At 39.3% G+C, this 72,089-nt stretch overlaps 3 protein-coding genes across 4 annotated transcripts in view; all 3 read right to left on the bottom strand.

Moving 5' to 3' along the window:
* Nucleotides 1-12,385, bottom strand: part of LOC123973541 (aryl hydrocarbon receptor-like) — a 60,434-nt gene extending 48,049 nt beyond the window's left edge. Inside the window, exon 1 of the mRNA XM_046053673.1 lies at nt 12,192-12,385. Within this exon, the coding sequence (XP_045909629.1) occupies nt 12,192-12,385 (194 nt within the window). The remainder of the gene's footprint in view (nt 1-12,191) is intronic.
* A 23,819-nt stretch (nt 12,386-36,204) lies between these two features.
* Nucleotides 36,205-41,929, bottom strand: LOC123970795 (small cell adhesion glycoprotein homolog). The gene is made up of 4 exons (XM_046049117.1): nt 41,853-41,929; nt 39,706-39,781; nt 37,052-37,093; nt 36,205-36,642 (listed from the first exon to the last, which is right to left on the bottom strand). Exons 2-4 carry the CDS (start codon nt 39,776-39,778, stop codon nt 36,437-36,439), a joined length of 321 nt encoding a protein of 106 aa, XP_045905073.1. The 5' UTR covers nt 39,779-39,781; nt 41,853-41,929; the 3' UTR covers nt 36,205-36,436.
* A 1,640-nt stretch (nt 41,930-43,569) lies between these two features.
* On the bottom strand, nt 43,570-64,985 carry s100b (S100 calcium binding protein, beta (neural)). 2 transcript variants are annotated; one of them, XM_046040767.1, is made up of 6 exons: nt 64,846-64,985; nt 63,730-63,816; nt 54,437-54,559; nt 47,451-47,645; nt 46,656-46,811; nt 43,570-46,030 (listed from the first exon to the last, which is right to left on the bottom strand). In XM_046040767.1, exons 4-6 carry the CDS (start codon nt 47,613-47,615, stop codon nt 45,884-45,886), a joined length of 468 nt encoding a protein of 155 aa, XP_045896723.1. In that variant the 5' UTR covers nt 47,616-47,645; nt 54,437-54,559; nt 63,730-63,816; nt 64,846-64,985; the 3' UTR covers nt 43,570-45,883. The 2 variants fall into 2 exon arrangements, with proteins under 2 accessions (XP_045896723.1, XP_045896792.1); XM_046040836.1 differs by lacking the exons at nt 63,730-63,816; nt 64,846-64,985 and having other exon boundaries at nt 47,451-47,659; nt 54,437-54,473.
* Between the last annotated feature and the right edge of the window lie 7,104 nt (nt 64,986-72,089).

Below are 72,089 nucleotides of genomic sequence, written 5' to 3'. Positions count from 1 at the left end.
CAGCTCGGTAAGAAGAAAAATCCCCCTGAACGTCCGTCCTCGGCTGCTTTCACGTTCCCCGTCTCGCTCGCAACTGAGCTGGAGAGAAAAACGGCTATTTAACGTCTTTAGCTACTCCAAACGGCCGCCAGACGTTAACAAACTACCACATCTGTTCATAATCCCGACGTTCAAGTAGTTCCACACCGGATTATCATGACTCTTCGACGTTAAAAAGAGTCCTCGGAGGAGTTTTATGTAAGTCCTCTGCCTGTGCGTCACCCCCGTTGTGATTTGACAGGGCTTCTGCTGCCGCCGCCGCGCGCGCTCCCGCGGTGGTTTGAGTGTGTACTTGTGAAGAAGCGTGTAACGCGAGAGCAGAAATATTTAAGGTGGTCCGAATGTGGGCCAACTGTAACCGACACCGCAGACGAGGAATGACTGGAAAACTGCATTCCATCCGGGAACACCTTAAGGAGGACTTTTTCAATGTCATCCGGTTAGACTACAATATTGAAATAATTTTGTTTACAAAAGAAATGTACTAATAACAATAACAGTAGATTCAATGTAGCGATTAAGAATGTATTTTATATTTACAATACATTCAAATAAACAAATAAATACATTAACTACAGTGTTTATGATTACATTTTCAAATATTAAAATACATACAAATAAATAAATAAATACACTTACTATAGTATGCATGATTACTTTTACAAATATAACAATGCATATAAATAAATAAATATATACATACATTATAATGTTTATGATTTCATTTACATTTACAAATATTACAATACATACAAATAAATAAATACACTTACTATAGTATGCATGATTACATTTACAAATATTCCAATACGTAAAAATAAATAAATATAATTACTATAGTATGCATGATTACATTTACAAACATAACAATGCATATAAATAAATAAATATATACATTATAGTGTTTATGATTTCATTTACATTTACAAATATTACAATACATACAAATAAATAAATACACTTACTATAGTATGCATGATTACATTTACAAATATAACAATGCATATAAATAAATAAAAAAATACATTACCAAAGTGTTCGTGATCACATTTACATGTACAAATATTAAAAGTCATTCACATAAATACATGAACTCTAGTGTACATTGACTATAACATTGATTAATCTATTTACATTTTCACATTTACAATAAATTTAAATACATAAATACATGTACCATGGCATTACTAAAGCTATTTACATTCACACGTTTACAATCAAAGCAAATAAATGAATACATACATACATTTACTATAATATGAATAATACCATTTACGTTTAAAAATAAATAATACATTTAAATAAATAAATACATGTGCAATAGACTTACTAAATATATCTACATTTACACCCTTTCAATTAATTAAAATAAATAAATACATATATTACAGTGTTGTTGACTCCATGTATCTTTACAAATATTATAATAAATAAATAAATAAATAAATAAATAATAACTTTACAATCAACTCAGATAAATGGGAAGGAAATGGTTAAGTTCCCTTGCAACATCCAAATTCAGGCAGCATTTCAAGACTGAATATTTCACAACATGTCACATATTATGAGAGAAGTGCATCAAGAAGTGCATCATCCTTTTGCCAGAAGGATACCACTGGTTTGTTCCTCAAGGACCCAGTCTCCCCCTATCCTTTGGGAACCAGTAAACTTTTTCATGTGTCTATTAAGGTCAGGTGCGAAAGCTAGAGTTGTGACTTGTTGTTAATCACAGTTAATTACAGATGAAAGAGTTTTAATGGATATATTTATCTTGTGTGGTATATTTGTAGCCACTTGTCCAGCATGACAACTGGTTGCACCTTGTTTCGGTGGCTTGATTATCTGCAGATTTGCAGCCCTGAAGTACAACGTCAACCAAGGTGGGTACTTTTATATTAACTGAACAAAATTAACAAAAATAAATGCAACACCTCACAGGTGTGGCATATCAAGATGCTGATCAGACAGCATGGGTATTGCACAGGTGTGCATTAGGCTGGCCACAATAAAAGGCCACTGGAAAATGTGCAGTTCCATCACACAGCACAACGCCACAGATGTTGCAAGTTTTGAGGGAGTGAACAATTGGCATGCTGACTGCAGGAATGTCCACCAGAGCTGTTGCCCGTGAATTGAATGTTCATTTCTCTACCATAAGCAGTCACAACCGCAGACCACGTGTAACCATACCAGCCCAGGACCTCCACATCCAGCATCTTGACCTCCAAGATCGTCTGAGACCAGCCTCCCGGACAGCTGCTGCAACAATCGGTTTGCATAACCAAAGAATTTCTGCACAAACTGTCAGGAACGTCTCAGGGAAGCTCATCTGCATGCTCGTCATCCTTATCGGGGTCTTGACCTGACTACAATTTCTCACAGTCGTTAAAGAGGAGTGGACCAACGTTCCACAGGCCACAATCAACAACCTGATGAACTCTATGCGAAGGAGATGCGTTGCACTGTGTGAGGCAAATGGTTGTTAAACCAGATACTGGCTGGTTTCCGGACCTCCCCGGTCCCCCCAATACAGTGAAACTGCACATTTTCCAGGGGCTTTTTATTGTGGCCAGCCTAAGACACACCTGTTCAATATCTGATCAGCATCTTGATATGTCATACCTGTGAGGTGGATGGATTATCTCGGCAAAGGAGAAGTGCTCACTAACACAGATTTAGAAAGATTTGTGAACAATATTTGAGAGAAATAGGCCTTTTGTGTACATAGAGAAAGTCTTAGATCTTTGAGTTCAGCTCATGATGAATGGGGGCAAAAACAAAAGTGTTGCGTTTATAATTTTGTTCAGTGTAGATCTAGTTATTAAGTTCTGTGTTATTTCAGTTTATTTTATTTATGGTCTCTTGGTTTCTGGCCTCGTAATAAAGCTGCCACTTATCTGCTGTTTGCCCTGAACTTGTACATGAACTTGGGGACAACAGGGTTCAGAGAGAGCATGCGGGGTAAGTAAGAGCAAACTTTTTGCCACAGGCCTCCGAACTTCTTAATTCATATACAGCCATGTATGTTGATAGTGATGAGTGATGAGCCAACAGAAAGTTGTCTTCTTCTTATATTTACAGCACCTGACTGTGACTGAGCAGGCTCATGTACCATTTTTTGTGTCCCCTGTTGCGCACTAAAATGCTATGCTGCCATTTTCAGATTTGTGCACTCCTGTGATTAGTTTCTATCATCCAATGAGCATCTTAGCAGAAAGGTATTTTAACAACGTTACCTGTCAAGGCCCAGTCTATGGGGACCTTGAAAAGGTTGCTATGTATTGGGCTCCATCTTTATAAATCAATCAAAATGATGGGTTCCACACCAAAGTCTTCTCTCTTTTTTAATTAAATTATTTTTCCCTTCATGTCCTCCGAAGGACGCGCTCTAATGGGCTTTTTCCTTCGGGGGATCCAGACCCTGAACTGGGACGCGTCTTATGAAACTTCAACTGTTTATATAGCCTTGAAATAGTTGGTGGTCAAAACAAAAGCTGACATTTGTGAGATTTTCCCAGGACTACAGTGTCGCATCTGGTGAAAACAATGTCTGACATCAGTCATTTTCTGGTTGACATTGTAAAAACACATGATTTGGCTGCACAAACTGTAAATGTGTCACTCTAGCTGGGTGGTTATCTTTAGCTGAAGGTTCACGTTCTTTTCCCCTGTTGCCTAACTAGTTTAAAGTGTGTGTGTACATTACGCCATGACACAGCCAAGGTGCATGTACATATTTATCCAGCGTTTCAGTCACCTTGTCCTCCTACGCTCTGTCAAACATAGATGAGCCTTCGTGCTGCATTGGTAAAATGAATGGAAAATTAGTTTCGTTTGTATTATTTCGCACATGAAAAGTGAAACGAAGGAGCAGAAATTGAAAACTTTTGCAGGTGGAAACAAGTAAACATGCACCAAGTCTCAACAGAAGCTGTAGCGCCGTTTTTGGCTCCAAAGATTAATTAAAATTAAACCAGCGGTGGAACAAGAGTATATGTATGACAGACAGACAGATGCAGACTGATCCTTCAACCTCCTCCAGTGTCATAGAGGACAAACAAAGGCACTGCAACGCATTTCATCCAAAAAGGCAATACTTCATTAAAATAACAAGTAATTTAAGACATACAGTATTTTGAAACGAATGGTAGACCTTCGAACATGCAAGCAAATGCAGCGAAGTACAGTTTTCTGTGTGTGGCCAATTAATTAAATACAAATTAATTTAAGAATATGCAACATTAGAGCACAAAACTGAAATGAAACTAGACAGGGTGTTAAGATGAGGCAATGCAGGAGGCACCTAAAGGTTTTAAGGATGCATATTCCCAAACTAATTTTGAATTAAATAAGCTTGAACAACATTAAGCCTGGAGCTTTTGGTGACGCTGTTTGCTGGTTGCTAAAGCAGCTTTGCATTTTGGGATTTTAATTCAAATTCAATGTTTTTTTTGATTTAGGAAGCAAATATTATCCAAAACCTGCAACATTTAAAAGAAACAGCTGCAGCTTTTTTTTAAAGTATCATGCCACTCCCTGAAAATGGACAAGATCAGCAACAAAATCTGCAAGAAAAATAGTTTTGGTGCATGTTTTTTTGTGAGTAAACTGAACTAGGAAGACAAGCACTACACAAACATAAACAAAAGGCTGCAGTCTTGACAGATGGAGAAATATTCAGAGTTGCACAAGGTTCACACAGGTCCACTAACCTGTTCGTTAATCAGCCTTAGTTTAGCCTACATGTTCTGGTTAGCCTAGCTCCTTTATTCCTTTACCGTGTGATGATGATGCTGATGGGGAGACCTGCACAGGCTGTTCTGACACAGTTATTTTAACCTTGTTATGTAAAGCCATATTATTGTTTTATTCTTCCCCTTAATTACAATTTACTTCTTGTTTGCGACAGCTTTGCATATAAAACAGTTCCAGGTTGGCTGGCAGCGCTGAGGGGGGAGCTCTTGGCAGCCATGTTGCCATGGAAGGACGTTGTGTTTAACGCTAAACACTGCAGTTAAAAATCAACAGCTATCTGCGATATGCCACCCTCTGGCCTTATTAAAATGCAACCTTTGTTTAAAATACACCCTGTTTTAATACAGCTTGGCTCGGACCCGCAGCGTCTGGCAGCCGCGCTCACTCACTTTTCTTTACGAGGGGCTTTTAAAGAGCCACAGCCTTTTTCTGTTTCTGCAGCTCGGCTCTGCTTTTTCTGTCTTTGAGCTGAGTGCTGTAGCTATTTGAGGAGGATGACAGGTTGATTTGTGCCTGCGAAGCGTTGAGATCTGGAGTTGCTAATAGAGCCGCGCGGTTGTTGCTCTTAATTGAGACATCCACAAAATGATTTATAGCAGGTAATTAAAACAAATGATAGTGCTTTCTAAAGGGATAATAGCTGACTGAAGTCTTTGGCTGACAGTTTGATTATGAATCAGTCATTTTTTGGTGTTTTTTCTCTGATCCGATCTTTTTTAGCTGCAGCTGCTGAATTAAAGAACTGTTTTTTATTGTCTGAGATGTACAGAAAACAGAGGAGGTTAGGAAGCCAGCAGCCGTTGTTCCTCATCATTAGCGTGCTCCCTGACCAAAACTTCACCAGTTTATTTATTTGGAAGCACCAAAACAGGCCGAGGAGCTGCAGTAACTTTCCACTGTGCCACCACAGGCTGCTACAGTGTTTTATTGCGACATGCGGAGGTGGCATTTACACAGCAGTAAACACGCTCCAAAACTCTGACTACAACTTGTGAACTTTCTGGGCCGTCATGTTTTTTGAGCTTGATTTAAAGCAGGGGGAAGCGCACATGCCTTCCGTCACATCTCTGCTGCACAGCCTGCAGCATGAGGGAAGTGCCTTGCTCAACAGCACCTCACCTCATCGATCATCAAGACGAGGAGGGCTTCATTCACTTTTCTGCCGCAGTAAAAAGAGCTTCACTCGCTTTTATTATTGATCGTATCCTTCCTAAATATGAGTGTTTGAACATGTTGTTTAGTTTCCACGCTTTTGCCAAGGATACATCTAGAGGTGGTAAGGTGCATTTTTAGGTTTCACAGTAAAATACATTCTCACTTCAGCTCATCACATACTTTTTTCCCCCCAACCACCTCCTTACTGTGACTTTTCTATTAAATATTCTACACCTAGCTTTAAAAGTGATGCTACAAGGCTTTCCCCAGTGAGTTGACGCTATGACGCTAAGGAGCTCTCCGGCGGGTTATAAACTGATGCCACCATCATCCATATGTTGATTCGTTCGACAGATGATGCATCAAAAACAAGCAATCTTGCACACGGACGATCACTTCATCATATAATTTACTCACTAATGACAACATTTGGTTCTCAGATCAGGTAAACCTCAAGCAAATTCATGGGAGGATGATTGTGATTTTTATCTGTCAAAAAGACTCGCAATAATTAATACAGAGTAATGTGAAAGTAATTAACCTTACAGACGACTGTATCTTCAAAATTGCAGTTTTTAATTCTGAGGAGAGCAAAGAGAAACATCTTTGAATTCATCTCAAATAACTTCCTAATCATTTTAAAGATGTTTCCTGGAAAGAATATTAGAAATTTGAAATGTCTCAGACAAAAAGAAAAGCGCAAAGTAAATATTAATTCATTTTTCATTTATCATTGGAAACTTAATTCCTCACATGAGCACCAATTTACAAAGTGGAATTGTTCAGATCCATAAAATAAAGCGTTACCATAAAGTCTTCCAGTTAAAGAAAGTCAATCTACTTTTGGTCTTGCTACACACTCTTGCTACAGCAAACAATAGACAATAGTGTGGCAACAGTTTGTCTTTATCTTTTTCCTGTCTCAACATGACAATGCCTTTGTGCACAAAGCAGCTTGGTGTGGAAGACCATGACTGGTGTGCAGACTTGAACCCAATCCAACACCTTTGGGATAAACTGGAACGCCAACGTTGGACCTCACTGATGCTCTTGTGGCTGAATGGGAGTAAACCACTGCAACAGGTTTAACATCTGGTGAAAAGACAAAACCAGAAGAGTGGAGGCTGTAACAGCAGCAGGTGAAAGCCCAACATGTCTGAATGAGATGTTCAACTTTCACACAATAGTGCTAATAGTGTGTGTCAGCTGCTACCTCAAACATCTGATGCAGAATTTATCTCAGATCAAGATTAAACCACATATTTCCAGGCTGGTGATACATAAAAATGACAATATTTAACTCTGGTTTCACAGACGGTTGACAGAACTGCGTAAGTTTCCGTCCGGCTGTCCCCTGCGCTTTGACACGTCTCCAAAATATGAAACGGCACCAAACACGGGACAGCGATCAGGTTGAAAACTTTCAAACACACAAGGTCTCAAATTAGCATCGGGCCACCGACAGACCCGGGGATAAAGGATGTAGATCAAGATTTGATTAAAGGTCACAGCCACTTGAAATTACAGGCCCGCTGCAGTCATGTTATTTTCCATGTCAGGCCAGTCTGGAAGGGCTCGGACCTGCGGCTCATCCTTCAGCCCTGGTTAGTGGTGAAAGCTGTGCAGCCGGAGGAGACATGGCAGGGTGCAGCTCCGGTTAATAGTCGTATCCGGGACAGGCGTGTTCTGGTAAATTGGTGGCAGATGTTGGCGAGTTTGGATGCAAATGGGGGCTTTTAGAAGGAGAGTGTTTGGTTTGTATCAAACTGTGGAAGTAAGGAATTTAAAATGCTTTTTATTTCTGGAATACAGGAGCTTTTCTGTTTGTTCTTTGTTCCTATGTGAGTGAGTTTTGATGCTTTAATCTTATTTATTTTGACCGGGTAGACATTTTAAGTGCATTTATTCCAAATTTTGTACTTTAATAGTGACAGATTTTAAACACTGAGGCCCTGTTTCACTAAAACTGGAGTGGGTAAGAGTAAACACAGTTTTATAGTCTTTCTTCAAACTAAATATTTCTTTTAGAATAGCCTTTTGGTTGATGTTTGTATTCTTCGTATCCTAGTTTTGCTGTAAGTCCTGGCCTGTTGCTCATCAAGACACTCTGTATAGCCACTGTAGTATCTGAATGATCAAATCACAACAAGAAAACACAACGTTCAGGCTGAAGTGGAAGAAAGGCAACTGGGAACTGGGGAGAACAGCTAAAATGACCTTGATTGTTTTATCAGCCACACAAAAACACATTTTCTTGAAGCTTAGCTTGAAGATAAAGCTCTGTCATTTTAATTTGAACTTAAACTTTAACTCTCGTTGAGATTGAGATCAACAGAAAAATTCACAGTCAGACAGCTAGCTTACAGATTCCTTTCTCAAATGTATGTAATATCATCATTTACTCACATATTAATCAAGATGATTCATGCCAACACTTCTAACTGATCTCTCCATATTTAACTCAATCTTAGGAGTATTGAGCCCTGTAGATAGTTTTGATTTTGATATCTTGACGTCTGAAACAGTTCACAGTTACTATAATTATAATAAAAGAACTCACTGCGGACATATTTCATTCACTTAAAAGTAGTTCCAGTTAAAATAGACTTTGAAAGTGAGGTCCGTGAATGAACCAGGATGCTGTACCTGTAAACAAACCTTGATGTTCAGTTTTCCAAATGTAATTTTTTTAATGCTATTTCACAGAAACACATTGGGAGACAAATAAAAGATGGTTTGTTAGTGGTGACTTTATTAGACCATTACGCCTCAATGTGAATCTGAACAAACAAGGTTTTTGAAGTAAAGATTGTTAATTAATGATTGATTTCTTCTTCAAAATGTTCAGCGATTAGGAAAACCCATCTTGGCATGGTTCCGGCTCGGATGTGGGTTTCTCCAGCAGGACCTAAAAGAGTACAATGTGGTAAAGCTTTATAAACCCAAACAGGAGCATGCAATCTTTTTGTATTAAAGATCCCCTCCGCTCGTGTACCCTAAAAATGTCGGACCTCGACTTTACTGACTTGTGTGTGTGCAAAGCTGGTCACTGGAGAGGTGTTTTCACATTCAAGGGGGAGATGTCTGTACACTTCCCTAAAATCTGAGATTGAAATGTACCCTGGTACTTAACAAATTCAATTCGCTGTTGAGCAAAGATAGAAACCTCCAGCACATGTCAGTACAGAGAGAGTTTGCACTAGCGTAGTGGCAGTTTTCACAGCAAACATGATAGTGTGTCCAGTTTCCGGAGTGCAGCTTCCTTCTGCTACATCCTACATAATAGCAATGTGTCAATATGAACTCACTGTGAAATCGTATAGGTACTTTTCACATTCATAGATCCAGAATTTCTCGGTGCGGGAGAAAGACTGCCAGTCTCTTTTCAGAGTTTTTGTTTTTGACTTTTTATTTGGGGGAAAAAAAAACATGTTCATGAAGTTATTAATTATAGTCGAGAATTTTTACAGATTTTTTATAACGTGTCTGGATGCAGGGACTTTAAGTGTAAACTGAGAAAATCACAAAAATATGAGTCATTTTTCTTTAAAACAGCTCTGTCTATGAACAGTGCAACTCAGAAACGGCGCTGTTCCTGTTTTTCCATGTTTTACTTTATTTTTGCATATTTTTACAGTGTAATCACTTACCCAAATGAGGAAACCAGCCTTTCCTGCCCCAGTTTGACCTTCAGGCTGACGAACTTAAATACTCTCATTCACTGTATTAACTGCAGTTAGTCAGATTAATTTGCACATTAAATGATGCAAAGTCTCACACCTTTATGAGGCTTTTGTGCTGGAAAGAGATGGGTTTTTTTTTTTTGTTCTGTTCTTATCAGCTGATGTTTGCAAGTTGTGTCTGTATCTTCCTGCAGTTTGTGGCTTGTTTTACTGTGTCTTTATAGTTTATTTACTGTGGTTTTATTGTTTTTTATAAGATGCTTTTACCATGTGTTTACCACTGGAAACTCCTGCCTGCAAACTCAAGTTCACTGATGGGAAACAGTTTTGAGGAATCAAAACTGAACTTTACTGAATTTCTAATGCATTGCAGCAGGGTTTTTTTTTATCTCGGGTGAAGTAGTTCTCATTGTGTAAAAATCTGACATTTGTTGTGGTGGTTGATTGAGTTTGTGTGAAAATAAGATGGAAGCAGATGCAGATATAGTGAGAAAAATGTTTATGACTGAAAAAAAGAGTCCAAACTTAAAGTGTGGATATTTTTATAACAACAGAGCATCAAATGACAATGTGAAAACAATGAGACAGCTTTACTGTTGGTTCATTCTCAACGCTCTCATAGTGTCGTTGTCTGCCACAGCTGGCAGCTGTTTTCAGAGAAAAAGCTGTAAAAAACCCTCTGTACACGACCTGCTCAGCGGCAAACAGCAGACCGATTTGCTGGTGAACATGGACACGCTGTCAAACTCCTTGGGTACCCTTTAACTTCCAAAATAAAACTAGTAGTTAACGTTGTGAAACATCGCAGTTTGGTTAGGTTTAGGAAAAAATCGTAGTTTGGCTCAAAATAACTGCTTAAATTACTTTTTGTTCGAACCGAACATTCGGAAACGAACATTGGCCTCTTTAGCAAAAGCCTGTCCACCTACTTACTCAGACTTTTCTGTCATTTATAGTTGTACTTTTAGCGTTGAACAATGGCGCTGAAGGGCTTCCCCCAGTGCATTGAACTATGTTGTGAAAGTGTGCCATGTGTGTTGGTACCAGATGCTAAATGACGTGATAAAGCATTACTATCTGAAGCTCTGGGAATAAGAACGGGCTGACATAGTGGATCATTTAGCAGCTAAAGAGCCAGACATTTTCCTCAGGAGATTTTGGAGACCAAAAAACAGAGCTAAAAGAGAGAGAATAGGACTTAAATTCACCAGGTGACACAAACACGAATTAAAGCTAATGCAGCTCCGTAACTCCTGGATGTGTAAATAAATGAATGTTTGCTCACAACCGTCATGATATGTCAGTTTTGTGCTCACAAATGGTTTCTGATGCCAAAAAAACATGTTATTGTGAGTTTAAAGTTCAAACTCATGGCTTAGCAGGGGTTGAGACTGAAATTGGCACTGCGTTGGTGGTGGCGTGTTATTTATGTACCGTTGACACAAATATTATCCACGAAGCGCATCTGGCGCAACAGATCTGATGACAAACGCTGCACAATGGTTTATTATACTCACTTTACAACAAAGTTATCATGGCAGCAACAGTTTTACTGTATCTCTCATCACGATCTTTCACATTACAAAATAACCTGCCTGCAATGTGTTCTTGCATGTAATTGATTGACCAACCGCCAGTCATGCCGGATGGAGCTGCAACAAAAGTTAAAGCTGGTTCATCGGCTGATTCTTTTCCCCACATAGAGCTCAAATTGGTCTGAATGCGGCCTTAAAATCTTATTTTTCCTACAGTAAATCTGATAAAGCGAGATAATCCAACTTCTTTGGAGTAAAACCACAAGTGCTGGGAAAAGGACAATAATCTCATAGAAGTAGAAAACAACAATTCAGAGCGATAATGATGGTGTCTGTTCTTCTTCTGTTCTTTTTTTCAGTCCTGTGTCAGATATCTCTGAGCCGATGAGTCACTCTGAGCTGTTAGTGATCTTGTTTTCATGACCTTCAGATTAGTCACTGTTTACAGGATTAGGCTGCAGGAGTTGACAGCTACATGGAAAAGAAATGGCACCATAATCCTTAAAGAAATACCAGTGGTTTTAAATAACAAGGAATGTTAGTAACACATAAAAGGTCAGGTTTAGATATAGTGTTTTATTTTATAGTAGAGTTAGGACAGTCCAAACTTATTAGTCACTCTTTGTTTGGATAAAGTTTGGGAAATGCCCTCTGGTCCATCTTGTCCACACTTTGTTTCCTGAGGCTTTTCAACTCTCATAGGAAACCCTAAGGTAGATGCTGAACATCAGCATTGTTATTGTGAACATGCTGCAACTAATTACTATGTCACTTCACGTGCATACTTTCATAATTTCTCTTGAATGATTTCTACTTTTATTTTATTTAATTATTGTACTTATTTCTGTCCTTGTTCTGCTGCAACACCAGAATCTTCCCTCTGTGGATAAATAAAGGTTTATCTACTCTTATGTTGTGTTAGCATTCTGACAGTTAGCATTTAGCTCAAAGCATTGCTGTGCCTAAGTCAGTGATGGATGAAGTATTCAGATCGTTTACCGATGTAAAAGTACTAATACCACACTGTGGGGCAAACACCATGAGTTCTGTTTTGTCTTTATTGAGTTTGAGCAGGTTACTGTCCATCCAGTTCTTGATGTCCTTCAGGCAGTTAATAAGCTGCACTGGTGGAAGGGGAGTAGATGACTTAGTGCTGATGTAGAGCTGGGTGTCATCAGCATAGCAGTGGAAGAGGAGTCCATGTTTCCGGATGATCATCCCAAGAGGTAGCATGTAGATATTGATTAGTAGCGGGACAAGCACCGATCCTTGAGGCACGCCGTGTGAGACTGGCACCAATTCAGAGCAGATGCCCTTAAGGGTGATATATTATTGCCTTTTGGTGAGATAGGATTGAAACCAGGAACACACAGTACCAGTGAGGCCAATGAGTTTGGAGAAAATATTCTCTTACAAGTAAAAGCACTGCATTTAAAATTTTACTTATGTAAAATGAGTATGAGAGTATAATCAGGAAAATGTACTAAAAGTATTAAAAGTACTAAGGCAGGAAAATGTCATACTATTGTATATTGTATGCTATACTATTATTTATTTAATCATGATATTTATGCAAAAACATAAACAAGATAACAAAAAGAGAAACAAACTAATTCAAAAACCAAAAGGAAACAAAAACCTCTCTGGCATAAGTGACTTAAAGCAACACACAGGGAGCGCAGCAGTGCACACAGTGCTGAACACAGAGGCAGAATACTAAATGACAGACAGCGACTCACTTACATGGCAGTATGACGACTTTTAATTTTTATATACCGTCTATGGCAGGGGTTTTCAAAGTTTGAGACTGCGGGCCTCCCCTGAGACAAAGCTTGGGAAACGGTGACCCACCACCAAATCTTTAGTTTACTTGGTAAGTTTCGCTCAATTCCTGGATGCCTATGTGATCATGATTATATTATTTGATCCCATAGACACTCAACATTTGAGCCAAGATAACCTTACATTGTTTCACTTCCTTCACTGAGCCTCCCTTGAAACTGTTTGCATCCTACCTGACACGTCACAGCTTGTGGATTGGTGGACTGTCTCAGGACTGCTCCAGTCAGGTTCTTGGATGTAGGTGGGAGCAACCAATCCTCAACCAGGGATCGCACAGCCTGCTTAGCAAACTGGAAAAAACACACACAAACACAGAGACTGCAAACATGGGCTGTAACAGATGTATAAAGACCTCACATAATGAACCCTTATGTTATTATTACCTTGAAATGAGCCGTTTCTATCTACATCCACTGCAGGTCCTCTTACATGGAAGTCGCCACGCTGCGCTGCCATGTTTCTACAGTAGCCCAAAAAGACAAACTGCTCTACAGAGCGCGTTTCATCACTACGTTAACTATTTATAAGAAGAAGGGAGAAGAAGAAGAAAAATAAGTTGTAGCAGTAATAGTAGTAATCGTCTGGTTTATTAGAAGTAACAAGAGACGTGAAATTTGGACAAATGGAGAATCACACATGTTATTTAGCACAAGAGCCGACAGAGCTTGTCGCCCAACGTAGATTCTCCTGCTCGCTTGTAAAGGGACGGGTTGAGAGCGCCGTTGGTTGCTATCAGGTTGCAATTGTTGGTTGGATTAATTTATATCAAAACACATTTTATAAACTCAAAATCCTTCTTTGTAAAGTACCTGAAGCTGTCAGATCAATGTAGTGAAGTTAAAAGTGCAGTACTATAGCCTCACAGAGCCGCTAGCATGGCTGTAGACTCTCCCTGTAGTCTTGTTAGATTAGTGGTGGTTATACTTTATTAGTGTAGTATTTTATTATAATTTTATATGTTTTTTTTATTACTACGATGATATAATGTATGTGTTGTATGTGTGCCGGATGCACTGTGAGCTCACCAAAGTAAGCTTGAGAATATTTCTTGTTGTTGCAGTAAAACTGGTTCCAATTGTTTTGCTAAAAACATCTTGGGACCATCTTCACTTCCCGATATTAACAGAGATTTGCACCAGAACTCATGGAGTGAATAATTGCACATAATAGTCCTTCCCTTGCTTGGACAACTGGCACAGCATAGAAGTAACATTTTAAAAATGAATGCATGCACAGAAATGTTTCTTGGAGAAAACAACTGCCTGTTAAATCCATTTTTCAAGAGTGTAAAAGGATTTAAGGAAACCCATTATCATCTGAAGTACATAGACAAGCTAAATGATATCACCTTACTGACAGATGTGTTTGCTTGTTTCAGACTAAATAAAGATTTTAATAATAAAGTTTTGTGTTTGCCCTCCCACGAAGACAACAGCCTGACTGTAGTCCTGCCAGTCGTCTCCCTCTCATGAAATCGTCTGGACCTCTGACCTAACAGCCTCCTACCCTGTACTTTAACCCAACAGCATCAGAAAACCTCCGTTTCTATTTATACCACACTCTCACACAGCTGAACATTACCGCTCGTTAAAACCGGCTCTTGTGGCGCACAGCGAGCTTGTTAGCAATTTGTTTGGGGGAAGAGTTATCGGGCAGTAAGCTGCACATGAATTTGGATGTACCTTTGATCTTCGATGCATGCAAATCATTAACGCATGATATTCAAATCTAAGAGTCCAGTATTGAAGGCTACAGTTTGCTTCAGAGCACTACATCATCATGAATACTGGCCTGTGGATGTTTACGTTTCCCAGAAGATAAATCCAGAAATGTTTGGTTATCTCTTTACCTTTTCTTTGATGCCATAAACAGGAAAAATACTCCCACTTGCACTCAAGAAATATCATAATCTATTTGCTGATTGTGCTTGTGAAGCTTCATGTCAGAGGATTTTTTGCTGAAATTCGTTGTGTCCCTGTATTATCCAGGATTATTCCCAGATTGAAAACCTTTAACTTTTTAAGTTGGTTTGATGATGAAATATTGATTAAAACAGAATTTTCGGAAATAAACAGATGAAAAGATCGATGCTGCTCTCATATTTGTCTTATACCTTGTGGGGGTGATGGTGCAGTGGATAAAACACATGCCTTTGAGGTGGGAGACCTGGTTTTGATTCCCACTGTGAAACATCCACCAACGTGTCTTTGAGCAAGACACTTAACCCTTGGTAGTTGCAAATGAAATGTAAATAGTATAAAGTATAGAGTATATATTTAAATATATAAAGTATATATTTAGTATAAATACTGTAAACAGCAAGCCTGGCTTTGTCCAAGGTAATAAAAACCCACTTAGTGCCTCTAAAGCTCCTTAATTAACACTTTATATCTCATTTGTTCAATCCGACAAACACACAAGTGTATAACCTCCCTAGGGAGGTGTTCCAGGCACGTTCAGCTGGGAGGAGGCCTCAGGAAACTACCAGGACTAGGTGGAGAGATTATATCTCCCCGCTGACCTGGGAACGCCTCGGGATCCCAAAGTCAGAGTTAATGTGGCTCGGGAAAGGGAGGTCTGGGGTTTCCTGCTATAGCTGCTGCCCCCCGCAACACGACCCAGGATAAGATAGATGAAGTTGGACGGAATATTCAAACTCAAAGACTTTGTTTTCTTTGGTTAATGTGTGAAAATGCTAAAAGAAGACTTCAGGTGAGGCAGGTTTTTAGGAACAATAATTCAAAAGTTTGGTTAAAGTTTGGCATTTGGTTAAAATCTTTACTCATGGTTTACATAAGAGCAAAACATTGCCATCCTCTCACTAAAAAAACTTTCATAAGTTGGGAATTGAACCCAGGTCACCGAAACTGAAGGCACATGTGTCCGACCAAACAAGGAAATATTATAACACAACACCACAAATGTATTAGCAGAGCTTCAGCACAGGAGATTCTGCTTTGGAGCCCCTGATTAACACAAAAACTAATCATTATCTTGTTGTGTACCAACAGTGTGGATTTGTGCATTTTATATTAAATAAATTTGGACTACTCCAAATCCCTCTTCTCTCCCTGGGAGAAAGAAAGGAGGGGAGGGTTGAAATTTTCTCTCCCTAAGTGCTGTCTCTGAGCAGCCTGATCGTAAAACTGCCACAGCCAGATAACGCGGTGCTTGACTATTAAACTGACAAAAGGAACATGGACCAGCGATTAGCGTTTTCCTGAACAGCCTATCAGAACTCTTCTTAAAGAAAGGGCAGGAAACCCTACCCCCCCCCCCCCCCCCACACACACACACACATAACCGTGGCAACTGACCTTCCTCGTTGTTTAATCAAGTCACATCAAAGAGATACTCCTTGTCACGCCAAGGTGTGAGAAAATCCAGGACACCAGGGACAGCCCTGAACTTCTTTATGTAAACAAAGACTGCTGTCTCCAAAGACTCAAAGCATTACCTGTTTAATTAAATAATCTTTTAGTTACTTGGTTACATTGCCTCTATTTGATTAGTTATGTTACCATGTTGTTGCTATCTGTTGTTGATATTATTGCTGAAAAGAATCTAATTAAGTTACTTTTGCAGTGTTTTAACTTTCATGACATTCCTTCATTTTATGTGTAACCAATGCTTGTTCACAATACTTCATTTAGAAATGATGATAAAGAAATGTCATACTATACTATATATATATTAATTGCCAGCTTGAATTTAAGGTTAAGTAACCAAATTTCCCAGTTCCTGCGCAAAGATTGTTTTTGGATTAATCTAAGCTTTCCTCATTTAACCTCAGCTCCCCCAAGTGGACAAGTATTACATGCCATCGTTGGAAAATGCTGTTAATGTATAAATGTCACTCATTATTTGTTTTGTTATAATTGTTTCCCTTATCAAGTGCTTAAAACTAAAAACGGTACAACCGTTTGACAATTGAGGTTTGATTGTGGGAAAATATTTGATAATAATTTCTAGCAAATAGATTTTCTTTTCCTTTTTATAGACATATTAAAAGTTTACAAAGACAGTCCCTCGGGAAACCGGAAACAGCCCGCCCCTCCGGGAAACGAAGTACTGCCCTCTGGGAACCACGGGCCAACAGACAAAACAGCGACACACGCTGTTGTTCTCTCTCTCTTGACGCTTCCCTCTTGTCTGCCGGCTTATTCCTGACTCTTCAACGGCGCTTCGGCACGCGCCCGTGCCCCCTCTCCCGGCAACGCCCTAAGAGTTCGGCCCGGTGCAACAAAAGCCTTCATCTAATTGCATTCATTAGCTGCGGTATGAGTCAAATTTTCCCACAATAGACCTCCATTCTCATTGTTTAGCCATTGTTTATTTCTCTGATGTATTTAACCGCATTTTTATTTCACCTTAGTTAGTTAATAAATTCACTGTAATCAAGGAATTGTGTGTGTTGCCTATTTCTAAGTCCCTGCCAAAAGAATTTACCCTTCAGATGAGATTGACTGACTGATTTAAGATAATTGAGTGATTATTAACTAATTGATCACTAGTGAATAATTGTATAATTATTAAAATGCTACCCAGAGGTCCTGCGACTTTGGGTTAATAACAACTCCGGTGGTGCCCCGAAACGAGAGATTAATATTTTCTGAATATTAAATATTAATTGGGTATTAATTCTCATAAATTTATTAAATCATACGCAGCTTTAGACCAGCTACAATCTTTAAAAAAACTACCTTGCTTTGGTTGTGGGTTAATTTTGTGAGTGTTGTGTTAATGTGTGAGTTATAGCGAGACAAGTCAGAAGCATCCAGTCAAAATAAAATGGTTTCATCTTTCCTTAAAGAGGTGGTATTGTGTTTTTTGGCTTTTCCCCTCTCCTTTATTGAGCTATATATCTTTTTTGTGCATGTAACAGGTTTGCAAAGTGAAAAAGCCCAAAGTCCAGCCCAAAGGGAGTTCCCATCTCCCACAGAAAGCTCTGCTCTGAACCGCTTGAAAACAGCTCGTTTGTAGTCCAGACCTTCACTTCCTTTACTTGTGACGTCACAATGAAAACGCGTCATAAAGCTTGCAAAGCGGCTAGCGGGGTCAGACACGCCCTCAAACCAAGCTAGTATGAGCGGAGGCCCTCAACTCGCCTTTGTTTGGGTTTCCATTGTAGAAATGTTGTACCTGTAGCTGCTTCCAGGTACTTTTTTTCATATCACCTCACCTCCGTCGAGGTTCCAAGCGAGCTGACGGATACTAAAATGTAACGTGAAAACACGACAGACTGTTGATTGGTCAGAGAGAATATTCACTATTCACTGCATCATCATTGCTGCACCAGACAGAGGCCAGCAACAGGAAGTTTTTATATTTTCATATGGAATTTGATCACTAAATCCACTTCTGAGAAGTTTTGAGGTGAGAATTGATTGATTGATCGATTTGCGCTATGGTAGCATTTTTCGGCAAGGCAGCATAGATCGTCAGAACACCGGCAACTGTTCAATGTTTAGTCCTGATGGTGAGATGTGGAACAATGATGTCGTGGACTTGTGAGTAACTTAAACCATCTGCTAGGTTATGGTCTCAGTCTGAAGCGGCTTTGATTTGGATCACACTACCTTGTTTCTTACGACCCGCCCTTCTCTGCTTCTGATTGGCTAGTAGTCCTTACCTGGGAACTGCGCATGTGCAACTCCCAACAAAGATTTTGTACAAGTAAGATGCATCACTCTGTAGCTCAAGAGCGGAGCATAACACACAGGGTGAAAAGAGGAGCTGCAGCAATGTGCAGTATGAGAAAAATATGGTGTTTTTTGAAAATAAAACCATGAAAACCTGTTCTGGTACAACCCCTAATTAAGATTTTGAACCTGAATAATAATACCACCTCTTTAAAAGATATCCTCATTTTATTGTGTTTGAAAGAAGCAAGTGTTGCATTATTTCCCTGGTGGATGTCTCAGGTGGGACTGAAGCTCCTCATTTGTCTCGTCTTGAGCCTCACCATCAGGCGGTTTGACTTTACATTTTGAGGTTGAAGCGCTTCACAAGAGAAATGATTTACCGGCAGCTCAGCGGCCCACGCAGCCGTCCGCTCTTCAGCCTCGGAGCTGTTTGAAGTGGGAGCATTTTGTTTGGGGCCGTCCTGTCAGCAGCAACGTGCAGAGAGATCACAAATCAGGAGAAAAAATAAAAAATAAAGCTTCCTCCTCCTCCTCCCTAGTTCATTTGTTACAGTGGAGGAATCTGAAGATGAGTGTGTGTGTAAGTACTTGTCAGTGATGCAAACCGTTGTGTGTGAACCACTCAACAACACATCAGAGACTCGCTGATGCCAGACAGATATCTAGCATGCTAAATATCTGGATCCGTCTGCCGACTGGGCGTCCACATCCAGCCAATGAGAGCAGGCAAAACGATGCTAACATGAAGATGTTAAGCAGGTTTAGTGTTTACCATGTTCACACGATGTCGGTAGGCTATAGCTTCAATAGTTGTCGAGACACTGAAATCCAAAGACGTTAACCACATGGTGGCACTAGTAGAAAAGTCAGAGGATCAACAACGTCATAGGGAACAAAAAAATCTAAATTTTACGGCAGTTAATCCAATAATTGTTGAGATATTTCAGTCTGGAACAAGCTGGTGGACAGACTGGCTGACAAAATGTCAGACTCCAACATGTGACCACTGTTTGTTTCCTGTTTACAGCCGTCAGTCAGTGTAGGTTTCTTTTAACCATGTCTGCAGTGCTTCCCCAACCTTGACCACATGGTTATTAATGTAACCGTGATGATGAAGCCCCCACTTTGCCTTAATAAAGAAGTCATTTTTAGCTCAAACCAATGTTTCTGTGCCTAAACCTTAACATTTCAGTATTGTCCATGAGGCCATGGACCAACATTGTTTAATTCGGAGGACTAGATGGCTAAACATTAAATAATAACTGACTGAAGTATCCTGTCAACAGCTTAACCAGTGAGTCATTTATCATGGTGATCTGAAACTGAGGGGAAAATGAGTCTTGAGCTATGCAGGAGTTTTGTTGAAGAGCTGTTGCACTCTAGACAGTCCTGGTCCTGGCATCGCTGTTCGGAGTCAAAAATGATTATCGCTAATCAGAGGATATTTGCATAAAGTTGAATGTGACTCATCTCTCAAACATGTCCTCTCGATTTGAGAGGGCCCGCTTGCTCTTACTGCTAAGCCCACTGAGAATCAACCTGAATCTGAAACTTTAAAAATGTAAATTCAAGATGTATATCAACTTACAGACACTAATGGAGTTGGACTACGCTTCAAGTTGACTTTACTTCCATTTATTTCCCACAACATAAGCAAGAAGAAACAACAACAGGCCTTGGCTCAACACGGCCCACAGGAACACTCACTGAGCTTGTCCACAACACATGATGAAGTAAAAACATTGAGGTTTCAATAACAACAGCAACACAACTATGCAGCTGAATAAACTGCGACGTATAATTAAAAATATCCAGAAAAGCATTGATGTTAGAGGGGAGAACCGAACACAGCCTGCATCCACATGGCTCATGTTACCCATCTGTTTCCTGCTGTTGGACAATTCTAGTGTTTGTTAAAGAGGCATTTAATTAGAATTCACTGCATGGTTATTTTAATAATAATTTATTTTGGTTCATATGCTGCCTAGTGCTCGATGCCTCTCACAGGTTCATGAGCTGGAAGGATAAGGAACGTCACGGGAAATGAGACTTTTACCATGTTTTAAACATGTGAGCATTTCAGTATTTCGTTATTTAACTTAAAGAGAGGAATTTAACTGCAAGTTATTACTAACTAGTAATGTTCACATCATGTTCCCTTTAAATTAGCAAAAACATTAGCTTCTTCACTAATAGTGTTAGTGACATACCATCAAAAATAGTGCCGGGATGTTTGAGCGTTGCCTCGGCATACCTAGTATTTTTCACATATTAGGTGTTGCCAGCTCTGTCTTATTCCTTCTGATCTTTCTTACTAATGTTATATTTAATAAAGCTCACTTTTTCATGGTGAGGTATAAAACACCCTGCCGGGTGTTGTTTGGTATTGGATTGAATAAAAACAAATCAAACTCTGAAGCAGATTAAATAAACAGTTCTGTCATGAAGGAAAAAGGTGTTGTTGCTGTAAATCATCAGATTTAAACAGCAGATACTGACTGCTTTTCATAAGAAGTGTGAGGTAATCGCTGGTAAATTTGGCTTGTTTGGTGATAATGGAACTTGATGCACTTCTGGAATTTAAGATGCCATGTTGGAGATACTGGAGATACCTTACAAAAAACGAAATTCACAACCTGGAGACGGACGGAAACAAATCATGTCCTTAAGTAAAGAAATGCTGTTAACGCACTGAACACCCAGGAGGTGATCTCAGCTGTGTTTGCTTAAAGGCGAGCGTTCACGCACCGACGCCTGACAGATTAACTCTGCCTGTGAGCTTCTGTTCTTCAGCCAGCTCTGGAAAAATGAAACCTCCCCAAAAACATTTAATTTATGAAGAATATGATGGAGAGCTACATATTTTCTTCTCCCACTTCATTCTTTGGATATCAAACATCCCACGCACTTCACTGCACATCAATATCAGAGCTGGGAGTGACTTTAAAGGTTTGTTTGTCTCCTGCAGTGCTGGAAAGTACTTTACTCAAGGACTGTACTTCAAGTACAAATTTGAGGGTATTATTATTCTTATTAAATAAATATTATTCTTATTACTTCATACAACGTATGTTTTGTTATGAATGAAACTACCAGCTTATACAAGTAAAGCGATTTATCGATTAGTTTAACAGAAAAGTAGTTGGAACTGTTTAGATACTCGTTTAAGACTTTATTGTTTTATCTGATGTGAATATTCACTGCCTTTCCTTTTAATCTATGTTTAATAATGTTTGGACTGTTGGTAGGATAAAACAGATATTGTGAAGGTGCGATGGCATTTCCTCACTATATTTACAAACAATCAATAAATTAATGGAAGAAATAATCAGCAGATTAATCTATAATGAAAATCTTAATTAGTTGCAAGCACAGTTTGCTTTCAGTACTTTTATTTTTATTAATTTAAGAACATTTTCCTGATTATACAGACTTTAACACAAGTAACAACAATAAGTCTAAAGTACACCTGAAGAGAAAATTATCCCTCAACAGAAAATGTTGTTTTCAAATCAGATTAAATCACAGATTGATCACAGGAATTCCAAATACAAGCTGCGACACATCCTCATGCCTACAGGACAAAATAGGCCGTCCTAAAACTAAATACATGACCGTTCTACAACACGATATGTATCAGCAAGTAGCCTACCAGTCCAGTGTCAGGAGTACCGGACCTTCAATCTGTTCTCTTAAACCCAAGAAACTTGACTGGGTAAACAATGTGAAACTGTGGTAGTTTGGTTAGGTTTAGAGAACATGAGGACAAGATCTTAGTTTGGGTTAAAATCAAGCGTGAAGATTCTGGTCTGAGACGTAAATCCAATGCAGAAGTCCCTTAAACCTGTATTCTATTGAACGGCCAGCAGGGGGCGACGCTTCTGGTCGCAAAAAGAAGTCCGGCTCCATTAGAAATAATGGTAAAATGAGGCTACTTCTCAGCTGATTTAAAACCTCAGTAAACACTTTCATAATGAGCTTATTTTTTCCAGTCGGCCATAAAGCAGAGTATACTTCAGGGTGGGATTATTTATGATTGAGTCATAAGTCATTACCATGCCGACCTGTCAATCTTGTACCTATGGCACTGTGTAAATTTAACCAGCGGCGTTAAAAAAGCATGTTAGCCTTTCACTTTCTCTGGTGAGTACATTTAGTTTTAAGACTGTTGCTCGCCACACAAAGTTGTCAGCCCTGGTTAACCTGATGAAAACAGGCCCCTTTTTCCAGAAGAAACGCCTAAAATAACAAACCCAAAATGAATCAGGAATAACTCCTCAACCATTTGGCCTAGATGCATAATTCTGGTCTCCTTTGAAAAGTCAGAAGCTAAGGAATATGAACCCATTGTGTATTAATATATTTATTTTACTTTTACAGACTACATGGAGATGCAACAAAGAAAAAATCTGAAATTTTCAGCCTCGCCTGTTAAAAAAAGCTATATTTTAATGCAATAAACCATCAAAACCATCCTGAGGAAGCTTTTAATGCAACTGAATATCTTCTAATACACCTAGAATGCAATTGTAACTGTAAATCGGATGAAAATAAACTAAAGTTAAACAGTTATCATACAACATTTTCAAATATACCAGGCAAATTTCCATATTTTGGCAATATTTATTGTTAAAATGCTGACTTTTATTGATAGATATCTTTAAAACACTTTTTCAGTCCATACAACCTATTTCCAAATGACAAAACTCTGAAATATTGATAAAAACAGGAGTATTGAACAACATTCCTGTCACCAAAAGCACTCCCACGCTTTACAGGCCTGTAGATTTAGAACGGAACATCCCATCACCGTGCATGTCTATGGTGATGGGCGATGGTGCTTTCAAAAAGTTAACGTGAATTACAGATGCGCCTAGCTAAGCTAGCTAGCTCCACACACGGCCGTAAATCAGATGAGAAGTAGGGCCTTTTTAGCATTATTTCTAATGGAACCGGACTCTTTTTGAAACCAGAAGAGTCGCCACCTGCTGGCCGTTTAAATTTACTTTCACATTTATTCATTTAGCTGACGTTTTTATCCAAAGCGACTTACAATTGCTATCTCAGAGGTCGCACGTCTCTGGAGCAACTAGGGGTTAAGTGTCTTGCTCAGGGACACATTGGTGTCTCACAGTGGATTCAAACCCGGGTCTCTCACACCAAAGGCATGTGTTTTATCCACTGGTCCATCACCACCCCCGTTTCAACAGAATGCAGGTTTATGGGACTCCCTCTTCAGATTCACGTCTCAGACCGGAAGCTTCCCGCTTGGTCATAATAAACTACTTTAACAATCCACCTACAAACCAGCTTTTTCAGGAGAGGACGGGCTGACTACATAGATAATACAGAAAGAAGACCAGCTGAGAAAATGTAGTGAGGCCGTGAACAAGCTGAAGTGTGTGCATGTTTTGTTTTTGAGGAGACTGGATGAAGCTGGCTTGTGTCAGATTTTTTTATTGCAAGAAATTGGCATTATTAAAAGAACCAGGCTAAACGCTGCAAGCAAGTTCTAAACAGGAGATGGCTGTATGTATCTTTCAGAAAAATAAATATAATGCTATAAAACTAAAGAAAGTAAGGTGACGGAAGAAAATAACAGCAAGATGTAACCGCAACAATCTGGACGGCTTGGCTTGTTGGGTGCATTGACCCTTTAAGTAAAGCAGCGACACGCTCCGACCTCAGCTGTGCCCTTTAACGAGACACTTAACTTCCAATTAGCCTGGTGGCAGCAGCAGGCTGTGGTTGTATACTGGGCAGCTCCCAGTAGCTCACAGCAGACAGCTGTGGTCTCACTGGGCAGCTCCCAAATGATAATGTGCTGAGCTTTATGAAAGTAAATCACGACATTGTTGAGAAAGAGTGAAACATGCCTGGCCAACCTCCCCTGGATAAATAGGGGTTGGATAAAAACCTCATTGCCGACCTGGGAAGTGGAGATTTGTTTTCATGTATTTATTTGGAAGAGCTTTCAATCCATCATCCTGCTATGTGACTAACCAAGCATTCTGGGAAATGTTTTCGTCAGCGGCGATCCTTTCCAGACCCTGAAGTTTTGATGACTCATTCCCCGGGCCAACAGAAAACCGTCTGGAAATTGAAACTGGTGTTTTTGGTAAGCGATGAAATGATGTTTCATGACTGCGGAGGAAAAGAACAGCGAGGTGCTGCACCTAAAAAAAAACAAAAGAACATTTTAATCCAATCCAAGACTACAAAAATGAAATTTCAACTAACCTCTGGTCTTTTGTCTTTGTGAACGAGTGAACGAGACACAACAAGCTGACACCAGCTCTGTCAGGTTTTACAGTTTAGGCTGTTTCTCCTGTCAGCAGCACACAATAAAAATGTCAGAGACCTTGGTGTGGTAACTAACAGGTATGTAGTTTACACTAAACTTGGTTAACTTCTTGGTTTTCGGGTTGTTGATGCTTTCGTGGGAAACTTTGACTCATTCCACATGGAAATCTTCAGTATTTTGGTAGTTTTGGTCATCATTCCTGTTGGTTTTGATAATGTATGACTCACCAACTTCATGTGTTGCCGAGATCTGGCAACACAGATGTGTGTTTTAAACAAACCTCTTCGCCTGTCCCTCTATCTATCAAGAGCCACAAGACATATTGTTTGTTTTATTTTGAAGCTGTGTGTGTTTTGTGTCAGTGTCTGGCTTTGTTTCCTGTTTTGTCCTGATTAACCCTAATGTGTCTCACCTGTTCGTGCATCCTCCCTGCTCGTGTGTGCATCTGTATTTATTCTGCCCTTTTCTGTTCAGTCCTTGTCGGATCGTCTTTCGTCAATGTTGTGTGTTTCCATTCTTGTAGGTCTGCCTCATACCCTGCCTGTTTTTAAATGTTTTTTTCACCTTAATGTTTGAGTTATTGGATTATTGCTTTTCATTTTTTGTTGAATTTTTGTTGGAGTACTGCTGGGTCAACACATTCTCACTCCCAACTCGTAACATATGGACGCTTGGTCAAGACACTTTGGCGTTGCTTATTAATGCCCTTGGTACCCCTTTTGACGTGTAGGGCTCAGTGGTCATGTTCGCAACAATAAATATGCAATGTCCAGTTAGACTTTCAAAATAAAAGTACTTCTTAATGTTGCGAAACGTCGTAAGTTTTAATGTGGTTAACAATTTGGTTAGAAAAGATCGTGGTTTGGTTTAAAATAACTACACTGCTCAAAAAAATAAAAGGAACAATAAAGTAACACATCCTAGATCTGAATGAATGAGATGATCTCATTAAATACTCCTTTCTTTACATAGTTGAATGTGCTGACAACAAAATCACACAAAAATTATCAGTGGAAATCAAATTTATCAACCCATGGAGGTCTGGATTTGGAGTAGTGTGAAAACCACACTACAGGCCGATCCAACTTTGATGTAATGTCCTCAAAGCAAGTCAGAATGAGGCTCAGTAGTGTGTGTGGCCTCCACGTGCCTGTATGACCTCCCTACAACGCCTGGGCATGCTCCTGATGAGGTGGCGGATGGTCTCCTGAGGGATCTCCTCCCTGACCTGGACTAAAGCATCCGCCAACTCCTGGACAGTCTGTGGTGCAACGTGGATGGAGCGAGACATGATGTCCCAGATGTGCAGATGCTCAGACTCTGTCACATGTGCTCAGTGTGAACCTGCTTTCATCTGTGAAGAGCACCGGGCGCCAGTGACAAATTTGCCAATCTTGGCGTTCTCTGGCAAATGCCAAACGTCCTGCACGGCGTTGGGCTGTAAGCACAACCCCCACCTGTGGACGTCGGGCCCTCATACCACCCTCATGGAGTCTGTTTCTGACCGTTAATATGATCTTCCAGAAAAAAGTGATCTAATGATCTAATAATGATCTTATATAATGAAATAGATCCTCCTAAATATTACACACTGGACCTTTACAGTACATAACTTGAGTAAAAGTACTTAGTTACAGTCCACCACCACCAAACAAACACGGTGAGCTCCATTCGCACGCTAAGGTGTTGCTTCGGCCCCCATGTCCCCACATTCTCAGGTGGTGACTTCAGCTGTGAGTGTGTGTGTGTGTGTGTGTGTGTGTGTGTGTGTGTCGGCCCCGGCCCAAGGTTTCGGGGGCCCGGCCCTTGGGTCGAACTACGCCGGCCCAGACTATTATTACTGCTACACACACACACACACAAACACACACACACACACACACACACACACACACACACTATGACTCGACTCGTCTGGCCTCTTTGCTCATCTGGGGTTGATTAACATCACCACTTCCCTAAACACACACACCAACGCACACACACGCGCGCAGACACGAGCAGTGGTGTATGACTGTGTAAATTTTGCGCGTGTGTTTTTGACGGGCGTGTGTTCTCTCTAGGACTACACACACACACACACACACACACACACACACACACACACACACACACACACTTATGAGCGATGTGACGGCGCCTTCCCATGAACTCAGTCACCCCTTCAAAATAAAATCTGAGGTTTGGGACTCCATCTCTCTTCTTCCTCTGCTCACTCAAGTTATTTTTCTGTTTTCATACTGGTCGACGCTTTTCCAGGACTTTCCAGGACAAGCCTCAAGAGTCAAGAGTATCCAAGTATTTCCTGTTTACATTATCAACCCTGATTTAATAACATTTTGTCCCTACTGTGCATTAAAATCATTAACTATTACTCATTAATGGCCTTTTCTCATTGTCTTCTATAATATGTGTGCCAAACATAGACTGTATATAAAAAGGTGCCAACCTGGATGTTAGTTTGATTTCTGCGTCCATACGTGACGAGTTGTTAGATCAGCATGCTAACTGCTGCAGTCTAGAAATTGTAAACAGCTTTATTAACCTCCATTATTGTCATTGTTCTCTCTGCTGCTTGTGTTAGTTCACCCTACAAAGAAACATGTTTCTGTGTGTCAAACTTTAACCAGATTCAACTGTTCCTGCAGCTTACAGACAAACCAAAGCAAGACTTCCACCACTATATGAAGATGAAGCATTAAAGTGTTATTTTACACAGTTACAACTCTTTTCTTTCCTCGATGGACTTTTTCATATTCACTTTAGAGAATGAGGGAAACAGAACAGGCACGACGAAAGCTGAAAAAAGTGGAAAACAGGAAGGAGGCTGAAGGAAATCTTTTTAGACTCAATAACAGGTTAAATAAATCACTAGTTAAAATTGATCATTTTCACATAATGATCTTGTGGGACTGCCGGGTGGGAAACTGGACGCTGCCAAACCTTTCCTCCGCTGGAAAAGACATGAAATTACCCAGGTCTCCGGGGAAATTCACAGCGTAGTTTGTCTCTTTGATTCCTTCCCTTAAAAACAATTTCAGCTCATTCTTTCCTTGGCCGCCGCAGCGTTATTTTATTACTGAGCCGTTCACTCGGCTCAGCGCTCAGATTGGTTTGACAAACAGCAAGCGTGTGAGTCACAGTTGAAATTTCCCACCTTGGCGGCACTCCGAGCCCCTTCGCTCCTTCGCTCCTTCGCTCCTCGACGGTTCGGGGTATGATGGACAAAGTTATGGCTGTGATGAAGAGGGGAAAAACCAGACAGAGTCCAACCCTTCCCTTTGAACTTTCTCTTTAATGTCCTCACCTGCTCAGTTCCCAGCCGACTCCCAATAACAGGGATGTTGTCACACACGCAGCCTCATAAAACTGAAAGTTAATCAACCATCACATTACTAAGTTCAAAGGTGCACTCTGAACTCCGGCAGTGTGAGTCAGCTCTGTGAGTTTTAGGTAAAGCAAACATCAGCACTTCAGCAGCTGGCTGCAGTCTGAAAAGCAGTGGTGGAATGTAACTAAGTACAGTCACTAAAGTACTCTACTGAGGTACTTGTACTTCAGTACGGATTGGGGAGGCCGGGGATGGTTGTAACATTTTTGACATTTCTGTCTGGATCGCGGAGCTCTTTTAAGCCAGCGTGTTCAAAATGTGATGCAAAGTAGTAACACGTGTCTGCTATTAAATGTTATAACTGTTATCTCTGCAACACAGACAGAAAATGCTCAAACGCAAGGAGCAAAACGTTAGTTGCAGTGGCGTAAGGTAGTAACAAGGGGCCCCAGTGCAGGCTGTTGTGATGGGCCCTTGGGCCACACTGTTACGAAGCACACACACACACTGAGTTCGTGTCTAGAAGGGAACTGTTTGGGAAGGTTTGCTTCTTTTGCCACTGTTTAACAACTGATTAGAAGAAGCAGTAAATACCTAATTTAAAGCTCCTTAAAGTGATTTCTTTCCATGTTAACATATTAAATTAAACAGCGCGTCTCTCTCCAACACAAACACGACGAGTGCACGAGAGGAGTCCACTGTGCTGAAATGATGCAGACTTTCGGGCATTTTCAGTACAATAACCTCCCGAATCACGACAATCACATGCCTCTTTGACAGAGAGGCGAGACATTACGGTGAATAAGAAAGAAGAGTGGCAAACTTAAAAACACCATGTCCTGCAAACAGGCCCTCTAAGGCGCACACACCCACATCCACACAATTAAACAGGTAGGCCTACTCAGCGGCGAGCTGACCCCGAAATTATATCAGCCATTAAAACAGCGGCACGGCAGCCACAATCTTATCTGGGAGCTTTGTGACCCTCTCCTCCGGTTCTTCTCTCTCCTTTTATGTTTGAATGGCATGACTGCTAGTGCACGTGTGCTCTGCTAGTCTACAGATTTTGCGTTTCACGCTGAGTCTTGTCACATGTCAAATAGAAACTTAAGATTCATTTACATATTACCCAGCAATCATCACTGCGTATGTGGGCAAAGTGACACGAATACCAAGGAAAATAAGACTAAATTCATTCTGTTGAATCTGTGGAATTTTTTATATTTCACCATTTACCTTATAGCCTACTGCTTTTGTGGGTTTCCTGCAAAAGGGGGGAAATGCACAAATGAGTGTACATACAGCACTTGATCACTGTGACAGATGCAACTGCAGTATTACTGCATTTTTATCATGTAACTGACAAAAAACCAGCTCGTAACTCGGCAGGGCCGCTCCCGTCAAGGCTGTCTATAACTACGCCCCTGGTTAGTTGTAACAAACCCCGGAAAGAAAGGTAACATCAGGAATTATGGAATATTCAACACTTAAATTGCTTTTATCATACAGTAATTGATGTACCTCTGTGTTTGTCTGTGTGTTTCACAGTTAATGATAGTTACTGTCAGTCATACTAGTGACATGGTAGTGAACACAATACTAAAATCTAACAAAATGTGCACCACCTGAATACTAGTCTGTGTGTGTTTGTGCACCGTCACAGTGGTGACAGACATATGGCTCTCCTGTAGGCCTCATGTGCTCACAGAGAAGCCTGCAGGTCTGACACTAACGTTTGAACATCATAATAAAATTGGCTGTTTCTGCTACAGGCTGCTACTTTTCCCTGTGTGAGAAGGACTAAACTGAGCATGTGCAGAGTGTATCAGTGGTTCCTGATTGGAGAAATTGGATGTTACAACCATGCCTGGTCTCTCCAATTCACTTTTTACTCGACTACATTTGTTTGACAGCTTTACTGTCTTTATTTCACTTATACCCTTTATGTCCAGTGAAAACAATTCATCTCCAAATTTGGTGATCTTTTATGTTTTTTTTTAATTCCCCTCCCTCTTAAGCTAAATAAACTATTTAACTGCCTCTTGGGCTGGCAGAAAAAAGTATCCTCAGTTTTGTTGAGATACGTGGTTCTCAGGAAAACAACATCTTTAATTTGCTCTGTGGATGTTGTGTTTGCAAAAAGCCCAGCCATTTTTTATGTTTTAATAACATTAACCTACAGGAAGCACTGATTGCTGCCTTTGTGTTTAATACTAGCCTTGACTTACTGAAGTCGTGCACCCACACAGTTTCCTATCCGCTTTTCAAACAAATTTAAATAATTCTGGTTTGACTGCAGCATTCGTCACCAACTCTCTAAAAGGACTCTCGCCTCTTTATCAGTATCACCATCTTTGACTTTACCAACAAACATACAGGACTATACAACACAGGACATCCTCAGAGCGACAATGATTTGTCAAACAGAGAGATGCCGTTAAAGTTGATAGTTAAACCTGTGCTTTTCCTGTTTGATGAGTCAAAAGATCTTTTATTCTTCCCTCAGGGCTCTTCAGATATATATATATACAGGAAAAGCATTTTCATCTGAACACATTTTATTCAAGCTTTGCAATATTAATTTTTATGAATATTTGACATATTGTTCAGTATAAATAGCCAAAAATCATTTGGCATAAAAACCAGGACAAAAAGGTTGAAAGTTCCTCACTATCTTTTTGTCATCGTAAAGCTAAGTTGTTGTTCCAGTGGTATTTTATTGTTCATTTTATCTTTGTATCTTTATGTCTTTTTAAATATAAATTATTTTATTTTTATAATTTTATTTACATTTATATTTTAATTAAATTTAATTATTTTTTATTAATATCTTTACCTTTTATATTTATATATTTATTTTATTTTATTTTATACAAAAAAAACAAAAAAGACTAGAGAGATTAGTTCAGATTTGGCTAATTTTCCTGTACAAAACCAAGCTGATGTTGTTGTCTGAGCAACAAGTGAAGCTAATCTCCTTTCCTGTATCTGGTTCAGGTTATTTACAGCTTATTACCGGCAGATTAACACATAACCATCAGACTTATGGAGTCGTATAAATCGCAGACAGCTTAGTGTTTGGTCTGGCTGAACAAACGTGAAGAAAACTTTTAATTAGAAAAGATGTTTTGGCAAACAGCGAGATGTTTGGGGGTTTAGGTGGGGCTCGTCTGTTTGGCTGAAAAGCACTGAAAAAAACAGAAATAGAACAAATTTATAGTGATTGTCCAGAAGAAAACACATTATCCTCTGTGTTATGAAGAGGATAGTTGCTAATAACTCTTTTGTCTCCAAAAAAAATGTAAACTTTCTATTTTTTGCACACTTATTTGTCACAAGGCTGCTCTGGTGTTTTTATGTTTGTGTGTCTGTGTGTGTTCAGTTTAAAGGCAGTTCATTAACGAGCGTCACATGTTTTTTATTTGCAGGTTTTATTAGCTGATAAAACACACACACACACACACACACACATTATATTTACACTGGCAGTCAGGCTCTGTGTTTATACATTTTATGAAGTAACATGATCACGCTCCTGTTCCTATAACAAAGATAATAATGTATCTAAGATCAAATGAGATGATATTTTGTGTTCTTGTCTTTCGTTTTTTCTGCTACTTTTTTGAAGGATTGATCAGTTTTCTGCTGTGAAGGTCCGTCTTGGGGAAACAGCACCGCCTGCAGGCCACTGGTGGTATTACAGCCGGCCACATTGTGGTAGTTTTCCTGCTGATGCTGAAAATTAAACTGAATAAAGTTGAATTTTAGTCCCAGAGCGTCCTGTTTCACATTTATTTAATTCATTAACACATAAGCCAGAGCTGAAACCCCCAAAACATTAGGAATATAGCTCTTTAAATCTTAGAAACACCTTTGTCTCCATGTCACAATCATCATACCCACTGTTTAAATACATTTTAAGGTATAGTTCCATAAAATCCCCCATATTAGAAGTATATAGGCGGTAAAAATGCTACACAAAAAGGATGAAAACTACAAAAAAAACCAACATTATAATTATATCATCATTGCTACTATTACTAGCACTATTGTGGAACATTTCCAAGTAGTTTATTGCTGTTTCATTTCTGCACTCTGCCTCTATGCTCTTTGCTCTGTCAGTTTGTAAATCTGTACCAGGCCATTGCTTCAAACGTGAATTATCAATATGAGAATCAGAAAGGATGGAAAAGGAATAAAACATGCAATAATAATAGTAATTAATGCCACTTGTTTTCTAATTGTTTAATGCTGTTTCACTCTGAGTTATTGACTAGTGGCCAGTGTAAAAGCAGGTATACAAATAAAGCAAAATGTTTTTGCACTTTTCCTTTACTATTTCTTGCACTGTTATTGATTTATTAAGTAATTGCTCTTTTCACCCCTGCTTTGTTACCTGTGGCTCATGTAGAAGCAGATAAAGATGTCATAAACATAAAGATAAACATTTCTGCACTGTCAGTTTGTGAATCTGCACCGTGCCATTGTTTAAAACATACAATTCGCTATATTAGAAAGAAAAAAAAAAAAGTGTTTTGGACTATAAACTGCACTTAAAAGTTGTATTACAGTAAAGATGTTACACAAGAAAGATGAAAAATTAGTCAAACATCCAACAATAGCACTTATATTAATGCCACTTGTACCATTATCAGATATTTCTAATTGTTTAATGCTGTTTTACGCTGACTTATTGTATAGTAGCCAGTGCAGAAGCAGGTAAAGATGCAAATGAAGCTAAAGGTTTATGATCCTTTGAACATAATAAAATACAACTAACTGTATAATTGTGTTTAGCTTAAAATGCGCCTGTGCCGGTTTGTAAATCTGTAATCACGAGTGTTTAAGGACTTCATTGGTCTCAGTTTAAAGGTTTTTGCATCTCTACTTTGTTTTCTTATTTTCCAACCTTCTGTTGGTCCTCTGCTTCACTTTCCCGTCGTGGTTCACTTCCTCTCATCATAACATCCCCGCGATTACCAGAAGTCCTGAATGACTCAGACCCAAAATGAATCCCAGGCACCTTGGCAAGACGTTTGTATCCAAACCGTCACCGGCTCGGAGAAAGCCCAGAAGAATAATCTGGCGTCGTGGGTCGAAGGCTGAGCTTTGCAGGACCACACACACACACACACACACACACACACACACACACTAAGATCATCCATCTTTAAATGAGAGTTTGGCAGCAAAATGAAGGAGCTGATCTCTGTTAGGAAACGGTTTACCCGAAAGCATTACTCATCAACACTGTGACTTTGTCAAACACCGATGACTGGATCAAGAAGTCTTATAGGTTTTTCACTCTGACATGTTTGGTTGCTGCTTGTTTGTAGCAGCAATTTGTTGCTTCTGGCATTTGCTATCACCATTGTTGCCCGTTATTGCCATTAAGCGCCTAATTTCCATCCACTTCTGCGGGTTGTTGCCATCATCTGCTGCTCATTGACCCAAGCATCTGCTTGCCTTGGGGTTCTCACTCCCACATACTGATCTGTTGCCGTCCACATCTCATTGTTTTTACATTTTAAATCTTGGATCCAGCAGTGTCTCATTGCAATCAACTTCTTTGACTGTGCCAAGCTAGGCCGTGCGCTCAGGCAGAAACAAGTAGGCCTATTATCAGACACCAAGACAGCAGACTGAGTTTCATAATTAATTTAACAAAAAAACCAAAAGACACAAAATCCAAACTGGACAGTCGAACAAAAACAGATAACTTAAATCCAAAAAGTACAGTAAATGTCCAAAAGTTCATTGACAAACACAAAAACAAAAAGGTGTGAGACATTGATCCAAAACCACAGAAGACGGAAAGAAAACGGGACACGGATGAAACAGGACAAGAACAACGACGGTCCGACAAGGACTGAACAGAAACGAGGACAATAAATACAGACACATGAGCAAGGAGGGTGAAAAAACAGGTGAGACACATCAGGTAATCAGAGGCGGACAACCTTCAAAAAAAACAAACAGGAAACACCACTGAAGTATCTGGATGCCTTCAGAATACCATGGAAGAAATGTGCCTTCAGCTTGTTGCCGTCATGTTATTTTCATCTTCTGTCTGTCCGTCAGTTACCATCAATATCTTAACTGCCATCAGCTCCTGCATCTTGTTGCTGACACCCAAAAGTCTCTGTATTCTGTTGCTCACCTCGTTGTTGCATAGCCAGTGTCTATCAGCAACATAAACTCCTCTTAACTACAAAACAGGTCTATTGTCAAGTGTCCCAACGTCACCATGACTACGTCCACTTCTTATACACGGTCTATAGTTTTTAATCTCTTTGCCTTTATTTCTGAAAATAAAAGATCCCCTTTCACTTTCTGAACACACATCTTCACCGCTGCTGCTGTGAGCCAAAATAAGCTCATATAAAATACGTATTTTATATCAAACATGAATAAAAATGTGGAATTATTTCACAGAAAAGTGGTGGAGACACAGGTTATGTGTCCAGCACTTTAATATTCCCTAATATTTCATCTAAATGTCTAGTATCTGTTGCTCTTTACATGTCTGTTTCTTTAAAGTATCTGTTATATGGTTTTGCATGTTTTGTATATTGGAAATGTGTAACATACATAAATAATCCCCACATTAGACTCTCAAATGCACAGAAGAAACAACTGCTGTACGTCTTTCTAAACACTAGATGGGGCAGTTTGAATTCATCCAACACCTGTGACGCCCTGAGATGAGAACGGGCTCATTCATCACACTGAGGCACTAAAATCACACAAAAATAAAAGACAGGAAGTGTAAAAACTTTATTCTTAAGTTAAAACTACCCTAGAAGAGATTTTAATAAGAAATGTGTAAACAAATATGTAAAACAGATTCATCTTCCTCTCTATTTCTAACAATTAATTATTGCAAACAAGTACTGACTTCCTCTTTGGTGTTTTGGACCTCTTCAAGCCTTTTCACCAAGTATTTCATCATACTTTCTTTCACTTTTTCTTAAAAAACAAAAACGGACACAAAAAGATACTCTGATAGTCAAAGAAATTCAGGTCAAGTGTTCGCACACAAATCATCCCTCACAGCTGATTCATAACAATGTGGCATGTTAGTCAGAGAGTCACTCACTGTTATGACGTTAAAATATTACAATCAGCCAGCGTGGAAAATGAGCAGTAATTGTTTACCAGCGTCTGGTGAGTTAGTTAGTTCGACCTCACGGCCTCTTTGTCCGGCTGTAGGAGACACAGGAGCTGTAACGTTTTAGAAACCAACAGTTTTTAACATGATTCAGTACATGAGACACACAATAAGTCTGCGGAAGGATGTGAAATGGTGAAAATAAGAGATCTGAGGCAAAAGATTTCTTTAGAAATGGTTATTCTGCAAATGTCAACATTTTCATTAAAGCTTTTTAAAGCTGCATCAGATATATTTGATTTAACTATCAAACCATCTTGGGAGAATCAATCAGAAAATGTGAAAAGTGCGGTAGATTCTCAATCAATCTCAATTAAATTCTCTCAGCACATCACTGGTGATTTCTGTGACAGAAACAATGAAAATAACAGGACTTTTTCCTGCCAGTTATAAGCTTTAATCAGTGTCAGACGTTGATTATATTCCAGGAACCTTACTGAAAAAGTGGCATATGTGTGCCTTCTGGAGGATTTTGACACTGTGACAGATTGGATTTTAATGAAGAGTTGGATGTTTTTGCACAGAGTAAGAAACAAAACTCATCTGGTTCAAGAACAATAGCACTATGTGATCACTAAATATTAGATAATGTGTAATGTTCTACCAAATTTCTGTGAGGTGTTTAGCAGCTGCTGTTCTCTCGCAGTGCCTGCTGTATGTTTGTAAGACAAATTGTCACATTAACAAGAGCTGGTATGTAAATAGCGTCATTAGAAATTGTTTAGCAAGAAGGCTGGTGTTTCATCGTTAAATTAAACGGCTGGTGCAGCTTCACAGGAAAAGTGGAGACTCACATGTCAAATAGTCGTATCTTGCTGCTGTTTGGTGGCGGCGATGTGCAAAGTTGCTTCGTGCAGCTTTAGTAAATCGGTTACTTTAAAAAAATGATGTAAAAAATAAATGTAACAAAGCTCTTTAGTCCTCGACAGCACAACTCAAGTCCATATCTTACAGGTCTTCTTCTTTTTCCCCTCCTTTACTCCTCCTCCTTGATCTTCAGAGGTTCCTTGCTCTGGAGCGCCGTATCAGAACCAACAGACTCATCGTCGTGGCCATCAACATCGTCTTCGTCTTCGTCTTCGTCCATCTCATTGGTGACGTATGAGCCTTTGTGTCTGGACAGGCACCAAAGCAGCACTGCTATCATGCAGATTAGCAGCAGCAGCACTGCACTCACGATCCCTGGAAGGGTGGAGTATAAAGGTCAAGACATGAGATCATTAAAAGATTTTAAAATCACATCAGCACATTAAACAACTCAGGATAAAATTCAGATTTGTTTTAAAATAGTTTAGTTTTGAGCTCTCTAGTCTGGAGGGTGCAACTTTTATGGTGTTTAATCTTAATCAACACTTAAATGACTAAAATTAGTTACTGTGTTATTCTGTCCTGGATAATAATTAAATTCAGATAACAACTGTACATTAATTAAAGGTTTTCTTTAAATTACACTGATTAGGCTACATGCTAATTAAACTATGAAATTAAAAGATATTTATGCTGCATTCATGGAATGTGGGATAAAAGGTGCCGGAGCTTGAAAATGCTGATTTCAGCATAGTTTAATATAATCAGGAAGCTCAGTCCTCACCTCCGATTAAGGCTGCGACTGGTCCATCGTCGGTGTAGTTGCCTGTAAAGACATAAATTAAAATGCATTAAATACAATAAAACAAATGTGTTGGGAAAAACAGGTAATATAAACGTTTCAGGGTGAAATTGCGGCAGTGGTGGAAGAAGCACTAAGATATTTGGTATAGGTAGTAATATCACGTTGTGCATTCAGACAACAAACACATGACTGGATTACAATTATGGATGCATTAATATGTTGCAGCTTGTAAAGGTAAAACTACTTTATGTACTGATGGGTAGCTTTTGAATATTCCTCCCTGGGATCAATAAAATCGTATCCTATGATAATACATCAGAATATCTTTGTTTTTTAATACAAAATATAATAATTTTAATCTGGAAAAAATAGGTAGTGGAGTAAAAAGTACAGAATTTGCTTCTGAGTACAAAACAAGTACTGCAGACTTACACAAAGTAAATGTATTAAGTTACTTTCCTGTACTGGAAGTGTTTTTCTTTTAAGTTTAGTTTCTTGTGATTATTTAAATTCAGTTTCAGCTGCTTTTTTACCCGTGTAAGAGAGGAAACCCTCACTGCTAAGCGGGTACAGCAAATGGAAGTATGGATGCGTGGTTAGAGGTAAAAGCACTAAGCGCTCGAGTTTAGAATTTGCCTCGTTTCTTTTCTCGCATTAACACTTTAGATCTTCATATCTGATTGTATCAGCCAGCAGATATTTATCAGTATTGAGCCACCACACCCATGCAGGCGGCACACCTTATAAAGTTTGTCAGAGGACAGCTGATTCTCCAATCATGCATGGCATTCAAACACCCTCAGTCTATTTTAAAGCCTCGGTGTGTGCAGAGATGAGGTGCCAAACGGAGCCCAACTCTGTTCACATGAGCTCTGTACTATTTACATCTCACATCCTACAAAAAGAAAAGAAAAGAAACAGCTTTATTCTTGTCTAACGGCAAGAAAAGCGCAACCAAACTCGATCGGTCTGATTAAATTGGCACAGAAACAGAGACAACAAGCATTTAGTTGACCCTAAAAAGTGTTATCTTGAGGTTAAAGGGTCTTAAAAATGAAATAAGAGCACTATTTTGTTATCTTGACATAAAGTAATAAAGAAGAAATGATAAAATAATAAGCAAAAGCAGCTTCAGCTCTAAACTTTGAAGAAATTTGGCAAGAAAATTGCTTCGTCTCTCTCAAAAGTTCCTGCATGGATTTAGAAGTCATAAATACGAGCGCAGATGTTGTATTATTTATGAATGTTAACAGTTCTTATTAGTGATGCAGTGATTGTTTTTTTCAGTTTAATCTCCATAAATCTGATATTTTACTGACTTACAACAACAATTACCAGAGTAAGAAGAGTTTGGAGCACAAAAGCTTGAAATTGAATACCCAGAAACATTTTCTCTGCAGCAAACACAACTAATGTCCTTGGATTGACACCACTGATAGGCTGAAAGGACGGACAACTTTGTAAATGGTAAACAATGATCCAATTCAGCCGTATATCAAACTTGTTATACACACACATCCCCAAGCTAGTTAGCAGCTCTCTGGCTGTCTTTTGGCCCCGCCATGGAAACAAGGGGCCAGCGGGCATCAGTGTGTCGGCTCTTATCTCCACAGCGACAGACCCTGGAGGCGTCACACTCGCTCCTTCCCATGCTCCTTTCTGGCATCAGGCTGATAAGACACTCCCCTGCTAAACGCACACACACACACACACACACACACAAACCACGGCAGGACCGAAACACTCGTGTGTGTCAAGTCAACAAACCTTTAGGCTCAAATCAATTACAGAATCATCGATCAAAGCTGAATCCAATCAGATTCCAATGTGATCGTGACCTTCACACAAACTGTGAATCAGCAAAATTGTACTTAAAGTATCAAAAATAAAAGTACTCATGCAGTAAAATGTCTCCTGCTGCAGATATACTTATTTCAATATTATGCCACTTTACTACATTTCAGAGGAGAACACTGCACTTCTCACCCCACCACATTTATCTGACTGCTGGAGAAGATTTATATGATCAACATTACATTTAATATCTGCTCCACCTCCACCAGCTGCAACAAATGCTGATTACTTGTCAATATGAAAATAAGTGCCAGTACTCCGCTTATTCGAATGTTGGTTTGTGTACCCCCCAACAATGACTTTAGTAAGATAGATGTAAAACAGAACAAGGGGAATGTGCGGCTCTCAGGAGGAGGCTTATAGTTGTATATAGGCACATATTTGGCATCCTGACTAAATCCACATCTGTCTCCTGCAGAGGCTTTATATACAAACTGGAGGAGGAACTAGTACAAATCAGTGTATTGGTACAACACAGCACAACCAACATTTATCAGTTTTTGTAGGTTTAGTTCTTCCATTAAATCCTTGTGCAAGAAAAATCCTCTGCATTTAGGGCCATATGTAATGCACAGAGTGCCTGATATGGAGAGGGCAGAAAAGGCCAAAGTAAGAAAAAGTCACGGTACACCAAAGAGTAGAAATGTAGAAGTACTGAGTGGTGGTTCCTATAACAGCCAGAAATCCGAATTCAAATACATATCTTCACAAGTGATCCCAAAGTTCACTCCCTGGAAAAAAAAAGTCTTGTTTTACATTATCACATTCATGTACTGTACCTTTAGTCACAACCTCAGGAAGAGGAGAAGATGATGAGACATCTCCAGGGGGAGGAGTCGTGTAACCATCCATGATCTGAGTATGAAAATGTTCATACATTTAACTGTTAATGGCAAGGTTATTTATTAAATCCATAACAGTGAGGGAATGTGTGGAATCTGCAATTTCTTCCCCTTCTAATCTAAAAGATTTCTTCTACAATATATACAGTGACGCCCAGTTCCAGTCGCAGCAGGTTGAGTTTTCCCTCCTTTCATAAGCATTTTTTATACAAGCCTACTGAAGTGGGACCAAGTGCCTGAGGGGTAGCAGAGGTATCACTACAGGCCTCAGAATGTAATTAAAGAGAGACAAATAAAGGGGGAGGGAGAGAGTCTTAATTTGTAGGGCAATGGGAATCCATCTTTTAACAGGCTGGCTGCGTTTTCCATGTTCAGCAAGTCCAGCTATTCCTCATGGCCACGCTTCTTTAGAGAAGGAGGCTGGTTCGCGCTTCTTCCAGTTTAAAAGAATTAGTCTTTTAGTAGATAAGCAACACAATGTTCAGAGCCAGTCAACAGTGACTCCAACATCATTGTTTTGGTCCAACCAGCATGCAACATTACGAAATACTCTGACATTTAGGGACTTAACTTCTAACCAGAGTGTTTTAACAGCTGGACAGTCCCGAAGCAGGTGGAGTAATGAACCTCGTCCATCTTGGATAACATAACCTATGTGTGTCTTGTTCAAGCATAATCTAACAAGGGGCAGCCTATCTGCTCCACTCAGAATCCTGTTTTGTAAAATCACAAAATCTCACACATTTCTAAGAGCTCCGAAGTCCATAATGTATTCCACTGAGAAGCTGTCAAGGATATACTGAGGTCACGTTCCCAGAGAATATGCATTAGGCTCAGCCCTAAACATTAAGCTATAAATATGACTCCAAGCATGAGGCAGGCACAGCCCCCTCTTTACATTTCCTATTTATAACGATAGTCGAGCATATGTTAACAAGAAGGGATCCATAAGACCACACTGATTTCTAAGTTGTAGAAATGGTGGGATGTTATCCCTGAAGGATGTGTCCGACTGTTTTATTTATCCAAGTGCATCCTCCAGCTGGAGGGATGGGGTTACACCAGATGGGACGGGGTGGAAGAGGCAGCCCCTCGATGCTAAATCTCCGGTGCAGCTGCTTCACAATAGGGCATGAAAACATAATAATGGTGTTATCCAAAAAGCGTGGTTGTCTTGGACAGTACCACAGTGGCGCCAAGGATATGTTCTTATTTCCAGATATGATGGTTTTCTCCAGCTGCTTACCAGAGAGTCGGGTTTGAAGGCCCAAACCAACAGATATTTTGCATCGTATGACATTTTTAGTTAGTAATATATTAACTTCTGTAGCAGGTTTTCAAGTCTCTGCAAGATGTTTTTCATAGAAGATAACTTAAAACTAGTACCAGGTGTCAAATCAATCTAAGAAATTGACTTTAAGTGATGTTAAGTTTGTAGGATTCAAAGTAAATGCAGCAAAAATATACACAACCATTGGTGTCATCCTCTTAAACTCCAGAATTATGACCATTCAACTTCTCTGTGAAGCATTAAAGTTGCGTTTTATTGAGTCTTGCAGGACAGAAGTTGTTCACATACTTAATTATGAACTCGAGGGAATGACTCCAAAAATGAATCCAAAGTGTCAGTGTTTGTCTGTATAACAAGAGTCATGCTTCACAGAGCTATCTCTGAGCTGCAGAGCATTACAATCATTTTAATCTGATTTTATTCTGCTTCCACATAACGTCTTCACACTAGTATTTTACTTCCCTAACAAATCCATCTCTGGTCTCATGAAGTTTTTATTTATTTAAGTCTGTAGCAGAAGGTAATTGTATGTATAAAATAATAATATAATAATATAAGCAAGGAAACTGAGAACATATATGCAGCACAGTTATGTTTAGTGACTAAACCAGCACTGTTTTCAAGATTGTTGACTGATTACTAAATATAACAGAGTGAAAACAAAGGTGCAGCAGCTCTAAACTGGCTGTCAGTTTGGTCTTCAAACGACGGTCACAATGCACAGAGTGAAATATCACATAACACAAAAAAGAATTAAACAAAACAAGACGTCAACCCCCCTCAGAAAACTTACCAGTTGAGAATCTGCAAGCAGCTCTTCAGTCACCAAGAACAAGAAGAAGAAGAAACACAACAGAGCATATGCTGGACAAAACACACACACACACACACACACACACACACACACACACACACACACGGGTGTGGTGTCAGTCCCCAGAGTCGAGATCTGTTCCCCCTCCGGCCAATCGCGAGGCTGACTCCACCTCTCTGATGCTAAACAGCCTGCAGATGTCTCAAAATGTGCAGCTGACAACGCCTCTTACATCATATCTTAACCAACACACACACACACACACACACACACAGATGTGTGACCCTGTGTGTGTGACTGTTTACACATATTGTGTTTAATAATTTCACCCCATGCCTGTAAATTAATGTGGATGTTAACTCTGCCATGTTCAGCATGTTGCAAGACTTTTCTAGTGGTTTCCTATGGTTTCCCAGAATGCCCCCAAACAACCAGAGAAGAGTGCCATAGTAATTGTTTAAATATGTGGCTCTTTACAATGGATTTCTTCTCTAGCTTTGTCTCAACTGTGAAGCCGTCTCATTGGAAGGACGGACACTATGGAGGACTGAAGTGAAATGTGAAATGAAACGCGTAAAGATTTTGAGGGACTGATACCAAAACCTGACAATCTGTTATAAAACTCCTGGAAATATTCTGGACATGATTTCACGTTTTATGTAATCTGTAGGGAGCAGAAATATACAGCAAATGTTTTTAGGCTCACTTCACCTTCAGGTGACTCTAATCATCTAGTTACTTAGGTTGAGGTTAATGAGGTCAGTGGGGAGAGGCGTTACCTTAACTTACCTCACACCTGAAGGTTGTAAAAGATTAGATGGTGGTTCACACCGACCTGTAATATTTTATATGTCAGTGAAGTTTATTTGGCATTGTTCTCGGCAAATCTGGACTGAACACTGTGGGAAAATGCCTCAGGCTTTCTTTAAAGTGACATAATGGTGTGATAAGAACCAACAATTGACGCGATTTCCTGTCATGAAAGACTGTAAAAGAAAGTTCTGTATGCTTCAACTCTACAGGGATTAAAGAAGGTCACTGAGTTTAAGGTTTCAATGTGTTGGCACGAATCCGGATTTCTTGCAAATCTGACAAAAAAAGAAACATTTTTAATGACTGAATCTGTTTTCTTACTTCCTTATAAAGTTCTCTGTCTAAATGTTTAGTTTTAGTTTATACATAGAGTTTTTGTCTAAGGGGTGAAAACACTGATCCAAAGTCTGCAGAAAATTAGGATCCAGTATGTCTTAAGACACTAACCGTACCAAAAAGAATCATCTACACTCAAGGCAGCATGCAACACACTGGGAAAAACAATAAACAACAGGTGCTTCATGGTTGAGGGCCTCTGTAGAAGCACTGTAAAAAGTTGGTTCCTTTGTTGCTATTAATATTTTGCCAAACATATATTGGGCAAGTTCATTTCAGAAATGGCATTTTTGCACATTTTGGGGAAAAACAAACAACCATAAATCTATTTAATCATCTTGGCTCAGTAAAATAAACAGGATTAATGTTGTATAATCTGTTCTTTTTTTGTAAACTACTTTCTTTTAAAAAGCACAATGACGTTAATCAGCCATCACGTTTCCATGTGCCATTTTTTTGCAATAAATTTTAAGAACGTGCTTTCCCTCCTTTTCAGTTAATCAATTGAATGTCTACTCTATCCCACAAAAAACATTTCCAAACTCAGTCCCACAATGATAATTTATTTCGTTTCATATCACCAACATCCAAACAAACCAGTGCTCAACATTTCAAAATACGCAGACAAACTCTTCTGTTCCAACAGATTTTCTTATGTTTTCTTTACATGAAGAGAAGAGTTACATAAAATTCTAGCAGGTTGAATATGATAGGTAATAACTGCTACAAAATCCTAGCATTTTATAATTATTATTTATTTTTATGATGATGCAAATAATTGTAGATTACTTGTTTACCAACTGTCTAAAGTAAAAAGAGCTTCTAAACAAGGAAAAAACAAAACAATTTATCAGCCACTTTGACAAGCCCAGTGTTTTTTGTAAAACATCAAATAAATGCAACTTTACTAGCAACATTCAAAATCTACCAGCCAGATTTTCATTTTACAATATAATTTGAAATTATGGCTGGTTTTCTACCAAACTGGCAACTACAAAAGTCATTTTAGAAATTTACTAGCCAATTAACTTTAACCTGTCAGTTTAAATTTTAACTGTCAACTAGATTTCTCCTAAACTGTCGCTTCCAAAGTGATAATGTTAAACTCACAAGCCATTTAAAAACTCAATCAAATGTATTTTAAATGACGACAAACTTAAAAGTCACTTTCAGTATTTGATAGTCAATTTCATTTTCTAAAATGTTGTCTGAAAAACTGTTTCTGGATTAGCTAAAACTCACAAGCCCTTTTGGAACTTTTAATAGCCAATTAAATGTTCTTTTAATGATGACAAGCTTAAAAGCCACTTTCAATGTTTGACAGTCAATTAGATTTTTTTAAATCTGTAAAATAGGTCAACTCCTAAATTGTTGCTTCCAAAGTGGCTTCTGGATTATATTAAACTTACAAGCCATTTTAAAACTTTTACTAGCCAATCAAATGTGTTTTAAATGAGGACAAACTTAAAAGCCACTTTCAATATATGGTAGTCAATTACATTTTCTAAAATGTTCTCTGAAAAATTGCTTGTAGCTAAAACTCACAAGCCATTTTAAATGTTTATTAGCCAAAAAAATTTGTTTTAAATGATGACAAATTTAAACGACACTTTCAATATTTGATAGTGAACTACATTTTTAAAAATGTCTGAAAAATTGGTGAACTCGTTGCATCTTAAGTGGCTTCTAAATTAGATAAAGCCATTTTAAATGTTTACTAGCCAGTTTTAAATGAGGACAAACTTACAAGCCATTTTCAATATTTGATAGTCAACTACATTTTCTAAAATGTCTGAAAGATGTCTTCTAGATTAGCTAAAACTCATGAGCCATTTTAAAACTTTTGCAAGCCAATTAAATGAGTTTCAAATGACAACAAACGTAAAAGCCACTTTTAATATTTGATAGTCAACGAGATTTTTCAAACGCAGGTGCCTCTAAGTAGCCAGTTGACTCTTAAAGTGGCTACTGGAGTTGATAAAAATGTTAGTCACTTTTTCAATTTACTGGCCTCTTAAAATGTTAAAACTCACATGAATGGCTAACTCACTAGCCACATCTGAAATATACCAGCCACAATCGTTTAAACAATTAAAAGACCATTATGTGTAGAGCAGACAGACTTACCAGTCATTTTTACAACTTTACTGGCCCTTGAGACATTCAACAGAAGAACCTTAAATCACTGATTGCTTATTTGCTGAACTTGGTAGTCAAAGTTGGTAGCCATACACAAAATCGAGTCAGTACTTTTCAAACGTTTTTAAACAGCTTTACTTATAGAATGGGGTTGGAAATTATGCTAAATTGGCTGTTAAAAAAAGACAATTAAGGGCATCAGTGGCTTTGTAACAAACTTTGTTGTCAAACCAAAATCAAAAAGCCATCTTAACTTTTACTAGCCCATTAGACTATTCAGTTTTTTTTAAATGACGACCAACTTAGGAGGCACTTTCAATATTTGATAGTCAACAAGCTTTATTAAACACAGGTGCCTTTAAGTAGTTGGTTGACTAACTTATCAGCCACATCTCAACTATAGAAGACAAACTCCAAACGAGTAGACGGACTTAAGTTTCCTTTGTAGCCACACCAAAATCTGAAAGCCACTTTGAAGACTTCACAAGCCATCTAAATATTTAGAATCAAATGTAAAATAGCAGGAACATTTTATCTGATTTTAGCTAAAGTAACTACATTGGACTGTTTGCCAGCCACCAGTCAAACCTCACCAATGATGTTTTGGCTGCTGGCTGACGTTGCCCTGCTCTGAAGGCACAAAGAAGGTTGTGCGTTGCTAGGCTTCTCCTTCTTTATAATTTACTGTAGCTCCCCCTTTGTCTCCGTGCTCGCCTCCTCCTTTACTCGTCCTCGTGCTCGAAGAACTCGTGGCAACAGACGGTAACCACAGAGATGAATGTCATGAACTCCTGGAAGTCGCACTCGGCGTCGCCGTCGGTGTCCAGGCTTTCCATCAGGCTGTCAAGTGTGGCCTGGTCTTTCACATGCTGAAGGGCAGGATGGGAAGTTCACATCAGGGCATCTTATACGACTAAGGACAATAAATTGAACGTGTTTGGATAAAAATATAAAAGGATGAAGTAACTTTAACCATTTACTGGTGTATTTATAGTATCTAAAATAAAAAAGTATTTCTTACTGTATCTTCAAATGAAGTACAAAAAATGATTACAAAGAAAAAATTACTTATTGTATTATATTGTAGGGTTATATTACCACTACGCCATTAAGATGAATGCTGCATTTTAATATTTTATCTGGTTGTGGAGGATCTAATTTTACCTACTCTACTTTTTTGAGTAGGGTGATATATTACAATGCATCATACTCTATAATCACATGTTTTGAATGAATATTCAAAGTAACTACACAGGTCTGATTAACATAATGGAGTAGAAAGTACCATATTTGCTCCTGAATTGTTGTGAAGTATGAAATGGAAATACTCAATTACCTCAAAACTGAACTTTCTTTATTAACCAATCTTGTAACATTTCCACACCAGGGAACAGTTTAACTCTACTCCACACTGAATGTACTTTTACTAGTACGGAAGCATTATTTCCACCCTGTTTTAACTTAAGTAAAAGGATCTGAATCTGTGCGTCTCACCGTCATCAGATCTGGCAGCTCGTCGTTAAGCAGATCCTTCAGCTCGCTCTTTTTCAGCTTGTGCTTGTCTCCTTCTCTTTCTGAATACTTCTGAAACACTGCGATGATGGTCGCCATCGAGGTCTCCAGGTCGGTCATTGTCATCTGTCTTTTCACCTTTTCATAAACAGGAATAAATAAAAATCAGAGACACAGTGAGATCAGGATTTACTCACTGGTAAACAACCTTCAGGAAAAAAAAAAACAAAGAATCACAATTGATCAGAAGATTATTTTAAGGATGAATTAAGAGTTAAATCTTTTGTATTGCACATTTAAAATCAGCTCACTGTTCTTTGATTGCATCATAATCAGAAAAACATATGTTTGTTAAGGATTTTGTTAGAAGCCAGTCTCACATGATGAAATGTACATTCTTTAAAGATGATTAGACAAAGCAGAGACAGCATCCAATTTGAAATATCAATCGTTTTTAATACATGCAAATGCATAGTTATCAGTGTCTACAAAACCAAAATGACTAAGAATAATCAACATCACACAGCACAAAGTTCATGAAGTTGTTTTCCATCTATACCACTCACTAAATCTACATTTTACTAGCATGACAGTGCAAAAAAAGTGCTGCATCAACCTAAAACAGATACAATATATGATTAAAACAGTATTATAAACTGTATTTTGACACGTTGGATGCTGGAAAATCAAGTTTTTAAGGTTATTTCTTTTTCATATTTTGGCTTTTCCTGTATTAAGTTTCATGTATTAAGTTTAATGATGACGTAATAACCTTACCTCAATGTCAGTCCAGGCAGGAGTTAGTTGTCTGTTGCGAGTCCGGAGAGTGAAAGCTGAGGATGGACCACAGGCTTTATACTGCAGCAGTGCGGTGGGTGGTGATGTGGAGGGTGCAGCGCTGAGGTCAGCCGGCCAGTCATTCAAACTGCTGACCAATCCCATCTATCCGCCTCCCCTCACTCCACTGCAACCCTGTGCAAACCAGCCTAATGGGCAAGTCTTAATCTCAATGTAATCATGTAATAACCGAGGTGATTAACATACAACATAAAGTTGTTGTAGATTTTAGACATGAAATGTAAAAAATATGTAAACACAACCTCAAGTAAGTCAACTCTGGCTATGAATGTATTACAGTGACTGTTCTGTAAACATGGATTAGAGCAGTAGCAGTAAGTTGTGTGTTTGTTATGTTTTAATGTATCTTATTAACTGACATATAGTAAGTAGTGATAAATTGTTCAGGAGAGCCTACTTTAACATTGTGGCTTTGAAAGTGGCTTCTAGATTGGCAAAAACTCACAAGCCGTTTTTAAACTTTTACTAGCCAACGACCAATTTACAAGTCACTTCAGTTATAAAGTAGTTTCACTGAAAACCCCTTGACATTTCGCCAAAATCCTCTATAAAATATGCATTTTTAATGCTTTGATAAATAAACCAAACCTCACTCACGCCACTGGCCATAATCCAAGAGAAGGACACCCAAAAACCTGGACAGAATAAAAACAATCTGGACACAGGTAAGTGAGAAAGTCCAATTTTTCTATGTTCAATGTAAATCCAAATCCTGCAGCTTTAGTACCATTTAAACAAGACAAGAACACAAGCGTCACCTGTGAGTCCCCTTCTACATCCACCTTTTGTCTGCCCATTTGTTTGACTCAACGGGAGGTAGACTTGGTTGGATGAGCGTAATTAGGTGTCACACCAAGAGATGCTTCCAGCCCTCTTTAAGAAAGGTCTCTGTCATTGTTCAAGGATGTTTCCTGATTGACTGCAATGCTCAAGCCCTTTCCCGCCGCATGGCGCCAGGTCAACTCGCCTCTACTCGGCTCGCTTTGGTTTTCCATTGCAGAAATAGTTACCCCTCAATGTGGCTGGTCGTCATAGCGACGCAGCACAAAACTGCCATGTCGTAATCTTGTGTGAGAATAATGAAAAGAGAAACACGATTCAAGTTTATAACAATTTTAATAACAAACTGGGGAGATAATCTCTTGTTCGAAACCTCCAGAATGGTCAACAACAAAGCAAACCTAAACTAAAAACAAACTGGGCTCCTAAACTAAGCTAACATAAGCAGCAGCAGCTCAGCTGTAAACACACTGCAGTGCTAGCTAGGTTATTTCAGACATGGATTTGTTTTCTCTGACTAATCAGTAGTCTGCAGTGTTTTCATGTCACCTTTTGGTATCGCCCAAAAAAAGTACCAGGTACCAGATTTTCCCAGTGGAAAACCAGAAAAGGCGAGTAGAGTCGAATCGAATTCAGCTGGTAGCATGAAGTGGAAAAGGTTGCTTTAGACTTTTGTAGTGCTTCACACAAGTTCTGGGTCCTCTAACGATGACTTTTGCAACCAGGAGGATCACTGTGTGTGTCTGTGTCTCTCGTTTTGAAGTGGATTTTTTCCATCAACATGTAGCGCAAATTTTTCTTAGCAAAAATTGGCTAAAGATGTAGATTTACGTGCGTTTCCATCTACTGCTCTTATTCTGAGGATTTGGTTCATTGAGATAAGCAGCAGGTGGTGCTAATGCACCTGTCGGGTGCTGTTTTACTATTGCAGAAGAAGAGAACACGTCAAACGTGAAGGTTTCACTGTCATGACTCGACGTTTCCACGCAGGTAATAAAAACAGTTGGATAGAACTACTGGTGATGGTTGCGTCCCTGCCACTCTCTAAAAATATTTTTTACTATCTTCAGGACCCATACATTAAATTCCCACGTTGAATGTCCTGTGCGAGCAGGTGCAGAAATTAATGGATGGACCCCACAGCTCAGTGGACCTTATCATTGAAAAAGATCTGTCAGTCAACACGACAACTTAAATATAAAGGAAAACACAAACATAATGCATCAGAACAAGTAAAATGACACAAAGATAACTTGATATAAATGGCTCTTTTCCAGTTGAGAGAAATTTTAAAAACCATGCCAAGCACTTGGGAACTAATTAAGAAGAAGCTAGGTGAACAAACAAAGCGCCAAACGCCTCCCTCTGCATCCGTGTCCGTTCATCGTGTATCGTATACCATCTATCTGTGTTCTCCCTTTGATCCGGATCTGCTTCTTTTCGTTGTGTTTGGGGCATCTGCTGGGCGACAAAGGCCCGTTTCAGAGGAAGCGGATGGTCGTGCATGTTAATGAAGACGTTCTTTTCACTGTTGAAGTTGGCCAGACGTGTGCCCTCCGCAGCCCAAAGAGAGCTCACAAACACTACATCTGCTCCGGCCAAATAGGCAGGAGTTGAGACGTCCCAGTGCCAGATCTTTACTCCAAAATGCTGTAAACAAACTTTTCTGGGGAAAAGTATACATCAAGTTCAGTTAGGATTATCAGATAGTATCCCCAGAACATGCAGGATCCTTACAAAATACTGTTATTGGATATGATTTAGTACATTTAGAAAAAACATGTACAATGTAGATTTTTTTGCCTACAAAAGGAAATGGGCCAAACGTGTAAGACTAATTATTTGATGATGTTACTAAAGAAAGACAGAAAGAACAAATAACAGCAATAGCACAGAAGGGAGAGAAAGAAAGAGATGTGGTTTTAAAATGGAAATGGAAAAATATTCATATTGGCAGCAAAGTATGATTTTGGATTTAAAACCTTCCTTTGAAATGTGCTCTCTGACAAACATAAAGCAAAATAAAGTCTGGACCATAGACTGTATAGAAGAAGTGGAGGTAGCCACTGTAACGTCACCCATTGGTTTGTGGACTACTCTTTTGAAGCCTCATGTTTGGCATTTTGGCCGTGGCAATCTTGTTTATTTGGAACCAGAAGTGACCATATTCGGATGAGGGTGTGGCGCTAGCCAGCTCGGTTAGAAAGGTGCATCCGTAATTCACATTTACTGTTGTGATAATTGGGATGCTAATTTTAGCAAGTAAAAAAACAGGCCAACTCCTCAGAGTGTCCTTTAATACAACCGACTGCTAAACAAGAGGTTTTATGTCAGCAAAACACACAGTGAAAGTTTTTAAAAACCTGTCTGTGCACATTTTCAGTTTGCGCATGAAAAACCTCAATGGAGATGTTTGAGCTTTGACTCTCGCTCTTTTAGTTACGTTATCTTGTTGCATTCTCCTCTTTTGCAATATTTTAAAGCATAATACCGGCGTTTCTCTCCATGAACCCTAAGGTTCACATATCAGTGCAGTGGGATGGAAAGTCACGTTGTCTTCTGCTAAATTTGGCTGTAAACTTGACTAACATTTGGTGTGTTTTAGATACAACTAAAGTGGGTCAAACTTACATTACAGAATTTACTGAATTCAGTGTATTAGGCTAATGCAATCTATTAGAATAGATTACAGCATTATAGCGTATTGTATTAAGTCCCCTGAAAACACTCTACTGTATTAATGTAAGACTGCAAGCAAGACAGATAATCAAGCTGATTATAAAAATAATTTTGAACATTTTTAAGGCATCATGTGCGTTTGTGGCTCTGAACATTTGTCATTAACAAAAAAATGTAATGTTACAGTATCTTACAGTAAATAAGGAGGAGGGAAAACTGTTGTTGTAGCAGATGCATGAATCATTTGCTGAATGCATCTTAACTTGTCATTATTAAAATTACGACAGAGCATGTTCAGTGTATGTTGTGAATATGATATCTATACTGTCCACAATGTGCTGAATTCCCCAGATGACTTTGTCCAGCGCCTTCTCTGACCTCTGACCTACCCTCCACTCTTTGTATTTTCAGTTTCGAGAACAGAGCCGTTTATTACGTGATAAACTGTGTCTTTGTTTGAGAAATACACTCCTCACGCGGACGACAACAGACGGATTCATTGTTCGCTTCAAACACTGAAACTCTGTGCCGAGAAACGGGCCGAGAGACAACGAAAGATACCGGAAACATCCATCATTTCTCCCTCTCTCTCTTCATTTATCTGTCAGTCTGACTTTTGGTTTGTCCGTCTGCTCAATGTGTGTCAATAGTGAGACTAATCTGTTAAAAACATTATCTACCAAGTCACTATTCTGACTCACTATCCCATCGTTTTAAATTATAATCTCAAAATTAGGATTTTTTTAATGCAGAATCTTTAAATTTAATCACAATTTTAATTATAATAATTTTGATAAAGACATATTTTGAACACAGTATCCAACATTACATACAATGAATTTTTGTGGTTAACATTTTTCTGTCATGTTTCATCAATTGCTTTAAGGGTTTTAAGGCGAAAGATTTACTCAGAGTTAAGCTTGTCATAACTTTACTATGACATAAACTTTACTATGATTTTACATAAATTTATAATGACAAAATTATGACTTATAAAGTAGATTTGTTTAACTTATCATCTCATAATTCTGGCTTAATAGTATCTCATAATAGTGAGTTAGTACAAACAGTAGTTATTTTTTAGTTTTCAAGAAGACATTTTGTCAAAAACTGTTTTGATTTTGGATTTTTTAAAATTTGACTTTGCAGCGCAAACTTTTAATTACTGCTTCATAATTTTTATTTACTATTTCAAAACTTATTATATTAAGTACTTTCCTACTTTTGACTTTGTTAATTTTTATTACTATCTATTACTAAGTCATAATTTGAACACAGTATCATACATTTGTAGTAGTTTGTACAGTAGTTCAGTATTTTAAATTATAACCTCTTTTTGTGTGGAAGAAAAGGGTTTGAAAGAAACTAATAATAATTAATAACTAATTAACTTAATAAATTTTTTCAGTCATGTTTTGTCTCATAGTTTAAGTTTACCATGCCAAAGGTATGACCTATAAGGTAGAATCCTGCACTTATTATCTCAGTTTTGTGATGTATTAATTCAGAATTGTGAGATAGCTCAGTAAATAAATGTGACTTTTAAATATTGTGACACTTTACATAAAAAGTAATTTTATGTACTTTTTAATATCTCTAACTTTTACGTGGTCAAAGTTGTTGATTTCTTTTTATTGTATAGTTTTCAGTGTATTTGTTTGAGTTTTTGGTGTACTTGTTAGAGTATTTCATGCACTTTTAATGTTTAATATTAAAACAAAACCGCTTTTTAACTTGTAAACCTATTACAAATGTGTTTTTTTTTTTTCGATTTTAATCCCAGTCCACAACCCTGACTGATTTTACACTTCAGCATTTTAACAATCAGCCCCTCTTTCTTTCTCCTCTGTTGTGTCTCCTTCAGCATTTCATCACCAGGGAGATGGCGTCCTCAAAAGGCCGAGGTGTCCTCAGAACCGACCCGGGGTCCCAGAGCTGAGCTGTCGCTCTGGCAACCTGGTCAGCGCCTCCTGCTGGGCTGGAAAAGGTTCTGCCAGGCTGCTGAGTCATCACCTGGCAGCCGATGTTAACCTGAGTTTTAGGATCTTATTTTAGATTTTTAATGGTTAATCATTTGTTTTTCCTAAAGTAATTTACTATCACCCTACTGTGACCTCTGACCTTTTTATCTTCTCGTTATTTAAAGTATTGTTTTGGCAGAATTTCCTGTTTACTTCTATCTAAGTCCCTCTGGGAGGAAGAACCTGCTTCCAATAAGCAAAAAACAGAATTTACAGTTTCAACTTGTAATTCTCACAATTCGGCATTAGAGGGCAGCAGCTTGTCAGGAACAGATCCTCAAGTTCCACATTCAGCCAAATTAGGAACTGAACCCCCAACTATTACAGTTATTCATTTTATTTATGTTCATTATAATCAATAAAAATTGATAACTTAAACATGTTGAACTGTTAAATAAAAATGTAGAATTCTTTACTTATTTTCAGAAAATAGGATTTTGCGGTCTCAGTTACAGAAAAATAATATGTAAAAAGAGGGATATTTTTGCATTGAAGGATAAAATTAGACCGTCTCAGTTGGTTCATAACTTCAAAATGTTAAGATGAGTGGAAAATGTGACCTCAAGATGGTGCTAGGATCCAGCATGTGTATTTATAGATGCTTTGGCCACATTAGGTGCCAAGTTCAACAGGCCAAAACTGTCAAAACTTACAAGTTACAAGTTTAAGGTCGGTATTGATGCATCCTTGAGCTTCAGTTTGTACTGGCCCTCGTTTGTGGGGAGCGGGTGGGCAATGGCCCCTTGGACCACCTACTTTTGATGCCCATGCTGCAGACCCGCAGAGCCTCTGTACAACTTTGGCTGCACTTCACTTGTTGCTTTGTGAATTTCAACACTTGAATTAGACAGTTGTATTAGACTAATTTAATTAATTTAAAGAGAGAAAATATTTTAACTTAAATATTTTAACTTTACAGTTAACTAAATTGCAATGATGAATACAAATGACTAAAATGTAACTAAAACTAATAAGCATTTATCTAAAGATTCAGATAAAAATCTAAAATAGCTGCTAAATCAACACTGGTGTAAGTCTTCTTCAAATTTCTTTGAATTGGATCCCTGCTGGTGTCTTTCTGTTGATTTCAATAGGTGAAAAAGAGAAAGTAGTTCACCCTTCTTGCTCAACGGCTGCTGCCGGAGCCCAGTTTACTTTATGCCTGGTGGTATCATGGTGCCTGCCCTAGCTGGCATTTCTCTCTGCTGGATTATTTCCTGGCATCATGTCTGTCTGCATGGCAACAGATCACAGCTAATCTGGATGGATCCTCAATCTGGCTGTCAAACTCCAAATCCCATTTGTCTGATTCGGTTGTTCACATTGCAGCTGCGGACAAACTGCCACAAACCTGGGTGTTACGAAAGAGCAAAGTGTTTTCTGAAGGGTCAGGGCCGCTGTGAGTGTTACTGTGTAGGGTGTTACCTTGAGTTATGGCTGCAATTAAGCCACTCAGGTGATTTGAGAAGGTCAGCGGTTGTCGCCTGGAGCTCAGAGGAGATGATTTTCTGTCTTCCCGTATCCTCCTGTCTCTCCAACACACTGTCACTACAAAAACACATTTGTCAATTTATTGGGTCTCTGATTCGCCCTTCAAATCTGACTTTCATTAAACCAAGAAAAACAATGTGCCAGCTGTGGTATTGTCCCAGGTATTATCAAAGAATTAGTGTTTCCACATGTTCCTGTCTTACAGATTAAGTCTTATTAACCTTTTATCAGCAGCTCAACATTTTAGTGAGCTGAAATAGTTTATTCTCAGGACTGAACCTGCAGCGTTAAAGGGATAGTTTGGGATTTTTGAAGTAGGACTTGATGAGGTACTTATCCAGAGTTGGTGTATTACTGTAGTAGATCAGTGTCAGTGTGTCCTCAGTTTATTGATATTGATTTGTTTCAGTTGGTCTTCTTTTAGGTGGCTGTAATACGTTTTGCTGCTGAAGCTGTCCACAGCAGTACATTGCTTAACTTCCGTCCTGGTACAACCCTCTGTCAACGACCATTGCCATGTGGATCGTCCAATCCAATCCAATCCACTTTATTGGATTATTGACAGCAAGGTTACCGAAGTGCTTAACCTCAATATAATACATAAAACAACATAAAAGTATACAAACATAACATTAACAAAGCCAACAACAACAAGGACCACAGCTACTCTTTATGGTGCAGTAAATGTCAAGGATTACAAATGTGTTTTTAAACGAGATTTAAAAGTTTGGAGGGTGGGTGCCAGTTTAATATGTGGAGGTAAAGCAATCCACAATTTGGGGGCACTGCTGAAAGGGAACGGTGACCCCTAGTTTTCATCCTAGCCTTTGACACAATTAGCCGCATATGATCCGCAGACCTCAATAAACTTGGCAGGGTATAAATGTGCAAAAGCTCAGAGATATACTGAGATGCCAACCCATTAAAATGTATTCTAAAATTTATAGGAAGCCAGTGAAGCGAGATCAGAATGGGAGTAATGTGTTCATGTTTCCGGGTTCCTGTTTAGGAACGGGCGGCAGCATTTTGGACTAACTGTGTGAAAGAGAAGTTTGATTCACGCCTATATAAAGTGCATTGCAGTAGTCGTGATCAGATGTCTTCTTCCATTCATTCATACTGTGCTGGCATAATGAGTTGCTGTGCTTTCCTGGATTGCTTTTTATTTCGGTTGTTTTATAGTTGAAGACAGCAGGTCTGAGTCGAGTGCTGGCTGTAAGATTTGCGTTTGGTACTTTGGGTGATGTCTGTGGTGCTGATCAATGGCTGCAATTGCAATTTGCACCGGGGCCAATCACAATTATGTTACGCTGCTGGCCAGAAAATTTGGACTTCAACATTAAGACGGAGGAGAGGTGAGACAAGCACGTGGCAACTACCACAACTGACTGTAATAGGTTGAAACAACTGTCAATGAAGCAAATATTCCACAAACTGTGATGGGTTTGACTGCAAAGGTTTGCCTTTCCTGAATGTTTGTTTACAACCTGTCTGCTCATGTGTCTTTACCTGTGTGGAAAAGGCTTCTCTACAGAACAGATTACAGAATATGTAAATGTTTCAGTCAGAATGTCTAAAATTACTCCAGTATGCAGATGATGTTAAATTCTATGTAAACTAAAGAAAGAGACACATTTTACCTTAAATGGGAACAAATCAACATTATTATTATAACATCCTTTTTTTCTTTTGGCGCCGTATTGAGCCATTGCGGCAGATTATAACCTGCACCCTCTCTCCGTTACCATGGCAACATCGAACGTGCCAGCGTTGCAGGGCTTTTGCAGCTGCAGAGTGGCCATCTCATGTCGCATCTTCCCCTCCCTAATCCCATAATCCTCTCCTGCCTCCACTCTCACCCCCCTGACGGGATTAGAGGCTCCTGGATCAGAGCGCTCTATCCTCCACACACACACACACACACCTACATGATGGCCTACATCTCTACTTCCTCCTTCCAGTACAGGCTAATTGGACTGAAAACACACTACGAGACAATAAACAGGTTTAAAGTCTGTGGACTGAATGAAGGTCAGTGATGAATCACTCCGAACAACAATCCATCACAAGCTGATTAGTCTCATACTGGCCCTTTAAATCTTCTTTTTCACAGTCATTTTGACTTAACATGTTCACAAACACATCTTAAGACATTTACTCCATTGGATTGCGTACAGAAATCACAAGCAACTAAATCTCTCTGCGGATTAGGGCTGTCCCCGACTAAGCATTTACATAGTCGAATCTGAATTGACAAGTCTTGCCCATTGTCGCGTGACAGTTGAATCATGTGTGTGGCGGCGATTGCGGGGGTTGTAACGTTAGCTCCGCTTAAATGTTGAAAAGCTGCAGAGCTGCAGTCTCTATTTATTAGTCACTGTAACTTACACTGTACATTTCCAGCTAAACAGAGGCTTTTTGCTGACCCCTTTCTCTCTGTTTGCCTGCCATTCACCGTTCTTGCGGCTGAGTTTTGTGTGCGTGACGCACATCGCGTTTCCTCACGGGGTGTTTTTCAAGTACTGTTTAAAAACAATATAATAATCTTTGTGTGGTTCATCAATGGTGATAAATGATCACAACGTCCCACGAGGTACAGACAACATTGCACAACACCGGTGAAGCTGGGGCTCCGTCTCTTCAGCAAGTTTTCCTCTTCTGCCACTACAAACACACACACACATTAAGCCTACACATGTACACTGACACCCCCTACATTAAGGGTTAGGGTTACAATTTTGGATATTGTAATAAATTAATATTGTAATAGGCTGTATATTAACTTATTAGGAGAAAAACTGGTAGTTCTATTGAAAATCTCCCCTATATCGCCAAAATGGTATGATGCTAGTTTCATAACGCTGCTGCGAAGCTTCGACTATGAGATTGACAGTCAAATCAGGCTCCGCCCACCAAAACATCGAATTGTCTACTGTTTGGGGTCAGCCATGCTGCAGAGTAAATATTTTCTTTTCTTTCTAAATGATCTTGTTTCAAGAATTAAGTGTAATTTTGCTAAATAATTCTTTATTTTATTCATTGTTGCTTGAAGATACAGAGACAAACTCTTTTTTCATTCATATGTTTCAAGTCACAAGTATAGAAAAGTGAATTTATCTCAACCAACAGCAATATAGGTAATTTGTGCAGCAAGTTATTACCAGCCATATTTTCTTTTTTTTATATTAAGGAGGAAGTCGGGGGACGCATTGTAAATAGGCAGAAACTCCGCTTAATGAGGCAAACACTGGACTTTCACTAAGGAGAATGGCATTTGAGTCCCATGTAAAACCAAGCAAATGTTGAGTTACCGAATTTTAACTTAAATAACGTTACTGACTTTTGTAATGTACCTACTTTAACCCAAACCATGACGTTTTCCTAAATCTAACCAAGTAGTATTTATTGGCTAAACATAACCACACTGAGACAGTTTCACAACATTAACCCCGTGCTTCATGTCACATAGGTCTCTTGACTTATGCATCGTAGTTAATGCTCGTATGTGTTGTTTTTGGAGGCATGGACAAACGAACTATGTTGTAGTTTAGGTTGGAAAACTTGTTGAAACCAACTTATCTTAACTCTTATTTTAGACAGTTTACACAAATCAATCAAAAGTTTCACTCAATAAAAATCGAAATTTTCAGATCTGTACAAATAGCAAGTATAAACGCACAAGGCTGTTTGTAGTTCTTCAGCAGGGGGCGTAAAATTCACCGTGACTCTGATCTGTTGCATGTTCTGTTGCCCTGTTAGTAAACTAGACTATTGTTGTTCTTATCATTAATGCGGAAACTAGTCGCACAACATTTTCTCCACCACGTTTCACTCACTGCTGTGGCGGTGTCAGCGCTCTGGTCAACTGTGTGTTTTCTTAGAGGAAAAGGACACACAGAGAAACAACAGCTTTAATCTTCTACATGCATGTGGGGGCAAAAATGAGCTGCAGGGACCCCTAATAACCACCAGGTCCTCCCACTCTCTGTGCAGCTTTTTCGCTGCTGGGACACTCCTGATGGAAATTTGATTAAATCCAGTATTTAAAAGTATTAGCACTATGTAAGCATAAAACTATATAATGGAGGTCTTTAAACTGGAAACTCCAACAGGGACCCTTTTCAAGAGAGGGCCCCTCGACCTGCCCTACTTGTAAATGATGAGCATTCAAAGAAGAAGAAGACTTTAGTGTCCATACTGAGTTTTATCTTGAACACAAACTACCACACCTCCTGCACATCACAGTCTGTCAGAGGCATCAGAGCCATTTTTAGCTCGCTGGTCAGTTAATTAAGTCAGATCACATACAGATCACACAGTTGGTGGATGTCCTGACGTCCTCCTTAGTAAGCAGACAGTGAGGCTTCAGGGCCCGGCTTATCTGTCTGTGTACTACGCTTTCAATTCTGAGTCAGCGCTTGTTATGTCCGAAAGAGGCAGATGGACGTCAGAAAGGTTTGACTGTAGGTCGTGATATTTAAAGAAAAGGTTTAAGAAAAGCTAATGCCGTAATGAATCATGAGACAATCATGATTAGAATTATGGTTTCGGCGAGTGACAGTGTCCGAGTCTCGTCTATTTGCTCCTCAAAAGTTTGATGTCTAGTTTTTCTTTTAACCATTGATTTATTTTTTTAATTTACTGTTTATTTGACAGCGCACAATTAAAATAATTGCACCAGAGTTAGCTAGCAGCTAACTTGCATCTGTTGTCCCTGGGCAACAGACTTTAGAGACACGGATGATGAATCATATTTCACGATGGACAGTTTTGAAAAAGACTCACAATAGATATTCCACAACCGGAGATATTGTCTTCTTCATTCTGCACATTCTTATTCTTTGTCAAAACCTTGCGCCTACGTTACCCATAGTGCAACTTTTCAACAATTCAGGCAGAGTTCCTGTGAGGAGTGGGCTACAGAGGTCTGCTATGATTCACAACCCCAGGTTACTTTTTCCAAATTTTATCAGACTTCTGGAGCCACAAACTGCTTAAGACAACTTTTTTTAAATCAGTGGAGTAAAAGAAGGAATCTACAGGCTGAAGCCAGAGGAGCGCCACCAGTTTCAGGTTAACCTCTGTTCTCTTTGAGTGGGAAAAACCACAGTAAAACATACTTATGAACAACTTTATTAGATTAGATGACATTCACCAGCCTCTCCTTGTGAAAAAAGAAACAATCACTTTCTAATTCCCTGTCATTCTAAAGAAAGTCTGGCACATTAAACAGTCAATATCCATCTATCTATAATTCAGCTACATCTGCAAAGCGTCAAACTAAAGCACAGAAAGTCATTTCATGCCACAATAAAAGCGTCTTCTTCAGTGTTTTGACCATCTTGTTGCGAGCCCCAGTGTGACAGCGACCACACAGAGCTAATCTTTCCACCGAAACCTCCCCCGCACACACAGAAACAGCCCCTGATAACCACAACACCATATGGTGAGCGCTAAGCTCCCGTCAGGTCATAGCAGCAACGTTTGAGACTCTCGAGGAGGCCGGCACGTCGCTGCCCCGACCGTCAGAGAGGATTACTGATGTCGAAGAAACGATGAGCCACACTTCATCGAGCTGTGACTTCTAACTGAATAAAATAAGTGACACAATGCAAAGAAAATCCCTGGTACATGACAGATTTGCAAAATTAGGACACTCTGTTGTATCTCATCCTTAAAGTTAAGTCGTCCTGAAATTTAAATATGTGGTTTATCAGTGCAGACTTTGGTTTGCATGTCTGGTTGATGCTTATGCACCACATATTGTTTGACATCTGCATTGCTCTTTTTTGGGAAACAATCTCAAGGTCCATTAGTAGCTGTTTCAAACAATTCACATCGTCTTCCTCAGCAGATGGAGTTTGTAGGAAACATGTTTTTTGTTATTTGGTCTTGTTATAAATACTGCTGATGACTAATATCTGTAAGTTACTATCCATGTGTTTGGGGGAAGGGTGGGGTTGCCTTGCCTTCATGAAATCGGAGTCGTTTCCTTTTACAATGATGCAAAACAGAGAACTACATTAAATAAATCACAGCAGATTAACTAAAACTGGAAAAGAATTAAAAGTGTCAGACAAAAATTAAACTTCCAAAAGCTCCAATTTTACTTTTGCAAAGACCCACAAGGGTCCATTTGACAACGATATTGTTTTGTCTGTGAGGGTCCACAGCCCAAAATTCATGATGATGCATTGCTGTAAATTAAACTCCGTCAGGATATAAAATGAGCTCAACCTTAAACATCTACAGCAGTAAAATGCAGCATGAATATTAATCCAGAAACATCAGATGTAATAGTGAAACATTTTACTGCACCATGACTACTCTTACTTACTGATACTTTAAGTACATGTTGCTGATAATACTTACATACTTTTACTTGAGTATTTTCAGTGTGGTATTGGTACTTTTACTTTTAAGCAAAGATCAGAATACTTCTTCCACCACTGATTAATATAACGGCTTGGATGCATCTGAAGTTTACTTTAGTCAGTTTAAAATCTAAATTTCAGCTTCTTTTTAACAGGTTCTTGCTTTTATTAGAATACAGTTTATGACCTGCAAATTAAAACACCCCAAAAGTACATGAACGTGTCTCCATACTTATGGTTTAATACTAAAACTTACCTAAATGTGGATAATCAAATTGTACTCAGCCCTTCCTAAAAACCTCTGTGTGAAGGCATCTCTTGATTTGGCCATGCAACAATCTGCTATAATTACATTTTTGCAGACAGACACACAGAAGCATTAAAAACCTGATTAAGGACATCGACTTTTATTGGATGTTTTAAGGTGTAAAGAAAATCAGTGTCATTGCTGATTACAACATGAACTTCTGAGGCAGATTCATTATATTGAGGCTGAAATAAAAGTTGCACTAGTAGCCGGAAGCTGCACAATGTGGCTTTTAAGCTTGCTCTAGAAGACAGAAAGTGTTTCAGCATCTCGCTCAAGGACACGCGTGTGATGTCTGTTCTGTCCTGATCGAAGCGGTGACCTTTCAGCAACAGGAAGCGCCCTCCATCTTCCTGTGATGTGAGCGCAGATGTGATTTCTTGAAACAGAAGCGAGAGCTCATTATGATAATAGGAATCGGCCGGGGAGCTTTTCAGCGAGATTAAAAACGACTTGATTAACCCGTCTGTCAGTCACACAGCTTTGCCGTGAACCACTTTGAAATCCTGGGAGTAAAAACCACAGCGTCCGTCCGCAGATAGCAACACTGTGCGACAACAATCAACAAGTGACTTAAAGTTTTTAAAGTCTTGCCACACAGTCATGCTGAATACTGTCACACAATCATACTTGTAAACTCGTGAAAAATAACCTGTTTTTGTTTGATTTAACCTTCATCTGTCCCACAACGAAACCTTTACAATCCATGCAAATAAGAGGGGAGTTGGTTGAGGTATTTGTTGGACATACAACCTGCAGGAGTTTGATAGCAGAGATCAGTGTTCACGTTCAGTTCAGTCTGAGATGTGGTGGAGTACAAGAATAAATTGGCAAAAATACGGACATAAATTTAGTATTTGATAAGTTGTTTACCACTTATTAATACTGTGTGTTTGCCTCAGTGGATGTTTCCACACACATGCAGTTTGTGCAAAGTAAGTACGTACATTTGCTCAATTTATTTTGTGAAGTACAGTTTTAAGGTACTTTTATTTTACTTGAGTATTTCCATGTGATGCTACTTTCTACTTCTACTTCTACACACCGTCTATTTGACAGCTTTCGTCACACTTTTGGTACTTTAAGCATATTTTGTACTTTTCCTAAAGTAAGATTTTAAAAAGCAGGACTTTTAGTATTTTTACACAGTAGTAGTATTTTTTGAACATAACCATAAAAAAGATTCATGATGCTGTAGTCTCTACAAACAGATATTATACTGAAAGGTCCGTGAACATTTTACAGAAACGTTTGTCCTCCTTATTTTAACAGAGAACAGAATCCAGGCGTCGTCGCGTGTCCTTCCTCCTGTTGCAGATGAGTTGTATATAAATATATATAAACATAATTCCTGAGACACTTGGAGAGAAGGACAGACCTCTTGTTCTTTTTTTGTGCCTTAAACAAATGCAAAATCTGACCGAAACAGAAAATGCAAAGCAGAGCTCGGTGCCGACGGGCCCCTCAATTTAAAGGTGCTTACACTGACATCTCAGTATTAATGTGAAGATGATTTACTGATCTTAAAAAGCTACGCGGTACACCTTCACCCTCCCTCGCTCACTTTTATCGCCATTAATCTCACACCTGCTCACTGCGCTCAGCTAAATATTTTTCGGCCTTCATTTGCCCGAGCTCCTCCCCCATCAGTCATAATTATCAGTTGTGATTGATGTAGCTGCCGAGGAAACAAGACATCCACTTTTACGAGGTCGCTCACTTTCGATGTAACTACCAGAAGTCATCAGACTCATAAGAAGTGTGTGTGTGTGTGTGGCTGTTAAGACCCCTCCGAAGACTTTGCAGGGTATAAATCTCATTTAACTGTGGGAGCTGGTGAAGCATGGAAACTCGCTGGAAGGCCAAATGTGAATTAAAGCTCCATAAAAAAGGTTAAGAGGCTGCTTCACCTCTGGTCCAAACACTGTATACGCTGACTGAGTGAGCAGGACGGCTGAAACATAAGGAGATGTTTGGACACGTAGGTGTGAGAGGTGTGTTTTAGTTGATAGTTAAACTGTTGCTGTTGTAACCAGTAGCAGTACCCTTCTGTAAAAATACTCTGTTGTTCAAGATTTAACTTATGTAAAAGTAAAATAGCTAAATGTACTTGTTGGGCAGAATGGTCCCTACATACATATGATATATAATACCACAATATATATCATATGATTGGCAAATTAGGACGGTATCATGTTTTATACTGCAGATTGGACTCATCCTGGCTTCAGATACTTTGGTTTACATATTTTTGGACACAACGAGCTGTGAATTTTGTCCTCCGTCACTTCACTGGAAGCACGTCTTTTTAAATTGGACTTTCTCCCTGTAATTCACATGTTTCAATTAGACTGTTTAATAACTGTGTGCTAATGAACATAAATTATGAAGTACAATAAGAAATTGGTCACTCCTGCAGAAACTCACTCATCTCCCAGGTTGCCATGGGAAACACAGGGGATTGTGGGTGATTGGTGTTGAACTTCAGTGGGCGAGGGCTCAGAGATAATGACTTTACAAAAGGAGACCCTGCTCAATTACTTTACCGGGGCAGATTGTCTCTCTCTCTCTGTATCAGTCCCTCTCTTGAGTGATCGCTGGATTTGAGGCTCCAGATGAGATTTAACTCTCGGCTGTAAAAAAAAAAAAAAATCATAGACTGGAGCTGAGTACACAGTCAGACAAAAAACAGGAACAATTTCACCTTTGAAAAATGATTTTGATTTAAAGCTGCAGCCACTTTTCTCTAACATTTTTACCCACATTCTTAACATTATAAATAAATTTCAAGCTGCACAAATTTTGAGTGATCACAGAAAGGGAGATTATCAACTTTATTGGCCACATATAATTTATACACAGGACAGTGCATGCAGAATTTGTTCTCTTCATTTAACCCATCCTGATTAGAAGCAGTGGGCAGCTGTTGTGGAGCAGTTAGAGGTTCAGGGCCCACAGAGGGCCCCCTCTACAAGCACTTCTTTACAGTTGTTTTCATATTAGTCATGAATCTCATATGGCAGAAAGTCCTGCAGTATGTATTCCCCGGCTCTTCACTCCCTTCTTCACAAGGTCGTCAGCTTCTTTATCTCGTCCAGTGTTTTGTTCTTGTTGCCTGACTGTCTCTCTGCCTCCCTGAGTGTCTAACCTGTTCTTCCACCACCTGCACGGTTTAAACCTCAGCTCCACATTTGTGAAGGTGTTAATAAACCTGACCTGTGAATCGTTTTACGACCACAAAGCCTCTTGGACAGAATTAACTTCTTGTTAACTCTTTTAATTTCTTTAGTTTTTTGATCAACTCATTTTCAACCATTCAATACATCTTATTTCTCACCGATTCCATCTTGTTTGTTAATAACAATAATCAAGTAATTGCCTAAACCTTAACCCATTTACAAAATTACATCTAGAGAGAGCCTGGACTGGACTGAATATATAAATACAGATATTACAGATATATTAAAACTGCTCCATCTAAATTGGTCATTAACAAGGTTCGTATATCTATTTTTAGGAACCTATTCAAAGTTCGAATTGAGTTATTGACCCCATCACTAACAGACAGCCCTCGTTTTCATCTTACAAAATGAATTTGCATCATTTGAAGCTGCTGCCAAAACACTGTACATCCATTTGTGAAGAGTTGAAGACATCATTACCTTCTGTTGTTTCTCATCTGGGTGTCCTTGAGTGAAACTCTAAATCTATTCCTGCTCACTCTCTTTGCAAGTTTATACGAACAAGAGCAGAGAATGCAGGGAGTGAAATGGTAATCGTTTTATTAACCAGGGATTCGAGGATTTCAGGGTTTAACGGGCGCCCTTCAGAAAGTAGCATCATTTGTTTTCATTCGTGTTGTCAGAGTGGAATTCTCTGTGTTTCAAATTACAGATGCGTGGATGGTCTCAGTTTGGAATATATCTGCTCTTCATTTGCAGTCGGATCAGCAGCATGAATAAAATGCCAACAAGAAAGACAACTGAAAAACACAACAAGAAGTAATGACTAAAGGCTGTGTGTATTCAGCTTTTTCCTGAATCTGACCACTGACCAAACCTCCCAAAGGTTACCGCAGCGATTTATGGTCTGCATTGATGCACATTTTTATAAATTTATCATCTGAAATGCTGATTAAGGACAAAAGAGGTTGCAGATTTCAGGTGTGTGTGTGCGTGTGTTTGCCTGAAGGTACAGGCATCCGTTGCCTCTTCTCCCACCGCTGCAACTGAAGGAAATGATGAATAAGTCATTTCCCGTGAACAGGTTGTGCAGCCTCAAGTGTGGAGATGTACTGAGCAGACAGATGGAGAGGAGAGAAAGAGAAATGGGCTGGGGAAAAGAGGAAGAAGAAGTAGAATCATACTGAAAAAAAAAGAGCTCTTGAACAAGAAACCTCCTGTTCTCTCAGCAAATGTCCTGCAATTTTATACTGAGTTACTGTTCTTTGCTGCAGAAGAAGCAAAATCTGTGAAGACACAGTACATATTGTACTTTAAAGTGTTTATGTAACATCCTTAATGTTATTAAGTCTTTCATTCTGAAAAGTTAGTGGGTTCATAGCACTTTAATAATGATGCAATTTCTCTTCCACAAATCTCAAATTTGTCTTTGAGGGCTTTATAGCTGTACAACATAAATAGCAGCGTTATTTCTGTACAACATATTAGCATCCTCTACCCTTAGACACTTCATCTGCATAAGAAAGAACTCTTTAATATGGAAAAACAGTGAAGTGAAAAGAGCAGAAAATGAGAACACCTCTTCCAAGGACGCGGGTGTATGAAATAGGTGTTGTTGACAGTGGTAGAATGGCAATATTGAGTAAATTAAGCTTATAACACATGGAATTAATTACATAATAAGTCTCTGAATACAATTTAGACACACAAAGACAATTGCAAATGTAAAACAATGATAAAAACTCTTAATTTACTGTTTCATATGTCAGTAAGCTGTTACAGTAAATAAGGAACAAGAAACCAAAACAAACGACGCTGTCGCTTTTACAGTTCAGTCAGATAAACATAAATCAGTGTATAGAGTTACATATGGCTCTTAAACAATCCAAGCAGCAACGTGGAATTTGTTAGGAGAACGAATCCCTCGGTCAATACACATCAGACATAATAGCTAAGAGATAATACAGATGTTAGCATATAGCTAAACACGACATGGAGCTGCTGCATTAATCAGCACCAGCAGTGCATAGTGAGAGCTGACGGTATACAAAGAAAGCCGATGTTACCAGTCTGCTGGAGGCTGATAATGCACCAATAAACAGACAATACTAAATAGGAATGAGACAGCTTTTAAAATACTGACTGCGTTAGAAAAGGGATTGTCTTCCTAGCAAATGATGTTATGAAGATTCCCACAGCGTGACGTACGGCAGGATTACCACAGCTCATGTTGTTTGGGAACAATGCAAATCTTCTTCAACTGAACATCTGCAGCCTATTTTCTTTCTTTGCTGGTATTTAGAACAAACTCTGCCACCACATTTTCAGGAATTCCTCTCTTTGCATTCAGGCAGCATCTGAAATAAACCCAAATTCCTGGTGTCTCTGGCCATAACCAACCTGGCTGACAAGCAAACGCTCAGTTATTCTGATGCAAAGCGGGCCGGGCTGATAGCGAGAGTCCTTGATAAAGCAGTGAATAGACGGCCCCTTTTCAGATCCCACAGTTCCCATTCAGCCCAGATGAATGGACACGTCAAATCCAGTCTGAGCCTCTAATACGAGCTGAACTTCGGGGCAGCAACGGCCGCTCTACAATGAGTCGTGTTCAACGGAAAACATTTACCTCTTTAGACGAACTGAAATTTCCCAGGAGGTGTCTTTATTTCTGACAATGTGAAAGATTTCACTCTTCATCTTAAGTGCATGACGACAACACTAGTAGGTTTGGTGTGAAACATAAATCTGCTTCTGTGGCGAAATTACAACAAAATAAGGAGTTTATTTAAAGATAGTGTTGTACTGGACTTGTCGTGGTGAGGTTGAAGCTGAGCCTGAAGACGAAGCTCTGGAGTTGCCAGTCGATGTTCCTTCCGACCATTATCTCATCAGCTGTCAGCTTGATTGTCAAGAAATGTAATCCCTTTGGTGGACGTCTTATTGTCTTGCACCTTCATCAGTTGCCCGAAAATTTGGTTTATGACCAACTACTTGCAAAACTAGCGACATTACCATCAGCCTCCGCTTGACGTTGTGTTTAGTACCAAATGTTGGGTTGGTTGTACCGGACTGGTAAAGAGGGAGCTGAGCCTGATTGAAAAGTTCTGACATATGTTCTAAACCCCAGCTATAAACTACAAAGCTGGGTTTATATGTCAAGGAGAGGGTGCTCAAATTTGATGAATGACTTAAAGGTACAGTGTCTCAGATGTCGCCAGAGTTTTACTTTGAAAACTTGAAAATGAACTAACATTATCAGGAGAATGTGAAGAAGGTTTTGGTCTCACCAGCTTTGGTTTGGTGGAATTAAACGGTTATTTCAGCGAGTTAGACGTGACAATATTTTGACTCTACAACTCGCCTGCGCTGCCTCTCTGATGCCCGACCTCCCTCATGCTCCTTCCCCGCTTGACGCCTCTGCTGTCCCCGCCTGACCCCACCTTGTCTTCGTTGTCCCCCGATGTCAGAGTCCTTGTCAGAGCCGTTGTAAATCACCTTGAAGTGTATTCCCTGTCCCTCCGGTCCAGCTGTGATCACTGACAGCCTGATGAGCCCATTGTGGACTCTGCTACTGCTGCTAGGACTGGTAACTTAGCTGCACAGCTAGCTGAGCTAACTGGCAGTCAGGCAGCAGTTACGAGTTGATATGTTATAAGCTGGCCCCTATTTTTTCAGGAGTGTGAATTCGACAGGTGGAGCAGAGTCTCAGTTCTTACACATCAAGTTTTCAAGGACATCTTGTCTTCCTGAGTGGATGTTTCCAAGGTCAAGAATATATTTTCATGCTCAAGATGGAGGACATGTTTTCAAAGGGGAGCAGGCAAACAAACAGAAACTGGGTTTTGACTAATAATACTTGACAAATATGTGATATTGTCACTAATCTGACTCTGTTTTGGAGCAGGCCTAAATATACGAAACCTCCTATAAACACAGATGTAAGTGAACAATGCGTTGTGCGGTGGTTCGGATTCAGTCTGGCTTTTTGTCACGTGAAATAAATTAAAACTTCAGCCTATTTGATTTAGCTGATGGTCTCCTGAGACTGATATGGTGAAAACGATTGACAAATCCTTTTTTAAAAGCGCAGGTCCAAGGTGACCCCGGCCTGCTGAATGGATATCAGAGCCCTGCAGCGATCTCCATTCACTCCATAAGTCGTCTTACAGATATCCATCATATCCCCTCTCGGCCCCTGACAGTGCAGAATGAGAAGGCATGTGGAGGGCAGTCAGATAAATCACCGCGCTTTCACTTTTCTGAAGCTGCTCTAGCATTCATCATGCGCTACGTGTACAAAAAGAAAGGTGGAGAGATGCCTGATGTTTTCTAAAAACCTACAGCTTTTGGTATGTGATTGAACTGTCTGAGTCCAACACACAAGCATGAGCTGAATAAGATAAGAGCTCATGAATTAACAGCAAAAACACTGAAAAGTGAAAGCTTAAAGTTTAACTCTTGGCGTTAGTTGATTCTTTTGAATGCAAATATTAAAATTTTCACGTGATTAAGTATGACGTTGCATTTTAAGGAGTTACTCCTCTGCTGTTGTCTTTCCCCAGCTGTTGGTCTAATTAGCCGCCTTGTTGGAAACCTTGGATGCTGCCTTTAAACGCTCCCTCAGGCATGACCGAGGGGGAGCAGGAAGGCAACGCAAGCTGCCTCACTTTCAGCTTTAGTTGCGTATTTGATGTCTTTGAGGTTTTTGGTGGTGGATTAAGTGGGTCGGGGAATACAGTAGCATGACTTGTGAACCCGACAATCACACAATCACACAGCCAGGTGTGCACAGAGTTGTTTGAGGGGGATTGGAGAGGCTGAAGGAGGCTATGACGACAGGATTTTCACTCCTCCTTTGAATGTGGCCATTTTGAGGAACCTATAGTTTGTTTGCTGTGGTCCGATTCAAGCAAACCAACTCTGACGTCGACTTTTTTTTTACGAGTTCCAGTCAGACAGTATTTTAATCCTCGCATGACCCAGCTCTGTAATCATACAACCGTCTTGATGACCTCAACGCCCTCAAATCATTAAAATCAGAAACGTTCCCGTCTCTACCATCTGTCTGTTGTTCATTCTGACCAGATATCAAGAGAGCAGCGAGCTGTGATTCGATTCATTCTCTGTTGATTTCTCTCATTACCGTCCCAGTAGGCCAACCTGCTCAAACCTGCAGGGCAGACCTTAATGGTTCAGACTGAGGTTGGATCATGTTCTTCTGTCTATAGACATGTAGTAATGCAGTAAGAAGTAATAGCCAGAGCTTTTATTTCCTTCAATCACTGCGCTCACCCTGCCTATATTTGGGACAGGCCTTTAATTCCTTCGATGAAAACTCTTGCGCAGCAAAGGTGGGGAAAAGGCTGCTATCAAATTGTTTACATCAACCAGTATTGCATGTATGAAAATGAGGCTATTGCATAACATATCAGTCATGAATTATTCATTTGATCTGGCTCTGAAAGACAGCACATCTAAAGAAAGAGAGAGAGATGGAGGCCTACAGTAGAAAGGAAGAAAGCCGGAGGTGACTGTAGTTATTTCAAATTGGATGGATTTATATAAAAAAAACTGCGTTTATATGTCAAAATGTGTAGCCACACCAGACCAGTAGAAGGGACAGCCGTTTAAGCTTTTAACTTAAGTTTTACTGTAATTTATTTGACGCATATTGACTCCTAAGTCCATTTTTTCCCCCCTCCTCAAATACTTTTCTATAAATACCACGATAACGACAACACAGCAAGTAATGTTAGCTAAGTTGTAGGTTAGAAAACTGTCGCTACAACTGCTGCTGTGAAGCTATCAGACCGCTCCAGACAGGATGCTATAGCTAAGATCACAACAACAGCATGTCTTGGTGAACTAGAAAGTAAGCTGAATGTCTGTGGGAAAGTCATTTAACGTCACCTGGCACATAAATCATGGCTGGAACGGCTGGAATAGTGTTGTGTGGCGGGGTGGCATTTTTTCAGCACACTTAACGGACAGACCTGGACTGAACAGGCCGCTAAGAGTTATTCGCTGACTTTGACAAAGAGACGTGTACTGGATTAGAATCGCTGACCCCACCTCTGTGGCTTTGTTTTAGCCTGGGGGTTTTGCCTCTCAGGCTACATATAGGCTGGCCCGCTCTCTTCTAGGTGGAACTTGTTGGACGACCATGTCAAACACTTGACACATGATGCAAAGAAAGTAACAGGAGTCAGGACTTTTTGACTTTGAGGGTGACAGCTGGCCTGTCACACAGTCCTTCCTGCTGCCGTCACTGTGTCCAAATCCAAACACCTGAAAATAAACCCGCCTGAGATGAAGACTTTTCCTTTCTGCAATACTTGTGTGTTTCAGTAAGTACAAGGCGATTTTAACACGTCTTTGAAACCTTTATTAGGACAAAATCTCCACTACACTCAACGTATAGTATTATAAATAAAATATATGTGATTTAAATGCCAAAACAGAAAACAGAGACAGAGATTTTACTTAAATCCGATAATATAATCGACTAAAGTTGATAGAGTAGATTTTCCTTTTAATTAAATTACTGTTAATTACCACAATGGGGAGATGAAAAGGAAAATAAAACAATCTCGGATGTAAATGAATCGGAAGGAACGACAGTTTGCAGGTTTGAACAACATGGGAAATAGTTTCCAGCGTCAGTGAAACACTTTTAGTTCAACGGTCATTAATAATATTAATCTTCTCCACGAGGGTGCGTTTCTATTCTTTCGAGATATTTTGTCTTCCTCTTGTCGTCTTTTGGAGTCGCTGTCAGCTCCAGAACAACCCCGCTCTGCACTGACAGCAGTTTTATACAGTGGAGAGGACAAGTTGTTTAAATGGGTTTTGTCAGTGAGATGAAAGAGGAAGACTGATGAAAGCTGTTTTCCTCCATATTGGAGCTGTGGGAGACAACAATTTATATATAGAAAACTCTCAAACTACCTTTTGTGCTCTTTTTAAATAGTGAGATTGTCATTTAAAGCAATTCTCGCCTCAAACTGTGATGTATTATGCAGCGACTGACTGCCTTTTTCTCTCTCTGTGAGTTTCAACAGCCCACAGAGCTGAAAAATATCATTTGTTCATGCAAAATTTACTTTCTGGAATATTTCAGTGTGAAATTGTCCTGCTTTTTTGCATGGATGCGACAAAACAACGTTCTCATTTTCAAATAAGCTCATATTATTACTTTTATTAATGGTGCCACAGCAGTCGCAGAGGGATTTAAGCCTTCAGACAGCGTTTATTCACCAAACCCTCAATGAGCCGCGGCTCATTAGCAGAGAACAGTCCTGCTGCACGAGCCATTTACCCCTCAGCTCCACTCAACTTTATTTATAGAGCCTGTTCAACACAGAGCAATTCACACAATGGGTGGATCATAACTGACTCCAAAGGCAGTTTGTCGCCTTTATTTTCTGTTTTTATGTACCAACCAAAGCTCTTTTTAGTTTTTTTGTGTTTCCTCTAATGGAAAAGTGATGGGCACTGGCAGTGGTTGTTGTGTCCTGTTTCTGCCCATTAAAGTTGCATCACTCCACATTTACACTATTACAGAATATGGACAAATAGAAGAAGAAAAGAAGCAAGAGGAGAGTTAGAATCTGCACAAATGGTCTGTGTAGAGTTCGAGTTTGGTGAACTTCACCTTTCCAGGGGATGGAGAGCCAGAGAGTCCAAAATGGAGGAAGCTGCACTGTTTACTTCTGTTTAACCTC

This window comes from Micropterus dolomieu, linkage group LG01, assembly GCF_021292245.1.
Source record: "Micropterus dolomieu isolate WLL.071019.BEF.003 ecotype Adirondacks linkage group LG01, ASM2129224v1, whole genome shotgun sequence".
Taxonomy (NCBI): domain Eukaryota; kingdom Metazoa; phylum Chordata; class Actinopteri; order Centrarchiformes; family Centrarchidae; genus Micropterus; species Micropterus dolomieu.
The sequence above is the reverse complement of the archived record's forward strand: the minus strand, read 5'-3'. Positions and strand labels throughout refer to the sequence as shown.

Bases quoted from the DNA above. Each gene is read 5' to 3' on its own strand.
- LOC123970795 (XM_046049117.1), bottom strand. From the start codon at position 39,778: ATGGATGGTTACACGACTCCTCCCCCTGGAGATGTCTCATCATCTTCT. The intron at 37,094-39,705 runs GTACAGTACATG...ATGTCTTTACAG, and splicing joins TCCTGAGGTTGTGACTAAAG to GCAACTACACCGACGATGGA. The intron at 36,643-37,051 runs GTGAGGACTGAG...CCACCCTTCCAG, and splicing joins AGTCGCAGCCTTAATCGGAG to GGATCGTGAGTGCAGTGCTG.
- s100b (XM_046040767.1), bottom strand. From the start codon at position 47,615: ATGGGATTGGTCAGCAGTTTGAATGACTGGCCGGCTGACCTCAGCGCT. The intron at 46,812-47,450 runs GTAAGGTTATTA...GTTTATGAAAAG, and splicing joins CTGCCTGGACTGACATTGAG to GTGAAAAGACAGATGACAAT. The intron at 46,031-46,655 runs GTGAGACGCACA...CCTGCCCTTCAG, and splicing joins AGCTGCCAGATCTGATGACG to CATGTGAAAGACCAGGCCAC.